This window comes from Tyto alba, unplaced genomic scaffold (assembly GCF_018691265.1).
Source record: "Tyto alba isolate M040663 unplaced genomic scaffold, T.alba_DEE_v4.0 Super-Scaffold_38, whole genome shotgun sequence".
In the NCBI taxonomy this organism is placed as follows: domain Eukaryota; kingdom Metazoa; phylum Chordata; class Aves; order Strigiformes; family Tytonidae; genus Tyto; species Tyto alba.
In genome coordinates, this window is record NW_024881313.1 from 25833751 (window position 1) to 25905839 (window position 72089).

At 39.7% G+C, this 72089-nt stretch overlaps 1 protein-coding gene across 1 annotated transcript; it reads right to left on the minus strand.

Moving 5' to 3' along the window:
- Positions 1-6467: 6467 nt before the first annotated feature.
- ITGB1 (integrin subunit beta 1) lies at positions 6468-53078 on the minus strand. The gene is made up of 16 exons (XM_042801974.1): positions 52807-53078; positions 32616-32685; positions 32290-32375; positions 30540-30762; positions 28442-28612; positions 27850-28088; positions 25444-25599; positions 24385-24480; positions 23389-23478; positions 22517-22657; positions 22183-22385; positions 19967-20205; positions 18253-18475; positions 16797-17029; positions 14494-14660; positions 6468-7681 (listed from the first exon to the last, which is right to left on the minus strand). The coding sequence occupies exons 1-16, from the start codon at positions 52813-52815 to the stop codon at positions 7616-7618; spliced, it is 2412 nt and encodes an 803-aa protein (XP_042657908.1). The 5' UTR covers positions 52816-53078; the 3' UTR covers positions 6468-7615.
- Positions 53079-72089: the final 19011 nt, after the last annotated feature.

Sequence of the window (72089 nt, forward strand, 5' to 3'; positions counted from 1 at the left end):
CTTGCAACTAGCCAATTTTGTGGCAAGAATGGTAAATGCTAAAGAACATAAAGGTTTCTGACCTTCCTGGATCAGATTAAAGATTCATATAATCCAGTGCCCTCTCTCCATCTATGTTCAAAAGCAGATGTGCAGGGAACAGTATATGATTCTTTTCAGAATATTCTCCGATTTCAAACTAAGCCGTATTTGCTACGTTCTGTAGCTAATATTCCATGATGAATTCTTGTTTTGTGAGTTTATCTATTCATTTTAAACCCATATTGTCCACAATATGTCAAAGTATTTTACAACTTAATTGTGGGTTATGGGAAGAAGTACCTTACATTTATTTTGAGTTTGGAACTATCTTTGTCTGATAAACTCTTTGGCCTCTCTCTGTTCACCTTCTCCATTGTTTCTCATGACTGGTCACTATGGTATCTTCACTGAGTTGTCGTTTCCAGGCTGAAAATCCCTTTGTATTTAATTATTCCTTGTATAGAAACTGGCACACCACTTTTGTTATCCTTGTCATCCTCCTCAGTGTCTTTTCTAGTTTTATTGTATCTTTGCTGAGAAGGCTGAGATTGAAGTGACATTCAAGATTGCCACACCAGTCCATTTTTTTTTTTTTTTTTAATTTGGCAGTGTTTTCTGTTTTGCTTTTTATTCTTCTGCTAGTAATCCCTAGTTATTCTGTATGTTCTGTGGACTGGTGCTGAGCATTAAGCTGATGGTCTGTACCTTATTTCCTGAGTAGGCGATGGGTAGTTCAGAGATTGTTACTGAATATGTAGAGGTGCGATTGATTTTTGCTAATTCCCTTGGTTTAAATGTATAAACATGATTTTCTGAAGGAAGAGTGGTGGATGTTATTTCAATTTTAGTAAGGCTGTTGATACTGTTTCCTATATCATCATTGTAGACAAGGTGATGAAGCATATGTTAGATAGGTAGACAGCGAGGTGGATTGAAAACTGGCTGAATGGCCAGGCTGAGAGGCTTGTGATCGGTGGCACACAGGAGGCCGGTCACTGGTGGTGTATCCCAGGGTTTGATATTGAGCCCTGTACAGTTTAACATCTTCAAAAATGACCTGGATGATGGGTGAGAGCACACCCTCAGCAAGTTCACAGATGATACAGAACTGGGAGGAGTGGCTGGTACCCTGTGTTGTGGTGCTGCAGTTCAGAGGGGCCAGGGCAGGCTGGCAACTGGGCAGAGAGGAACCTCATGACATTCAATGAAGGCAAGTGCCAGGACCTGCACCTGGGGAGGAATAACCCTGTGCACCAGCACACATTGGGGTCCAACCATCTGGAAAGCAGCTCTGCAGAGGACCTTGTTGGTCCTGGTGGATGGCAAGCCAACAAGCCAGCAATGTGCCCTCTTGGCAAAGGTGGCTAATGGCATCCTGGCCTGCATTCCGAGGAGTGTGGCCAGCAGGTCGGAGACTCTGTCTGTGAACTCTCAAGTTAGAAGACTGTTAATTAATTCCTATGCTCTGTTTTCTATCTTCTGTCTTCAATAGTTATTCTTTTGAAGACTCTCTTCACACCCCGTGGAAGTTTCTTTAAGGGTCTTTGATGAAAAGCATTGTTGAAAGGCTTTGGAAATCCAGTTGTATGAAATGATCTTTGTCTGCCATGTTACCGACCTCCTCAAAGAAGTCTAGATTTGAAAGATATGACTTCCCTCTGCCCATGTGGATTCTTCCACAATATGTTATATTTATTCCTGTGTCCACTTCTTGTAATTTCTACCAGATAGTGGTAGAAACATCTGGGTAACTCTTCTATATGTTTTTTTAACTCCCAGAAAGCCTCTTAAAAATTGAGACTATGTACGTTAGCTGTTTTCCACTCCTATGGCAATGAGATCTGACACTCATCCTTGAGTTCCTTAAGCCTTCTCAAGTGACTAACATTGGCTCTTGGCAGTTTGCTGCTATTCCTTTTGTTGATTTATCTCTAGAATATTTTATTGACACTTCAATTTGAATAATTTCTCTGGTATTTGCCCCATGATGGGGAATTTTAGGTTGGCTATCTCATTAATTCCTCCCCAGTAAATGTAGAAGCCAAGGAGGAGTTTATATATTCTGCTATTTCTCTATTCCAACTGTCATTCTTACAGCTCAGTGTCAGGCTTCTTGTTCCAGTTATTTCTTAGTTTTTATGCCTTCTGAGAGACACTAAATCCTCTTTAGCACACTTTTAATGTTTAACTTTCGTTTATTTTATTTTATTTTATATTTTATTCATTTAAATGCAATTCATATTTTTCAAGGACATCATCTTACTTTGATCATCTTCTTTTACTGGTTGTTTAATCAGTCCTACTTCTGTTTGTGTGATCTTTCTAAAATACAATAAAATAAACCTTGCCTACCCCTCCTCTGTGCACTGCTTCCATACCTCAGGCATTCTCCTGGTCACTCACATTCATCCCTCGCTCTGAAACTTCGCTTCTCGACACTCACCCCGTTACAAACACTGGCCAACATACCTTGCTGCCAGCAGTGCCATGTACTAGCTCCATCCTCTCCTCTGGTACATCGTGTCCTCAGGAAGCAGAGAGCAAAGGAAAAAAGCAGACTGTGGTCAACAGATGTATTAGAGGCTGATCCACAATACCTAGTATATAAGGAAGAATAATCTCTGCTTTCATCTGCAGCGTCGGCTCATTCTTCACAGTGAGACATCTTTAACTGGTAATGAATATCTTGATAAGAAGATGAAGTTTGGAACTTTCAAATACCGAGAAAAAATATCACATATGTAAAAAATATTCAATGGCTTGCAGTGCAGGACATTGATAATGGAAGTCTTGCTCTTTAAATCACTTAAAAGCGAGATTAAATTTTAAGTGTGTATTAATGTCTGGTTTGGCAATCCTAATCACGTATGTAGGATTAGGCATGGAACCCAGACTTTGAAATTTCACATAGCAGAGCATCTACAATGTAGTATTTTTAAAGCTCTTGTGGCTAGAAATACTTGTTTTATGGTTTGTGTAATGCAGTGTTAAAACAAGGTAAGACAGTTCATATAGCTATCCTATGAAGGATAAACAAATACAGTATCCCCGATCATTTTCCACTGACAGGGTATTTTAGACATTTTTTTATTTCTCTGTATTTCAGAAGCTATTTCTTATGGTGATCTGCATGAAACTCTTCAGTTTACTGTTAATATGTTATGTTTAAAAAAACTGCCTTTAAAATTAATTTAAAATTAATGTTTAACCCAAATATTCTCAAATTATTTTAAATTACCCTGCAGTGTTTTTTTTTTCTAGCTGCAATTTATGTATTTTAATGAGATAGGCATTAATGTATTCATTATTATGAATGAACATTCACTTGAATTACTTTGCAGCACTTGGTGCTTTCATACTTGTATTTAGTTTCTTACAAATATTTTTTTTTTTTGCTAGGTAACTGCTTTGGCTGCAATTCTGATTTTTCAGAAAGAAAAAACGTAAGAGCTTCCAAAACACCCTCTGAATAGAACTTTGTAGCTAGAGCATACTCTTTCACTGCTGCTACTTTATCAATACCAAAGCTTTAGTAAATAAAAATTTTACTTCAAAAAGTAAGTGTCTCTTCTTTTTTTTTCCTATTCATAGTCTGTGCTCCTCTGAGAATAAATTTGTATTTGTTGTGGAAAAGAAAAAAATTATCATAGAGCCATGCAAGTGTGCAGAAATGGAAAGAAAACCATCAGATTAATCAGTCTAGATTTCTTCATGTATAGGTGCTCAAGACTGTGCTGAGGCTGTTTCAGTTTGTGCTCTAGACTAGTCTTCAAGAAGCCCGGAGGTAGTTTAAGGGGTTTATGATACTGTGGCAAAGTTAGTTTACAGCTGTTACTTAATAAACTGTGTGTTTACAGATAATTATTTTCTTTAGCTGACTTGTATTTTTGCTGTTATAGTTTCAATCCAGGATAAGAAAGTTTGTTTTATTAACAACTGCCAAAAAGCAATTCTAACTTAGCTCTTTACTTACAGGACAGGAATGGGGGAAACTGATGGATTAAGAATAGTTAGAGTATGGTTATATTAACTTTAAGTCTTTTAAAACAGGTACACTACTGGGATCTTACATGTGGCTTGTGTGGGATCAGTCTTTTGAGTCTATGCATCTGTTGGTATTTTAGTTAAGAGTTCACTGCTTCACCAGCTTGCAGAATTCAGGGTAAGTAGCTGAGGTCAGTATTCATAAGCCAAGAAGGGTTCACAACTACTTCTGTTTTCCAGCACTTAAATTTTATCATATTTGTACTACACCATCTCTCTAGCTAGAGCATCCAATCCTGCTTTAAGGCAAATCACATGCATTCTGTGACACTTATAGTATCTTGAATCTGATACTGTAGGATGGCAGCTGCTCTCTCGTTTAAGCAACTGTTCACTTGGAGATACAAAGCAGCTCCCATCTGGCTGGAAGTGGCTACTGGAAACCCAGTTTAATCAAGGGTTTAAAAAAAGCTCTTGTTAACAGGCTACTTGAACTCAAAGCCTTCACCAACATCTCTGTGAAAAAGTCATCTACCAATCCCCAAGAGCATTTTGAAACCAGACTCGTTAAGGAAGCTGCCAAACATGTAACAATGAGTGGTCAGAACTAGGTTAATGCATGCATCATTAAAAATTTGCTTAATTTAAGGAGGACAGGTAATGGTGCATAGGGATCAGGGTTCCTAAAGTCCAGCATTCTGCTACTCCTGTGACATGGTTTCTGGTTAGTTCAGGATTCCAGTGTTTCTCTGGGAAAGACTGAGAGGTAAAAAGACAGATCTGAAGGGGACTTTGCTACAGTCTGAAGCAGAAATTTGGGATTAATCTTTCTGGAATATTGAAAAACCACCAACAAAAAAAGGTCAGAAATGATCCTGTTTAAGCTGCCTTGTCTCCAATGGAGGGTTTTCATGAACAATACGGAATGTGTTTAGAAGAAATTTCTGCATCTTTTCTCATGGAGCTCAGTATTGTTGGGGAAGTGACCAAAGCAGTAGGAAAGGAGGTAAGTACCCAAACGTCCAAAATAAAATCTCATCCCTGGTGGCCTCAGTCAAGTCACAATTCTGCAAACTCAATATCAAGAGGAACAGGCCACATGAGCTGTAGCCACAGGTGTAGCTCCCACTGTTTTTTTATCTCATGCTCAGGTCAGATACCATTCTCAGGCTGTTTTGGTTCCCTTGGCTGGAAAGGCAAAGCAAGAAGGAGCTTTTGTGATGTGAGAGCTAACACAGAGCAGTACTGGGGAGTTTGTTATGAAGGACAGCAGGCTGAATTGTTGCACTTCTTCCCATCTGTGAGTTTGCTCTCATTTGCACCATCAGAAAACTACCTGTTGCCAAATCCAGTGGCCCAAGAGAGGCAAGGCTGCGGCAGCTCCACGTCCCCAGGCCCAACCCCTGTGCATCTAAGCATGTATTCCCAGTAAGCACGTGCAGGCACGCATGCAAAACACATCCACAGTACATCCACGCACACACACAAAGTGTCACAGAGAAAATGGCACTCCTGGGACTATGAGCAGGACCAACGGACTCCTCCCCTTTGCCTTTCCAGCTGGAAGACCTGTTAGTGGGTGACCCAGACACATCAGCAGTGGCCACCCCTCCCGCGGGGGGGCTGAGACACTCACTCTGTCTGCAGCCGCCCCTGGCTCTGCTCTCCCCACCGCCCTGCTCCAGCAGCTGCCGCCAACCGCCCCCCCTTGCACACCCCAGCCAGCCCCCAGCCCCCCAACCCACTGCACTGCAGAGCCCCCGGAACTGGCCGCAGGCAGCCCAGCCAGCCTCGTAACTGGCCCTTGGCTCCAGCTGCTTCCTTCCTCGAGGGACGGAGACAGACACAAGCCCAAGCTCTCTGTCGGTGCCCCCATCCCGCTTCATGGAAACCAGGCTCCTTCTGACCTCAGGTGGACGTTGAAAGGGACTTTTAGAACAGACCCCCATAGCTTCTCAGGATAACCTGAAGTACCAACAGTTAAAAAAAGGAAATGATCATAGAGATTCCATGAATAGGTTAGGAATGTATTTAATTACACAGTGGTTCTATCTAGAACATTATACCCTTAAAAAAAGTTGGAATACTTCCTTTTCCTGCAAAATGCAGTCATTTTTCTCATTTGTCAGGTGTTGTGAAACAGTATTAACCCAATAGCCCATTTGCTGGAACAGTTATTAAACTACAGAACTTCCTTAGTACACATGCAAATGGAAGCTTGGGGCTTTACATCAACAGCCACTGTGTGTAACAGAGCACTGTGCTGCACCCTGGCTTTCATGCATTGTAAACAACAGCTAACGTCTGTTATCCAAGATCACTTCTGCATAACTTTTCTCAGATTTGATCTAAAGGACATAGTTGGCATTATTACAATGTCTATCACCTCTTTCCCGAAAAGACAGTTCTCAGGTTTTTTTGAACAGCATCAACTTCTACAAGATAAACAGACAAGATTTAAGTATTTTAAGGTACTTTTATTTAATAAATAACTTCAGTAATAGCACTGTAAAAAGTGAACATCTGTTAAAATAAAAAGGCACTTAAAACAATATGACTATGGTGCAGTTTGCATGGTCAAAGGCAAATATACATGGCACATGTCAAGAATGATGTGGGACTCGTCATATGACAAACTATGCAATCTTAGCTACAGGGTAAAGGCAAATTTACAGCTAAGACTGCTCAAAAAAAAAAATAAAATTGTGTGCTGATACAAAAATATTACAAAAAGAATCACAACCAAATACATTAAAAATATTAGAAGGGTGACAAAGCACCAGGCTTTAAACCAAGAAAATGTTACAGAATAAAGACACAGTATGACGTAAGGCCCTTATGTGTTTTGAGGATGTCTTGGTAAGGTACTTCATGATACTGCCACCCAGGGCTTGAATTTACAAAAAAAAACTAGGCAAGTTACCAGTCAGCAACTTTTTCAGTAATGGCACGTGGTTTAAAGCTATTTTTTCCTTCTTAACATTCTTCTCAAACCCTTTCATTTTAACCATAATCTCACAATAAGCAATTTAAGAATTAAAAATAAGTATGCACACACTTTTCAGTCTTTTACACGGCTCACTTCCAACCTACTCAACTTACCATATACTTAATCATATGTCCAGCAAGTAGAAGACCAATTAACCACCAGCTTCATGCTACATAAGTTTAATTGTATCTGCAAACTCAAGCCCTGATTTCCCTGTAAAGCTAAAAAGTTTAATACTAAATGGTTAGGCAGAGCTCTCATGCTGATTGCTTTAACCATTTCCCTCCCAGTCATGCCACAGCAGTATCACACCCTGCAGAAGACCTTGATTCACAGCACAGGAGTGGAAAAGGTCAAAAAGGCACCATGTGACCTTAGCTGACTAGGCTATACAGTCTCAAGTTTTTTTGTCAGACCTCTGGCACTGATTACTTTTATTTGCAAAAAAAAAAAAAAAAAAAATAAAAAATTACATATGGTACATTTTCAAAACCTGCACAGGAAAACAAACCTATATGTAATGAATTAGTAAAATCACTGCAGTTTGTCCTAAATCTATCTTACTGTGACTACAAAAATTGCTACGCTGCATACAGTGTTGTGGAGTTATACAAGCAGTGTTCATTTTCCCTCATATTTAGGATTGACCACAGTTGTCACTGCACTCTTGTAAATAGGATTTTCACCCTAGAAAAAGAAAAATATTTCTGTTAACATTTAAAGAGATAAAAAAAAATCACTGTGTTTGCAAAAAGTGTAAAAATTAGCCTAAGAAATTAGCTTAAGAAATTACCCATTAATGTTTTGTTTGTACACACAACAGCTTAAGTCAAAATAGCTTTCCCTCTAGCAACTTGAACAAATGCATGCTCAGCTAATACAGCAAAGGGTTAGGCCACAATCCTGTTTGATTTACACCACAGATTCCTTTAAAGCATCTGAACCTTGTGCGGTCATCTCAGGGCTGAACCATCAACTCAGGGTTCTGCAGCCCATGATATTTTTTGAAGAACAGAACTGCAAACAACACTGTTTGAAACCATGACTGACCACAGACCACATTCTGCTATAATAAACACTTAAATAGCTTATCTTTTATAATTTAATTCTAGAAACAAAGTGGCATTTTGATAATACACATTCAATATTTCTACTGAACAGTCAGTACTTGGCATTCTGTTTTATTCCTGCAGGTCTGCCCAGCTCTCATATGCACAAAATGCACAGTTAAAACTAGGAAGCTTCTGTACTGGTGCAAATGCTGTAATAAAAACATTATTTCTACTGGTATGAGAAATGCCTACAGAACAACCGCTTACATCTCTCTTGCTGAGGTTTAAAAACCTCTAAATTAAACTTATTTAAGCTTCCTTTGTTCCCAAGTTTCCTTTTATCTCATTAAATCTTATGCTGTTTACGGCGTCATTGCACACCTAAGATGAACGGCTTGAACTCAAAATTCACAAATAACTCTTGGTAGGAGAAAGGGCTACGGTGCAGATGTCAGCCTGAGCACAGTTCTGGCCAGAACCGTACCTGAGCTTCTGCAGCAGCAAGGGAATCTCTCTCCCTTTGAAGTCCCGTCCCACCCCCTGTCCCTCTGCATGTGTCGTGTCCCGTCCGTCCGTCTGTCCGTCCTGTGTCCACATACCGCCCCCCCTCCCCAGTCTGAGATGGCCCACATAACTGTATTAATTCAATTGTATTTAATTATACAGCATTTAAAATATTTCAGGTTAAAACAGTTTTTCCTACCATCAATTAAAGGAAATCCTCGCTCTAGACACACAAACACCATGTGTGTCTGTTTTTTCAGGGTCATAAACCTGGAAATACCACAGGATGTGCCAAAAGGCGACATGGCAAGCAAGAAAACAACTTGGTGTGAAATTTTCATATCATAATTCCTGGGAATTTTCTTGCCTTCTATTTGCAAGACCCGGTATGGGACAAGTAACCGGTCTATCCCAACACCAGTAGTTGTTGCTAAGGAAGACCATTCAGCTGCTGTGCTGCCTTTCTGTCCTGGTTCCTTTCACAGAAAAAGGGTGTTTCTGCTCTTGGCCCGTACAGAAGCTTCAAGGAACGCGGCACATCCAATCTTGCCCAGACCTGAGAAACTCCAGCCTAGTCTCTCAAGTCCAGCCAGAACCTGGATTGCTGGACAATGGAAGTCAAGGTTCTCTGTTCACTCTCCTCAAGATCTGAGGCAACGTCATCTGGCTGGAGGTGAAGGAGGAACTAGGTGTCCAGTGCTGGCTACACTTCACAAACACACAATAACAGCAAAAGACCCATCTTGCAGTTCCCGGGAAAACCCTGTCTTGATGAAAAGTCTATCAGCTACTGGTTTGGAAAGGGATGGGGAGTTAAGATTTTTTTGTTTTGTTTTGTTACTTTTTTTCTCCTTGTTTTAAATAATCACGGAAATACAGCATTGTGGCTAGTTCTCAGCCAGACAAATTAATCAATGCAAAATTACCCCTCCTCCCAATATTTTGAATAAAAAGCTTTGCAATAGTAAGATGTAAATGAAACTGGGAAAACATCCAGGGATGAGGGATTTAATCTGTAGCTGAAGTATCTCATTATGCCTCAAAGTTCTTGGCAATGTACATTGTTTGTTTCCTAGACGAGTTTTAATGGAGAATTCTTAAAAATATAAATGTGAAAAGTTTATGATTCAGAGGAAGTCTGTAAGCTTAACAGGCTGTATCATATGCAGACTATAAGATATTGCACAGCTTTTCAATGGCAAGGGGTTATGTAATACTTGTTATACTGTGCTTTTAACCTTCAACATCTTACAAAACAGACTACCCCCCAGCACATACAGGGAGGTATATGTTTACATTTTCTTGTTTGTAAAAGAGAGATAACTTCTTTCAGATAGTGAAGGAATTGGTCTAAAGGTTGGGACTAAAACTTATAGATCTGCAGGGTGCTGCTCATATAATCAATTTGAAATTGGAATCAGGTTTAAAATGTAATTCGCAATGATATTGTAAATTTTTTACTATAATGCCTTTTCAAGAGAAATCACCACTTGACATTTACACGATCTTTATTTAACATAAGACCTATTTACAAAGAAATTGAAACACTGTACTGTCTTCCCTTGTACTTGAATGTTATGTTCCCAAGAACTCTCAGAAGCACACAGTGGGATTTAGGTCACTGAATAAGGCACCTATCTCGGTGCCTCCCCACGTCAGTTGAGTGCCTCAGTTCCCATTACAAGTAACTGAGATTTGGTCAACGCACAGGCGACTGTTCAGCTTGGCCCAGCCTTATGACTGATCAGCTAAATGGCTCTTGAGGCTCTACTGCAACATGGATTTGCAATTCCTTCCCCGCTGTCTTCTGTTAGGCAGGCAGCGACAGCCCTGGCCCTTCCAGCCATACTCCATCACCCTGCCTCAGCCCCGGCTTGGCGAGGTCTACAGATAGCTTATCGTTAAAACTAACGTGGAAGTAGTAAATAAATGTCTACTGGTCCAACACAGCTCTCGTTTTGCTTAGGGCCCCTCACAGCTGGCACACGGTATGAACTTTCAGAGATTAGCAGCATTCCAGACTTTTAACTAGCCATTAAAACATGCAAATCCAAACCTGCCGTTTTAGACAAATACTGTTTTTAAATGAACCCATTTTCTTTATGTCACTGCAGAGAATACACCGGTTTAAGCATGCACACATTTAGCACATGCCCCTATAAGTGAAAACACCATGCATGCTTAAACCAAAACCAAAATCAACAAACAATAACTGTATACAAGGTCAGGTGAAATATATTAAAATAAAGATGGAGGTATTTTTAAAAAGTACCTTCAGCAGAGAATCAAGAGCTCTGTTCTTGCAACAGTATTCATTTTCAACTAGACTGGGCTGTTCAGAGGGTAACAGTTCAGTCCAGTGTTGCAGGAAGATTATATAGGACATTTAATTAACCTTCTTATTCCTTTTTTCTCCATGGATTTACTGTTTCAACAGTCACTTAAGCTACCTTTATAGTGGGTTTCAGTCCTAAGTCACTGCTAGAAACTGCACTCTAGAATATTTAAACTCATCTACATACATTGTTCAAGAGCTGGTTCTTACTATTTTCAGCTCTCATTAATATCCATCATTATTTTACAGTAAATGAGCCATCTGCCAACCTGTAAATACGGCAGCTGCACCAGAGGACAGAGCAAGGGCCAAGGTTAAAGGCAACACAGATGACGGAGGGTGTCACCTACCACGGCTGGAAGACCGCAGGAAAGCAGCTAGCCTGCTATTAAGCAAACACTCTCTTAACGGCACAAATCTAAACCAGCCAGGCAGTGAAGGCAGTAAGGCCTGACCGCAGTGAGACGACGCTGAGTAGCTGTGCTGCAAGCCAAGGACAAACTGAACCCTGCTCAGCCTAGCTGGCTTGAGCATCAACAGCAAGGGTGCAACATCACGGACCAGGACTGGCCAGGCATTCAGGCACCCGGTCCACGACGAGCGTCCTGGTGCTGCAGTTCACTCCCGGCAGGAACCGAGCCCACGTGTGCGTGGGACTGGTGTGGAAGAGGGGGAGGGTCACACAAACTGCACACAGTTAATTTTATTGTACACGTCTACACCTGGAGGGAACCTACTACAGTGTAATTTTCATGTAATGGGATTTCTGATTACTTTCTTGCCTTGGCAATACAAGACAACTTTCTTCACCAAAATGAAAGGCTACTGCAACAGTCTAAAAGCCCCAGGAAATCTCAGTTACAGAGGAAAGGAGGACTTTCTTCTTTTACTTCATGTGGGTCACCTATTCTGCCAATACCGATCTCTTCCTCTTCAGTGACCAAAAAAGCTAAACCCACCTCCCTCTCTCCCCAAAGTTCTGATATTTCTATGAATATCAAAAACGATAAAGCCATGTTTAACACACCACACTCTTTCATACTTTCAATCTTTGCAGTGAGTGAAACAAAGGCAGAATTCAATCCCTCCATTTACACAAGAGGAAGTCTTTCTGCAAGAAGTACATTTTGAGGAGAAATGGCAGCACGAAGGACATTAGATCCTGAAAGTCATGGGGCAGAGAACAAGAGCACAGAATGGAAGTTACACACCGTATGGTTTGTTAGATGCTTGTCCTGCATGCAACAGAAAGTACACAATTAAGAGAATAGCAGAAGATAAGGTAACAGAGACTTAACCAGATGGATTATGTGAAATGTTAGAAAGGAACAAGAACTCCATTTCCTTCCCAGAATAATTGACTGAGAAGAAAAATGGACAGGAGGTGAACGTGGTCAGTGTGGCAAGCAAAATGAACATTTTTACAATCAATATTGGACACACTGGAAAGTGAAATGACTCCAAAGAGAAAATGAAAGTATATTTTATCAAGTAAGGCCTCAGAATGCTAGAGAAAGTATTTGGAATTGTCATCACAGTGACAGAGCTTAAATACTCTTAATTCATTTTTTCTCCCCTCAGTTTTCCTTTATAAAATCTTTTGAGTGCAACACTGAAAAAGGGAGACAGCAGACAGAATAAAATTAGAGATACAGATCATTCCCTTCCACTGGCTCCTGAAAAAAGACTTTGGATATTTAAAGGGATGTGCTGCCTTCCCAACTTCTTCATTCTCCTCTCCCTCTAATCTGATCTCTGAACCGCTTGTCTCTCAACGCTCTTCTGACATCCATTCCCCATCTCATCCTCCCGTCCTCATTCCTTCCCCAGCAGCTGGGGATCCCAGGGAAGGAGAACACCTAAAGCATTCAAGAAAGTACAGCTTCAAAGCCTACAGAAGATATCTATCCATCACTTGGATACTGCCGTTTCTCCTTTCACACTGGGTGTGAAGAGAGCTGAAGTCAGCATTTCCAAACAGATGAGCTGTTCAGGCAGAGTTTAAGAGGGACTAAGAAACTGGGGGAAAATGCATCTACAGAGGACAAGAACATTTTCTCATCTCCTATTAATGTTTTTAATATGGAGACCCCCAAGCTGGCTGGGCTACAAGTACTGTGATATTGCCAGTTTCAACAGAAATAGGGATGGAAAAAACAAGATGCATATTTAATTATAAAAATCAGTAGAGTATATGCATCTCACACTTTAAATACAGGCTAGTTACTGGGTTAATAAGCCAAAGCAGTCTAAAAAAAGAAAAATCTGTAAGGCTACTCTGAACGTTCCCAGAGTTATTCTAATAAAACCAGTGATATTTATAGCCTAGGATATCTGAGGTATATCTAAACTAGCTTTGTAAACATATCAACTTTAAGCAAACTGACTTCTGATTTGAGGAAACTGAAGACAAACCCTCCCCTGAACACTGTGTCTCTCCACAATCCAAAGAGCTGCTTCAATCCTAACAGCTGTTCTATTATATATCCAAAAAAAAAAAAAAAAAAAAAATCAATTGTAGAATAGTTTAAGCCAGTACTGGTGGTATTAGTAAGCAAGCAATCCTGCTGTCAAAAGAAGTGAAAAATTTTCAAGCTGCATTCCTTAAAACCCCAGAATCAAAGCAGCAGTATATAAACTCAGCAAGACTCAAATTGTGATTAACTATGACACACAGTGAGTTTGAAGTGACATGCAAAGGAAAAAAAAAGGAAGAAAATGAAAGAAGATACAAACTGAGACTTAGAGACCAGCTTTACGTCCATAGTTTGGATTCTTGAAATTGTTAATAGGGCTCTTGTATATTGGATTTTCTTGCTGAAGTAAAAGAAATGGTCAATGTCGAATAATTCAACAGGAAAAAGAAAACTAACATTTTCAACTATCACCAAAAAAACCCATCATGCTATATATAAAGAAAAGTGTTAGTAATTTTTTTTTCAAGGATAGAATTAATTGATTTTCTTAAATAAAACCAGAAGACTTTCTAGGAGATTTTTTTCAAGTATTCTTTTATCAAGTACATGTGGGTGTTGACTCCTACAGAACTGTAGTGAAGGGTATTTGATTAGCAGATTTCTAAGATTTCTCAGAGGCAGCGACCCTATAGCTTATGTAAGCCTATACTCTCCTGTTGACAAGGAAGATTTCAAACCAGTACCAGCCAGGATTCTGACCAGCTATTGAACTCTCCCAACTAAACCTGGATGAGTATTTACAAGATCTTTCATAAGCGTAAAATTTTCTTCTTCATTTTATACAAAAATTACTCTCATCTTCTAAAGCACATTTTAATAAAACGTTGTGGTGTGGCAGAACTGCAAAGTTGAACTATTCTGTCACCATCACATTTCTAACCCAAGAGGTACTTCTCAAAGAGGGTTGGGTTTTTTTGTTGGTTGTTGTGTCTTTTTTTTTTTTTTCTTTTTACGTGCTAGTGGTAACACATAAAATGTTTTGAAGTTGGCTTAAAACAATGTTTTTTCTCTGTTCCTCCACAGGCCAAAAGGCAGGAATGCAATCTGAAACATTTACAGCATGTGAACAAAAGTCTTATATTCTTCCTCGACTACCATAGCTTTCATACAGATAAAAGCCTCTTGACTTACCGTATCCCACTTGGCATTCATTTTCTCCTTTTCAAATTTAGCAAATTCTCTTCTGTCATGAATGATCATTAGTAGTTTCCAAATCAGTAATAATGCAAGTCCAATAAGAACAATTCCAGCAACCACACCAGCTACAATGGGAATGATGTCGGGGCCGCTGGGGCATTCTAGGGAACGAAGCAAGGGAAGCATGACTTTACAAAATGGTAAAGGTAATGCACATCCAGATGCTTTTAAAATTTTATTTTGTACTGAATCCAGTATTTTGAGTATCGAAGATATGCCAATAATATTTTCCTTTCAAATACTGGAAGTTTTGAAATGTGTACATCCTGTCACATTCCATCTTACTTTTATCCTTCTAATTTGTGTTTAATCTTAACAATAGAGTAATTAATGTTCTGATGATAAAGTCTATACACTGCTAGCCCCTTAAGCTATTCACCTAGAGTATTAGAGTAAAATAACGAGCAATTGTATTTTAAATACACAAGAGCTCCAAGTCAAAGGTGGAGGGATAAACCATCTAGAGTACAAATGTAGATTAGCAAAACAGTCTCCACATTCTTTATCAACAGTGTTACAGAAAAAGGGTGTTCCTCACTTTACCTCTTACAGCTGTTATTGTTAGTGGCTAATATATAATGATAAGTAATAATTTAATAATTTTGCCTCTGAGACAGATATATTTTTTTTTTGTTAGGATATTTCCTCATCTTGGGAATTGACTTCTGCTGAAATTTAAAAAAACCCCACATCTTATTTGGATTAAAATATCATGTACTTTCAAAATAAGTGAATCATGTGTTTGTAAAGAGTAATACAGATGCAAAATTATTCAAGGTGACTGACATAGAAATAATAATCCTCCAAAATAAACCCCAGCTCTTCTATTAATATAAAATTCTCAATGATCACAAACTGAACAAAGGCTTTTGCAGAGCTCAATGCACAGATTGAAGGAGTCGGAAGCAAATAAATGCAACTCCTGTGCTGTCACTAGGAACACTGCTTCTCACCAGACTGCAGACTCCAAATCTCGGTAGGTGCCTTTGTAGGAGCAAGGGAAGTGGGAAGGAACATGACAGGAATTCCTTGGGAACCAGTAAGGAACAAGTGTCTGCTCCATCAAATACAGCTCTACTGAACAGAGCTTGTTTCTTCAGCACTTGTATGGCACAAAATTAAGGTGCCTCCTCGTGCATGAAGGTTTTATTCAGCTCCTAAGTAAGTCAACAGAAGTTGATCCATGAAGAAAACATCAGATCCCAAAAGTTTAGGGCATGTGTTGCCTTGTCCTAAAAGAAGACAGGGCTCAAGGTCCTCCTCTATACTTTGGGCTACATTTTTAGAGAATGTAAAACATTCTGAATTGAAGTGGTATTTATTTCTGAGCCATTAACCACTGATCTGTATTAGGGGACGATCACCCAAACGATCAGTCTGAAAATTCCTTGAGTAGAATACAGCACTAAACCTTTCAACACATAAGGTGTGTATTTTTTATCAGGCTTATAAAAATCAGGAGACCACATACTGCTAATGGAAAAAAACAGAATTTCTGCACTGCTAGATGCAACATCCAATGATTCAAACTAACAATAATCTTGTAAAATAAATGGTAAATTACTGGTCGTTCTATAGATTTGTTCTCTTTTTTTTTTTTTTGTATCAGAAGATTGAACAATATCAAGAAAAGTTGACTAGTAAGGATTAACCAAGCAAAAGGCTCTTCAGATCTATTCTTGAAGGTACCTCAGTTAAGTAAAAGCAAAGGCTCTCAGCATGAAATTGTTTAAGCAGTTTGCAGCACAGTACACAAGTTTGTGTTGTCATTTTTTTGTGTACGACTGGTCCAGTATTATTAAGGAATGGAAAAAAAGCAACAAAACCCCACAGACACCATTGTTTATAACCTGTAACACAAGCCCAGTCAAAAAAAAATTTATCAAAATTTAGATAGCTAGGACTTGATACAGGACAGGTAAAACTAGCCTGCAAAGTATGTCAAGTGGAAACATGAAATGTTTTCAACAAATACACATATCTGATTGACTTTTTTGTTTTTAAACAACAAAACCTGTTTCTGTCAGCCTAAAGGTTTGAAAAAACTAGATCTAGAGAAACACATTTTTCTGAAGCCACTCAAGTTCCAGACATCCACAACTCTCACTCAGGGAACAGGTACCTGTTTCTGAAGGCATCTCACTCACACAAATCAACCACAGCTACTCTGTAGTACACAACAGCTGCATGAATTAACAACAAAGATGAAAGGAGAGTAGGCAACATCATGTTCATACCTGGGGTCTCTACCACATGGACGTTGGCTTCACCATTTGAGTTGACAGAGTATGTGAAGTAGAACCAGCAGTCATCAACATCCTTCTCTTTGCAATGAGACAACGGATCGGGCTGTCCGGGCTGCGGCAACTTGTCTCGACTTTCTACCCGTGTCATGTTGAAATGCGTACATTCCTGAGAACATGTTTCCTTCTTTTCTCCCTTATCGAAAGCTCTGCATTGGACACAGTCCCTGTGGGAGTACAAATCAGAAGTAATGCTTTTTAGTATGTTCACAAAGGATTTCTAGCATCTAATCTCAAGAAATATAAAGGAGAAAATGTGGAGAAAAAACCCCAAACAAACAAGAAACTCAGCCCTTCTGGCATAAAGGCCAGGATCTAATAAAGCAAGTCACAGCTTTTTACCAGCCAGAACATTTATGTACTCTTTGATTTAAAAAAATTCCCCTTTAATAAACTTCTCTTTCCCTGGATCACCCACAAAAGCTTCATGCACAGGAAAAAAAATAAAATTACCTAAAACTTTTTCAATACCTCCACCTGGAAAATGAATGCTCTCAGAGAAGGCAGTGTAGGAATGAAATAATTACAGGGAAACAGTATTTCAGACACAGACAGGTTAAAAAGAACAGTGACAAGCTTTACAGTGGGATATCACTCTGAATAACTCATTGAAAAAAGCAGAACGAGCAGGATTTTTACACTGAAAAGACTGTGCTGAGAGAAAACTTTTAAGTCAGCCGCATAAAGCCAGGACTCAGCCTAGCCACTAATCATCAACTTTGAAATAAGTTTCCATGCCAAAAATGCTTGGTTTCTAAAAACCTGGATTTCCAAAGGCAGGGATGCAAATTTCACTGGCTCACCCAGATCTAGGTTTAGTTTTCAACTGCCAGCTTAGGCTGACTTTTACAATAGTATTCTGGAATTAAAGTTTTAAGCAAAAAGCTTAGTTGAAGTTTTAACTAATCTGGAAATTACACAGTATACGTATACTTTTATTACATTAATTTCAAAAGGTCAAGAAGATGGAGCTTTACAGCCTGTCACATTATAGACCTATGTTCCCTCCAGCTCTGCAGAAGGTTGGCTGTCGATAAACAGACACGAAACAGGGGAAGCTGTAACCTGCCCAAGTCAATCTGAACAGTTAAAACCAATTTAACGCAATATACACATTTCTATGCCTAACAGAAAATGGCAGGGAAAGAATCTGAGAAATAATCATCCTACCTGGAAGTAATCAAAATACTGTATCAATAATGTTTTGCTTGTAATTATTGATTTTCACCCAACAATTTTTACTGTCTAAAGGGGTGATATGATATGATGTCCCTACATTTCAGGGCTGAATAAAGCACAGTATCAAAAGCCTTGTTTTAAAAATTCTGCACATGTGAGTATCACAAACTCAAATGCACAGAAGCTGTGACTTGGTTTTCTAGATACTTACTTGTGCTCTGCACAGACACCGACGCAAGTCTGACACATTTCACACGTGGGGCCTTGGAATTTGGGATCTGTACAATTACAGGTGCCACATTCGCAGGTTCCTCTTCCATTGCAAATCTGCCCATTAGATGCCATACATGGAAAAGTATCCAAAGAACAATCGCACGCGCTGCCAGTGAAGTTGGGGAAACACTCGCACACTCTGCATTTGCAAATACCATTTCCTGTGTGTTGAAAAGATATTTCAGTGAAATGAAGTCTAATATAAAACATAAAATTTGTGATGGTAAGAAACATATGTCTACCATCTCAGAATAGATACAGTGAAAAGAAAACCCTGGTGGAGAGATAATGAAGACACTAATGAATGAAGAGCTACAAAATAAAGTTTAGATCCTTGAAAAACTACTTACAAGTGTTTCTTCCCTTTCCCATTCTCCTACATTTGGATTTCCTTTCATAAGCAAAACAACAAGACTAGGGAAAGCTGATCAAGAACAGTATAACATGATGGCCACATCATCTCCTGGGTGGCGAGCATTCCAGCACTGCTTCAGGCCATGCTTTTACATGTGTATAGATGCACTGATCACTCCTGCCTTCATATCTATCACTATGCAAATTTATAAAGCAAGACCTAAAAGATGAGGAATGCACTAACTTAAGACTTCGTAACACAGAAAAACTAAACACCTTTGGCTCCCTAAAATACCACCATTCAGCTGCTGTACTTCTGACCTCACCCTCACCTCACCAACCAAACTTTATCCTCCTTACACTCCCTATACAGGACACAAGGTACCTCTCTCTCCAGAAGGGAGATCTGGATGAAATGGAAAGATCTTTGGCTACACCCCTCCTTCTCCATTGAGAATAAAGTGTTGAAGTCAATACTTATCAGTCACCATATATTTTGGAACACCACCACCATTGCTCCTATCCTTTGTGGAACTGGTGACCAACAGGGTATTCTGAGCCAATCAGACAGATGAAGTATTCTCAGAATTCAGTTAAAGCTTAGCGGCTTCTCTTTTGTTTTTGAACCACAGCCAAAACTGAGGTAGTAGTTACACTCCTACCAGGTACTTCCATGTGCAAAGCAGCCTAGGAAAGTTATAGGACAAAAATACTAGCAGCAAAATAATTTTAACACTGGCTGCTGGAGGATTTTTTAAGTTGCTTTTGATTTCAGGAGTTAATTGCTATCATTCTTAAGGTGTTTTTCTGGATCTTGCATGTTCTCATCTTCACTTACCTTTCAGAATAGTCTCAAGATAGCATCTCACTGGTATCCTGTCAAGCACAGAGTCAAGCACTCACTATTACAAGCTGAGGGGTCACTGCCTCTTTTTATTGACACAGTGGTTACACCGAGCCAGTTAACGTTATTATCTCAGGCCAGTTTCATCATTCTTTACTACAATACCTGAGGGTAATTCTGTAATAAACAGCAGAAGGCAAGTTCACTTTACATCCTTCTTTAAGCTGTGATTTGAGGAAAGTGAAATACTTATTAACACACTGTATGTTCAAGATCACAGTGAGCTGGTTTATTAAAAGAAGTTTTCAGTCACCAAATCTGTTGATATTTCCATCTCTCTTATCGAGTAGCTATGGTCTTTAAGCTAAGTATCACTACTCTGCAGGGTAGAGTTGACAGGCTCGTAAGCTGTTGGCCAGTTTTGCATCCAGGAAACTCTGAAGTAGTTTCTCACCTCCACAAATCAAACCATTTGATCGATCACAGTTGAAGTTATCACATTCACAATATTTGCCAGAATACACTTCATTGGTGTTTTCTCTTTTCTTGCATACACATTGTCCACAAATGCATTCTCCATTGTTACTGCATATTTCTGTACTGTTCTCCCTCCTGCAGTAAGCATCCATATCTTCACTATTTACTTCATCTGTACTACATTCACATAGTCTTCCAATACGTCCTTCATTACATCTGTACGGTAAAAACACGACCGAAAATGTAAACTTATTAAAAGTCACACAATAAAAAGCCTGCAAAAATAGCACAAAGAACAGGAGTGAAAGTGACTATTCTCTCAACGAACATTCCATGTTCAACTTCAAATGAGATTTCCAGCTGACACCTACACAGACATTCTTGAAGCTGCTGGAGCAAATTGGACTAAGTTGCTTCTTTGCAGAATACTCCTTCCAGGTGAGAAACTATGTATCACCATCTCTAACCAAATTGCCACATAACCACGATTAATTCCTCTCTCATATGACAGAACAATAATTATTTTAAGTGACAGTTCACTGTAGCTGCTGTCATCTTTCAATTAAAAGATTTCCCATGAACAGCAATTAGGCAGAGGAGTAGATGATCTTCAGAGCTGCTGAGCACCAGCAAATTCAGCCAAGATCTTTGGGGATCAGCACTTCTCATTATCAAGGCTAAAATATCACTGAACAAATGGAGGTTGTTCATGTTCCCAGCAGTGATTAAGAAACTGTTATAGGGCCTCAGAGACAAGGGTTCACCCAGGAAACTCCTACTGTTGTAGAAGCAAAAGGCTGTTCTTACCCACTGGCCCATTCTACCCCACATGAAACCATGCAGACACCAGTGACAGCGATGCCAAGTTTAAGAAGTCTTTCTACACAAAGATGTAAAAATTGTTCTCCTTATTTAAAGGAAACATCAAAAGCTGACTGCAAAACGGAGCAATGAACCATAAGTACTGGATACAAAGTGGATTATTCCTCAACTCACAGCCCTTAGGGGGCCATACCTCAGACTTTCAAATACCCGGTTAACCATCAACACCAGCTTCATCAGGCAGATGTTAGTCCATCCTACACCAAAAGTCCTTTGAAGAGTGGAGTCAGTATCTTTTGCTTGATTTTTAATAAGTCACATATTAAACTATGAGGAATGAGAATTCTACATTTTATTTCAGTTGCAGTTCACTGAGCAGGAACCACTACTGTGTTTCTGAAGTCCTGTATCTTGCTTTCCTGGAGAAGATCTTAATTCTACTCTCTTCCCCAAGGAAAAATATTTTTAATTTTTGCTGTAGGTTTCCTGGGGGGGACAGCAGGGAGTTGGGGGGAAGGCTTAAACGTTGCCTTACTAGGCTCATCTTCAACCAGTCTCCACTGAAAGTAAGATTTTGCTCAGCCTTCATTGTGTGTGATTTGAGAAAATCCAGTATCGTTCATCTTACTTAATTTTCAAATATATAATACAGAATGCATGTGTAATCCAATCCCTGTGATAGGCAATAATAGACATTTCAAAGGCGTTAAGTATACAAAAAAATTCTATATATACTGACAGCTTTATAGATATATACAGTTAGAAGAAACATTGTAACAAGACTCCAAAAGGTTAGAAATAAAGCAGGAAGAGGAGACTGAGATGTCATCCAAAATAAAAGGTAGTTCTTTTATGACTTTACTCTTTTCTGCTATGAAACAAATCATGCCAATCCGGGTAGGAGCTCCTACCAAAAAAATAGGGAGCCTTTGAATTTCTCGAGATCAGACCTCATGTTACAAGGACACAATTAGATCAGCACGAATACTTGCAAAAACATCAAAGTAATCCCATTAATGTTGTCATATTACATGGACCTCAAAATTAAATAAACAAGCAGAAAAAGCAGTAAGACCTGCATTCTTTAAAGTACTGACTCAAGGACAAATTTGATTTCTGGCTTGTACAATACTGCCAACCTAACGATCAATACTATGGATTGAAGCATAGGGATTATTTGCAGAGATAAGTCAGTATGTCAAAATATCCTAAAAGAAATAGGTCTGTAAGTAATTTTTGTCCTTTCACTAAAAAAATTAGTAAAACCAAATAAACCCTAATTAAGGAAACAAAGGTCTTGTTCATATTTCTCTTTTGAAAAAAAAAAAAAAAAAAGAAAAAAAGAAAAAAAAAAGAAAAAAGTCTATTTACCTGCATGCACCACATTCAAATGTTCCATTTCCTTCATGGCAGGCTGGACTGTTAGGTTCTCCTTCACTTTGACACTGACATTCACAGATGAACTGGAGATTAATTTCCACTTCTTCAGTGAATCCCAGTGGTTTAATTTTAATTGTTTCATTTTGTCCTTTCTTTGGACATTCATTAGCTGTTACATTAATCTCAAATTTAACCTGCAAAGAAAAATAAATGGAGTTCCACATTACTAAAAGGAGTTTTGTCTGTGCCATTAAAAGAAAACAACTGTGTTGGACAACTGAAATGAATTCTATGTTTTAGTAGCAGCACATAAACTGTAAATTACCTCATCTCCAATTGAAATGTTAGAACATTTCCTTCCATCTTCTTGTGTGTCATTCACTCCATTCTTGCAGAAAGACTTATAACTGATTGTCACTCCTTTTGGGAGCTTACTGTTTTCCAGGATAACCTCTGAAGAAAGGGACTAGAACAATAGTTATTAGCTAACTTCGAACTGAGTCGCATAAGCATTTTGCTGAAGGCAAGACATTATACACCTGTGCACAGTCTAAGCACCAGTCCCCTGGGCACACTGGTATTATGTAAATGCCAACGTGACAAGAAACACCAGCACAGGGCTGCCCACAGTCACGCTGTGGTGACCCCTTCTCATGGCTGAACCCTGTCACGCAGGGTCAGGGCAGGTCTCCACAGCCATTGGAGCCACTTGTTTGCCCTGAGTACTCCAGAGGGAAAATGGGGCTCATTTACACAACACAGCTATGAAAAAAATACTTTGGGGCCAAACTCAGGAAGTCTCTGAGGCTGATGTACAAAAATTTTCTTTGGGGTCAAGAGGTTGCAAAATGGCCCTTTTGTCTTCCATGTGGAAAGAAGGCAAGAACTGAAGGTGCTGAAACAGTGGGGTTTTTGGTTATGGGTTTTATTTTTAAAAAGGGAAAACATGGATCATAACTTTTCTTTGTAGTTTTAAGTGGCTTTCAGAATACATCTTTCTTGTCATCTAACCTCTTATTGCCATAGTGTCTCTATGCCTCGTGGTTTTACTGCAGTGGTGGTACATTCATAGTTTAGCGTACTAACTTTGTATTTTGTAGACAAAAATAAAATCCACCTTGGAGTATCTGCTTGAAAAACTCATAATAACTTAGAAGCAAGAAAAATAAACACAACCCAAATAAAATCTGAACTTACATTGTATGCATCAATGATCAGCTGAATCACATTGCTGGAGTTTGAAGATAATGTTCCCACTGCTGACTTTGGTATTAGATTTTTCAATTCCTTTCAATATTTACAAAAGCAAAAGGAAAATTACAGTCTTACTAATGAACAATGTATAATTTTTACTATGAATATCTGTATGGTGATATAATGCTTTAGTGGATTAACTAGTTGAGATCAAGTATTTCAAGCAACAAGACTAAAGTGTTGCCAGTGACCTTCATGATTTTTGAGGTTATACACAGCAGTACTAGTATAAACAAATAGCCAGCCTTTTTTTTTCCTCCACATTTTCAAGTTAAATTTTGTAATAGAATACTAAGACCTTCTCTTGTACAAGTTGACCACATGCAATATATCTTCAAGGTCTTAAAGAAGCACCACACTTCTAGTGCATTAAAGATAGGCAGATAAAAGACGATTTCCAATGAGAAAGAACACAACTTACAATTTGAATATAGCTAAAAAGAAGAAAAATACCCTGTTAGGTTAAGATGAGGAAAAATATGCATTTCCTTTACACAGTCATTTCCTATTTCACAATCACATCCAACAGTTTAGTTAATTTTAAACATCAGGAATATAAAGAGACCACAAAGGACAAAATATGCTCTTTTATTAGTGTGTCTTGATTCAGTGTCCACACCCCTCTTAGCTACTTTGCTATAAAAATGTTCATAAAAAGTAGCACTGCAAATATGTTCTCCACTCCCTCCTACCTATAAAGAGGGGTAAGGAGGATGGGCACTTTCTCCCTGGAAATTACACATGCACTCAGTATTAATTTGAACAAGTAAAAAAGGCTTAATATGAATGTAAAGAGCGAAGTATCACCTCCACAATACCTTCCATACTTATTTTAATTTCAAGTCAAGCAATTTTAATGATTTCAAAGCTAATCTGAGTCAGTCTTTATGTTAGAGGGTAAAAAAGTACAGAGATCAGAAATGTGTTATTTATTTTTACCTTATAAACTGCCTGAAACTCTTCAGTAACAGCAAAGATTGTCTGAATATTGTTCTCACTAAGCTTCTGTACCAGATGAGCAATAGAGGGGTAATCCTATAAAAATCAAGCATAAAGTGCAATTCAAATTTGGGACACATTCTAGAAAACAAATCAGAAAGAGTTCGACATCGTAAAAACAAATCACTTTAGAAAGATACATAAGACTTTTAACTGGCTGGCTTATGTCAGTTCTAAACCAAAACAATCTCTGAAATAAACACACATTGAAAAGATTCCATGTATGTCCCATGAAGGTAGGTGTTTTTTCCACAATAACATTATTGTATTCCCTGCCGTTTAAAGTCTCCAGGTTAAACCCCTAATCTCAGTGTTCTCAGAAAATTACACCTTTGGTAGTTCTCCATATGAGTTATCTCCGTGAAAACCATGTTAACCTTTTCTTTATGAAAAGATTAAATAAAACTGAATTAATTTTAGGTTTTTATTGGACAATACTCATGTAACTTTAGGAATACATGAACACATAAAATTTGTAAAGCTTACTGTGTTTACCCCATCCAGTAAATATTTTTCTTTTCACATTTTGTCTGATCTACCTATCAATAAAACCATGAAGTCAATGTTGTTAAGCATGCTTTTATAATAAACTTTTCAAGATTTCAAGCAGTCTTAAAAAAGCTGACAAGAAGCTCTCTATTTTACATTATTTTTTACAGTAGTAAAATAATTTTGAACACAAAGACTAGCAAAATGGGTCAGAGCCACCACAGTTTGCCAGTGGACATACAGGATTATTAATTATTTAAAAAGTTGAAATCCAACAACACAAATCATAGTGTGAAAGTTGCCATTTCTTGAAATTTTCCAATCAAGACTGGATTAATTCCTGCATATTTGCTTTAGTTAAGCTAAAGTCACTTGATGCAATACAGAGGCAAATGGGTAAAGTTCAAAAGATATTGCAAGCTGAAACTATACTGGATAACCTCATGAGGTTTTTTTGAGCTTAAGCATCACAAAATATTAATTTCCTTAGAAGATGATGTAAAGACTTACGTAATAGTGGCTCATTGTGTACATATTATTTTCCAGATGACATTTCCCATCATTTGGTAAAACAATTCCACCAAGTTTACCATCTCCTGCAAAGTGAAATCCAGCATCCGTGGAAAATACTAATAGTCTTGTAACATTTCTCCAGCCAATTTGTTCCTTGGAAAATAAACAGAAGGATTTTTGGTATTTTGCACCAGTTTATTGTATAGCATTAGGGACCAACACTTGAGAGAGAACACACACTTAGGAGAAGCCATACTGCAAAAGTGTCACCCTGGAAATCATATAATCCACTCAAACGTTAAAATCACTTGCACTTAATTAAATGTCTGCTTCAAAACATCTGTTGCAGGTTTTTCACCAAAGGCAAGAAACATTCTTTGTGAGATGTACTTTGGTCTGTTCAGTTCTCATTGAAGAGTGAGAGTTTTTTGGAAATAGGGAGTGTCAGTCCAGCTCTCCAATGCCAAGTCCACTTCTATGTTACTACTACACAGCCTGAGCACAGAGGACGTTAGTGTGTACAGCACTACTACAATCTTGAATTGGAAAATTGAGGCTTGCCCAGTGTTAGGCTCTGAAGAATCCTCAGGCTTTGATAATCTGGTCCAGATTTGTACCCAGCATAGTGCTTGCCAGAAGACTGCCCTTTTTCACTGTCCTACAAGCATCCTGGCCCACAGCTGCAGGGCATAATTAATTCTGCAACCTATCCTTCCCTATTTTTTTTTTTTTTAATTCTTTCATCAAGTTTAAGCCCTAGTTAATTTAAGGAGAGAAGACCATGTAATTGTCACATAAATACCAGTTACCACTTCATTGGCTTTGCGTGGCAAGGTTTTGGTAGCAGGGGGGCTACAGGGGTGGCTTCTGTGAGAAGCTGTTAGAAGCCTCCCCTGTGTCCGACAGAGCCGATGCCAGCCGGCTCCAAGTCAGACCCACCGCTGGCCAAGGCCGAGCCCATCAGCGATGGTGGTAGCACCTCTGGGATAATGTATTTAAGGAAGAGAACAAGTTGCTGCACGACAGAAATTGCAGCCGGAGAGAGGAGTGAGAATATGTGAGAGAAAAAAACATGCAGGTACCAAAAGTAATAAAGAAGGAAGAAGAGGAGGTGCTTCAGGCACCAGAGCAGAGATTCCCCTGCAGCCCGTGGTGCAGACCACGATGAGGCAGGCTGTGCCCTGCAGCCCGTGGAGGTCCATGGCAGAGCAGATATTCACCTGCAGCCTGTGGAAGACCCCATGCTGGAGCAGGTGAATGCTCAAAGGAGGCTCTGACCCCATGGGAAGCCCACACTAGAGCAGACTCCTGATAGGACCTGTGGACTTGGGGAGAGAGGAGCCCATGACGCAGGAGGTTTGCTGACAGGACTTGTGACCCCATGGGGGACCCACGTTGGAGCAGTCTGTTCCTGAAGGACTGCACCCCGTGGAAGGGACCCACACTGGAGCAGTTTGTGGAGGACTGTCTCCTGTGGAGCAGGGGAAGAGTGTGAGGAGTCCCCCACCTGAGGAGGAAGGAGCAGCAGAGACAGTGTGTGATGAACTGACCACAACCCACATTTTCTGACCCCCTAAGCTGCCGAGGGACAAGGAGGAAGAGAAATCAGGAGTGAAGTTAAGCCTGGGAATTAGGGATGGGTGAGGGAAAAGGTGTTTTAAGATTTGATTTTATTTCTCACTACCCTACTCTGATTTGATTGGTAATAAATTAAACTAATTTCCCCAAGCTGAGTCTGTTTTGCCTGTGACAGTAATTGGTGAGTGATCTCTCCCTGTCTTTATCTCAACTCATGAGCCTTTTGTTACATTTTCTCTCCCCTGTCCAGCTGAGGAGCAGAGTGATAGAACAGCTTTGGTGGGCACCTGGCATCCAGCCAGGGTCAACCCACCACAAACACCAAAAATAAATAATAATTAAAAAAAAAAAAAAAAAACCAAAAAAACCCAAAAAACAAAAAACACAAAACCAAAAAACAACCCAGAGGCTTGCGATGAACACTGTACTTTTAAAATGAGACTCCAGATTGTTTCAGAATGTCCAACTATCAGAAGCATATAAAGCCTTGAAATATGTTTGAGAGTTGTTGCTTATCCAGGATTTCATACACTTTTGAGTAGAATTCGACTCTTCTTTTACAGCTAACTTTAAAAACTTTGTCTTTGGAAAACATATATCTGCTATAAACATGACCTCTAACCAGCCCTTTTACATCTCCCGGTTTCATTCAATCACTAGAGGTCTCTACAGAAGACAGATGCTTGTATCCGTGCAGCCTGCCTCGTCTATCTTGCCTTACTGGCATGAGATGACATGTTCAAACATCATATACCACAAAACACTAAGGCTGTATTCAAATAATTTAATCTAACAGAATAGTAAAGAAAACTAATACACACTTACCCCACAAACTGCAACCTGCATTATTGCATCAAATCCACCTTCAGGAGAATCTAAATTCCCAGAAATGTGCTGTTTACCTACAAGTTCATTGAATTTATTTCCTTCACTGGTAAGGCTGAGCACATTTTTATAGCTAAATGGACTTGTACAGTTTTGGTCACCTGTACAAGGATTTCTCAGTTTGGCTGGTGTTGTACTTATATATGGCATCACGGTTTTCTCCACAAAAGAGCCAAAGCCTAAGACAAAGCAATAAAAACCCTGTAAGTTAAAGAATGGAAGTCTCTTATTTATAATATGACACAACAGAATTCAAATGCATTATAGCTGAACTGGTATCACAAATAACTCTCATACTTGTTTACATTTTACTTTCTCCTTCAACATCAAATACTCACATGTTCCTCAACAGGTTCTAATATATTAGAATATCTGCCATAATACTGCTGATTAAAAACAAACAAACAAAAGCTCTTCATACATAATCATGTGAAAAACATCAGGAAGGAAACTTGACTCTTTTTTTAAGAATAGGATTATTTTTTAAGAATAGGATTATTCTTTTTTTAAGAATAGGAAAAATCTTTCTTACCAATTCGAAAGTCTGAAGTTATTTTTTCCATTTCTAACATCAGAGCAGTTCCAAGACTTTTCACATTCTCTAAATCATCTTTCATAGAATAGGAGAGGTCCATAAGATAATAAAGGTCAATGGGGTAGTCTTCAGCTCTCTTAAATTTTAATGAAAATGTTTGGGGTTCTCCTGTTTCAGAGATTAAACAAACAGAAACCATTAAAAATACCACAACTGCACTGTCAAGAAAAATGCCTTTTTAATAAAAGGCTTTGAAATACTGATGGAGGTTTTGAACTATAGATGAGTGACTTTTTTTTCTTCTGTTAATTGAAATGTTTAACATCAAATTATGACAAAAAAAATTCAAGTATTTCTTTCAATGTACAACTTCATATTTCCACAGTATTTTATCTCCCCATAGAAAATACTAGCCTGCCAAAATTCAAGCCTCTCTTAGATGCTGCAATTTCAAATTTTCGTATTTGCAATGATTTTATCAAGATTCCTATTAGATCTAATAGCACAAATTTTCAGTATCTATTTTCATCCAAGATGACTCCAAAAAATCTCAGGGTTTAGTTTAAAAATCCCATATTGTTTAAATAGGTTTATAAAAGAAAAATCAGTTCTGGATGGAATATTTCAAGTTACTTTGCATCAAATACAGGCTGAGAGAACAGAAATCGCACAGAGATAATGACAAGTTACTATTTGTTGCAACTGTAAGCCCAGACCCTCAGTTTTGCCAACAGAAGCATGTAGTCTCACTCTGATGTTGAAAGTCACTGAAGAATTACGCCCTCCACTGGAAAATGGAAAATTACTCTTTTGTCTATTATTTATGAAATAACAAATAGAATTAGAAGTTTTTTCCCCCACCTCTCTCAGCCACTGAAATTAAATGGTGATATTGCAGCTGCCTAAGTCTGCTTAATAATTAGCAAACTTTTGCTTAATATGAGCAGAATTAGCAAACAGGGGAAACCATTAGAAGGGCAGCAAGGTTTTCACAAAAAAAACGCTGCAGAAAACCCAACCATCAAAACCTAAAAGCTTTAGATTCTCCTTAGCTACTGTTTAAAAGAATGAGCAGAGAAAGCAAACATCCCCCTCTGCAAGCACGCAGCCCCTCAGAGAACTTACGACCAAGAGATGTGCTTATAAACAGATGAGTAATTTTTGGGGCAATTAGGTTCTGGTTGCCCAGGTCCCTCATATGTTCTGATGAACAAACTTCTGTGTCAACAGAGTAATAATTTGAAGCTGAAAAGGTCATGTTAGAAATAAATGGGGACAATACCAAAATCGCAAAACAACTTTAATTCCTTTCCTCTCATCATCATACTAAGCTTTTTCAGATCATCTTGCATTTATTAAGGCAATCACTACCATGCAGCTGACCCTAAGTACAGGCTCGTATTCCAAGTAAAGACAAGGTAGCTCTGAAACACACCTGTAGTACCTAGTAACTCTCCTTAAGGACAACCCCTATTATGCTCTAGTACCGTATGAGCTTCTAGCCCTGGTTTTAGCCCCCTCATTTGAACAAAATAAAGTTCTCTTTAGGGGCTGTAAGTAGTACACAACTACTTTGTTCACATTACTGTAGCGCTGTGTCTACATCTTCAGCCTCTGGAAAGTATTTTATGTAGCAATCCAAAAATCTTGCTGCATAACTACAAAACCATTCAGTTCAGACATGCAGACTTTAGGTGTCAGCAATACTTCAAGGAAAAGGAAATGCTCTTGTAACTTCTCTAAGTTTCTGCTTACTCCTCACCTTTCATTCTAAAAAGCCACACTGTGGAAAACAAAACTATGAAATACTGAAAACAAAACAATTTTACCTTTCTGAAATATGGATCAATCCACGCTGTACCTATTTTGTCCTAAGTTCTATTGGGAACAAGTGATAATATCTAACCTTTCATAAAAGTCAAAGAGTATTTGGAGTATCTAAACATCTGGGGCTGACCTGAATGGCTCCGCTATCATTGAAGTTATCTGAACAGTAATAGTTTCTGTAAGAAAATGGTTACACATTCAAAACAAAAAATGCAGATGTGGTGGTGACAGAAAAATCATCTGAAGACAAGAACGAAACTGTCCTTACCGACTCTTAGTTTCAGTACTAATTTTTGTGGCTGGATCTGTGTAATGGCCTCTGGTTTCAGCTTCTCTGCAGCACCTATCTTACGATTTGTTACTTCTCTATCTTCAAGCACCTGTTTGCTACCTCTGGGATTTTCTATATCTTCCATAGGACAGCCTTTACTCTTCAATGCTGCCAAGTCATCACACCGGGCAGATGTTGGTTCTCCTTCTTGCAAAAAGTCCTAGAAAACACAGGCAGAAGAGTATCAAGATTACAGCTATCTGAAATTCGTTATGCTATGCCTACAATAATGCTTTTTATAATGACACTTTTTTTTTTTTTTTTAGTTCAGCAATAAAACATAGTTAAATTATAATAAATACATCAGTAACTACTATTTAGTCTGGGAGTTTGCATCTACTTATCTGTGTGTAAAATTTAAGCAAGATGAAAGGAAGGAAAAATGCCCAATGTCACCACTGACAGAAGCAGGACATCCTCTTAAATCAGCTACTCTAAAAGTGACAGCAGGTAGAAAAAGCTCTCATCTTCACATAGTCATCAATAACATGAACCTATTTGCACAGTCTACCTGTCAACTATCTTCCCTTTTAACTTTTTTTTTTTTTTTAGAAAGGCTTTAATTAAAGATTATGCAAGTGTATCTTTGTACTCCACAACAAAATAATTGCAATATGCTGACAGAGCAGGGGAAATGCAGATGACAACTCTTATTTTGGGGAAATTCAATCCAAAAGTAAGATCCATAAGAAAAACGAATACCTTTGTTCTGAATAACAAATTACTATTACATCAAGCCTAAAAAAAGCTCTAACTTCAAATATAAATAAACAAATCTTCTAATTGAGAAATTTGCCAATTTGGATTTTTTTTCCCCACCAAAAACATACATATAAATAAATATATCTCAAAGCTTGCCAGTTCTTGATGACTGGGACCTACAAAGAAACTGACAGCTCAAGGCAAATTTTTGAAGTTAGACAGTTTAATTAAATGCTTAAAGTTTATAAGTTGGTTTGGGGGATAGTAAGTAGGTACTATATGGAAATAAATATACATTATAATCTTCTAGAAAGAAATAGGAAATTTTCCCAGTTTTCAATAATATATTGAAGAAGCGCTGCAGAAAACATTTTCTTCTGTTTCTAACCTGAAGATGACAGTTCAGCATAAACTGGTTACGTCACACAATTTAAGATTATCTTACATTTTGTATTTCCTGAATTTAGTTTTTAATTACATAAGAAAGCACTCTTTTTATATTTCATACTGAAGCAAACCACCCTCACACACAAACCAATCTCCTACCCCCCAAATCTACCAACAACAGAAAACTAAAATTTTAACATCTTTCTTTTATAAAAGAAAACCTTCAATCTGTTCCCCTACTCCACCTATGTCTGTCTAAAATTACCTCTAACGTCACTGGAAAAATATAATTAAGCCTATCCAGACAGATTCCATGCTGGAATGAATTTAAATAACTATAAGAAAGCCTGTAGGGTCTGTATAGACTTAAGATTTAGAAAAGGAGAAGTAAACACATTGTGAAAAGCAATTATACTCAAATCAGGACATCAGGAAAATCACAAGATGTGAATTTAAGTACAAATAAGTATCAAACTGAAGAGCTACAGGAAGCTATTATTAATGAAAATAGACATTTTATACATTTGAAGTATTTACTAAAATTTGAAACCAATGGAAAAAAAAAATCAAACCATACAAGAAATATTGCAACACTTACTATTTTTTTACACCAACCACAGTTTGGTCCTGCTTGTATACATTCACCACATGATTTTGCATTAGCTTTTATGCAGTCACTTCCCCCTAGCAAGAACACAAATCAGTCACTTCATTTATAAAAAGGTGCTAACAGAATTTTAGTTTATTTTGTTCTGGCTTTGTAAACTAATTTCTAACTACAAACAGATTATTAACATGAGGTATGATTAACATATTGCCATTAACACTCATCTAATAATGATATATTGATCTACATAAATAACTGCTAAATATATATAGTTTTAAAGCAACATTAAACTACTGCAATGAAATCAAGTGACTTACCTTGCTGAGCAAATCCATTCCATATCAAACAACAGAGGACACCAGCCCACGTGAGCAATTTTAACTTAGTCTGAAATACAAAAACAGAAGGCCAAATTGTATGATTTATCATAACAAGCAAAAAAAAAAAAATTTCATGAAACCGCAGACATGTAACTGTATTTCAGAGGAGACAAGGAATATGGAGCAGATGCAAATCAAATGATCTTAGTTGTAGCAGCTGGACAGTTTTGCTCTAATACAACCATGTTTGTGGCCTAAACTGTATTTAGAAGAACTCAAGTAGGGTAGCTTCTTAAATTATCCTGAAATACTCTTATGGTTGGTAAACCAGCAAGCTATGAGAAATCTGGAAATGCCATTCAGTTGGCAGAATAACCCAAACCAATCTATTAACATCTTATAAAAAAATATTTAAGCTCCAAATATTATCAGAGAGAGACTTCTAAATAAAGATAACACAAATACAAGACAGAAATGGAGCTCCTCTATTAAAGTTTCTGTTTTAAGACAAATGTCAAGGCCCCTTCCAAAATATTTTTCTCAGAACCTTCAAAGAGCTTTTCACAGCCTAACTTTGCACCTTATACTCTAAACTAGAAATTTCCTCTCACAGTATTCAACATAAAGCATCTCTGATATAAACTCAGATCCTTTTCTACTTCTTTAGGCAACAGAGAATTAATGGGTACCAACCTTACTAAAGAAAACACTCCACCTTTTGTTCAGTGCTATAAATCTTAATGAAAGCTTAGCAGAAAAAATAAAAACATACAAACTATATAATCTATATGCTTTACAAGACAAGATTTGGATGCTTATAAACCACAATTTAGGATTACTGATTTATCATTTTCCCTAATTAGTGGTAAGACTTCACTCAGTACTACAGAGCTAGGGTTACATTTTAAAAATAGGTTTCAAATAGACCACTTTTTCCTAAATTTTCTTCTACTCTAATAGCAAGTAGCCAGCCAGGGTCAGTTGTCACATCTCTGAAATTTTGATACTGTCTTGAATTCTATTTCTTTTATTCCTTGTAAGAATTCGGAGAACTTGGAACATAGCTGCTAATTTCCTTCATCATCCTAAAATGCTATTGCTAATTTAAGCCCTTCCAGTGATCCTGAAAACATCAATATTATTAATACCTTTTTGTTCTAAAAAATATCTTGCAATATAGCCAAGGAAGTAAATTTGGCAGTTTTTTAAAATTAACCTGTCATTTTCTAGAAGATGTACTTCCATATATAAATTAGAAGCAAAGTGAGCAATGCTTAAATCAGCACAGCAGTTGAGCTTTGATTTTCCCACACTGATTTAGGGTCATTCGCAACTCTTACTTTGCATATCCAGCCAGACCTAGCCAAGAAAGGAGAGCTGCTCTAAAATCTGGTGAAGGTTGCAAACAGAAGCCAACCCTCTGCTAGCAAATTGTATCCAACAACAGTATTAGATGGTTCATATTTTTCTGACAAATCATTTTGGCCCACTCTTCCATTCAGTGGATGCCGTAGCCAAAGGGTGGGGGGAGTTTAGACATAAGAGAATTAAGACAATTTGCTGTGGAATTACTTTGCTAGATGTTGTACATATGCACGTACGAAATTACTCATTAAAAACCCAAAGAAATAACTGAAGTGTGAATTATACCTTATTTAACTTTTGAGCATTACTTATCATACATATCTAACTCTGATTTTTCCCCCTGCCCACCACTGAAGAAGTGATCAGTTCTTCATTGGCACAAACTCTCTTTCATCGACATTTACTTCCCTCAAATGAAAGGATATTTTGTTACTCAAGAAGCAGTTTTGCTTCAAGTACAGCCCAGAATAGGGTGGGCTTTTCAGTAAGAAAAAAACTAGGCTGCTGGCATCAGCTTAGCACTGTCTTTTCTGTTAGCCAAAACAAGAAAATTATAAACAGTTCACCTTTTTAGGGCAGACTAGCAGCCAATGCACAACAAGCCCATGCAGACTATATAAATAAGTCAGCAAAGATGTGACACAGTGCTAAAACTATGATTAAGACCATTTGGAAGAGAAACGTTCCTGTGGAAATGCATCCACATGATGAATGTAGTTCTGGGCACAGATTGCCCATAAAGTTAACAAGGAAAATGTCCTCTTCCATATATAGCCAAGCCAATGTCTCTGCTAAAGCAAGCCGCCGACACGCGCTCACTCGCTTCCCTTACCTCCACTGCTTAATGGGTTTTCCATCTGCTGAATTTTTCCAAAACTCGAGTAAAGATTTGCTGATTTGGGTTCAATTCTGATTGTTCTTAAATGCAAGCAAAGGGATGCACATTCTCAGCGTCCAAACCTCTTCTGAGCCACTGCAGCACACTGGTCACAACAGTGTCAAAAACATTCTCCTGCAAGTCCCTAGCTAGTACTGTGGATTGCCCTGTTGCAGATTTTTCTGTTAAGGGAATAAACCCAAACAAAGAATGCCTAACTGCACTAGACAGCCAAAGGAAGCTTTTGGAAACAGTTGGTGGAGCTGGAACTAAATCCCATGTCAGCATTCAACCACAGATGATGGGAACAGAAAAGAACCCATTGTTACAAGAAATAAATGAGTTTTTTTGTGCAACTTCTACATATTTTCTATTATACTTGTTCTCTCCTTTTTAATTAAATACTTGAAAAATATCCCAGAATCCTTGAAAAAGTGATCCCCCCCTCCCTGGTCCTGCACCCCCCCCGTCCCCCCGCAAAAGAACAGCTCAAAGCTTAGAAAAGGTAAGCTTGCCAAGAACTGAAATCTCTTTAACAAATATATCACCCGTTGGATCCTTTTAAAAAGGCTGCAAATGGTGTGCTGTCGAAAAACTGATTTTAAAATTATTCCTGCACATTTGTGAACCATACTCTGTTTTTGTTAAATATTTTAGGAAGGCAAACATGGACATAGCCTTGAATGTTTGGACTCGTTGCTTTCCAAGTTTTTTTGCTAACTGCTTCTATAAACAGTAATGCTTGAAAAGAATTTTTTCTTTATAAAAATCAGCTTTGATGGAAATCTCTGGAGCTTCAAATTTGAAATGAGAGACTCATTAAGTGACAACAGGAAAAAGGACGGATTATTTCTCCATAGTGAAACTAATTTTTAATTTGCAAATAAGATTTAGCACCTTTGTATTCTGCTAATCATCAAGATATTTAGAAATTAAGTTTACTACTCTACAGCACTAAAGCCTTTTGCAGCTTTTCTAATTTCTTCATTAGAGCAGCAACACCACCTGAAGAGAAAATTAACTGGGCAAATGGGATCAAGAAAAAAGGGTAAGAGTTATAGAAACATTAATTCCTTTGAAACGAAGTATCGATGGCTATGCTGCTCTCCTCTCACCACTCTTCAGCTCAGCATTTCACCCCACCTGACACGGGCCACAGTTTAAACCACCGCTAAGGCAACATTAACAAACAGGTTGTTAGGCCACTGCAGTACTGTTTTACTCAGCCGAGCAGCTCCTCAGATGACCCAGTATTCCGGCACCCACCAAGACAGTGCCAAGCAAAGGAAAACACTACAAAGCACATGGCCCTACCGCGTACTGAAGTGCGCCTCGCTGCAAAGCTTTCTACTGAAATACATAACCACACTTCAGACCACTGGGGAAACATTTAAATATACAGTAAGAGTGGAGTTGTGCAGGAGCCGCCTTTTTGAGGCAATAACCATACAGCCTACTTATTCACATCCCCACACAGCACACTCTAATTACACTTACAAACCTAGAAATGAATAAGCAACTCACACTTTTGGACTAGCATTCGTGCTTCCTGCAGACTGACACTTCACTGCATCAGCTGCATTTTCACGGGTTTAAAGCTTGATTCAGAAATGCTGTATGGAACTGATCCTTCCTAGAGTTGAGATTATGTGTAAAGCCACTTTCACCTAGTGTAAGGATGGAAAGTCACTTATGAGAGCTGCCCCATCCTCCTTCTTGATTATTCACCCTTGTTAATCAACCTCCTGGTTGATTATTCTTACTGCTTTCCTTTCTGACTAGTGCTAGCATTAGTGCAGCCACCAAGGAACACTGGAGCGAGGAAAAGATCTGGCTGAAACACTAATTCAAGAAAGTGTTTAGTTTCAGCCATCTGGGTACAAAAATGCTCATCCTGGCACGGTGGAGGTGGTGAGAGGGGGATGGAGAAAAAGAAAACCGGGGAAAAAAAAAAAAAGCAAAGGATACTGCTTCTCAGCCACAGTCTGTGGCTGTATGCTGGACTACAGTGGTCACACAGTGAGCACCCACCCCCAGTCATCAAGGCTCTGGTTATAAAAAAAGCAGGAAGAGACAAGTTTCTAAAATAAGCAGAATTAGTCTCCGGAGACACCCATTTCAGGACTTGATGGCTACTCTGCTAAAAAAGTTCCTTCCTCCCTCACTCCAGAAGGTTTATTGGCTTTAGCTGAGGGCCATGCTTCTCAGCATGAATTTTATAGACTGGCGAGAAGAATCCCACTCACATTTCTGAAAAAAATGGGGGGGGAAAAAAAAAAAAAACAAACACCACCACACCATGATTTTCTTAACTGGAGAAACCAAACAACACTGGTGACATAGGACAGCAGTTACATGGACTCTACAGACCTCTAGCAATGACCCACACCTCTGTCAGGACTCCTGATGGCCAGAACTGCTGTAACAGACATTATTAAGTACAAACCTGAATTTGACTTGACACACAACAACTCTGAGCATGTCTGCTTGTACAACAAATGAAAGTGGTAAAATGGGGCATCCTGCTGCTGTCTTGAGAGAAGTATATTGCTCAGAAAGGCACAGGTACACAAATTAAGATGTCTCACACCAAGGAGTTACTTTCGATCAAATCTTCCAAGTTTGTGGTGTATATTTTCCAATTAATCCTAAATAGGTAATTCTTCATTTGTGACCTTAACAGCTATTTTATTTACTTAATCAATGTAAATGTTACTATAATATTGAATTATATCTGGGATACACTGCTTGCACAGTAAATTCCAGGACTAACAGATCAAGAAATGACATGACGCATTCTTCTTCATCGAAGTGGAGATTTGGGGTAAGCACTGATGGTTGAAAAGCAGGAAATTTTAATCAAAGAACAAAAACCTGAACTCGCCCTGCAAAACTATTTGTTCCCTGGATGTGCGCCAGCCCTGCGATGGCTGTCCTTCAGAGAGACTCAGCTCCTGATCTTGCACCATCAGAGATGAGCTAGCGGAGTATTAAGTGAATTTAATAGAAACAGTCAAGATAGACAACAACAGCGTGGGACTTTGCAGCACCCAAATCCAAATCAAAATGCCAGATGTAAGCCTGTCTTCAACAGCCTATCTACCAGCACGGCTCATCAAGTCCATGATGTTCTTTCTCCCCCAGGAACTTTGCAGACGTTAACAAAGCAGGTTTTGAACTGCTCGCAGTAATACGGAAAGAATGGGACGTTAACCCAGATTAACGTGCAAAAAACGAAATTCTTTAGCACTAAAACAGCTTTTACACAACAAATTCATCACATCAATACTGCTTACTCAAATTGTGTCCTGAAAAAGCTTTAAGGCATAACCACTTCAGCTACCGTAATGTTACAGGATAAAAGAATCAGCAGTATTTCACACTGGATTTCATTTCTCTCTGTCAGTTATTATCTCAAAGTTAACAGAATAAAACAAGTATAATCACCAAATAATCATGACACACACTTCCATCACCACTCTGTTTTACTGGGGCATCATGTGTTAAAATAATATCTAGTAAATGAGTTAGGACTTAAATTTTAATCACAAAGAGTTCAAATCTACAGGAAATTAATTTTCTGCTTAGGTGAGGGAGAGCAGCTCCTCTGGTATGGTTATCTGAGGTTATCTATCTGCCACAATTAGCATATGTCACTGGTTAGTTCAGAAGATCCCCCTGTGGGTTGGGAGTCCAGAAAAAGAAAATACACATTTCTGCATGCCAGAACCACAGGAAAACATATCACAGTCCTGCAGACTCTGCACAGAAACTACTGTACCCCCCTCTTCTGCTTAGTATGACAGATAAACATACACAGTAAGACAACTGGTTTGATAGGACTCAGAGTACATTGCTATCCATAGTTTATTCATACTTACAGTTCTAAAATTCTCCACAGATCAAGCTGGTTAAAATTCACCAAAAAGGACTGGGTTTAATGGGAAAATCAGTAAGTGTTAGGTTCTAAAATAGATTTGTGGTTCTGAAACCTCCATTGAAAACCCAGCACGAGCACCTGCATCACATCACCTCTTCAGCTGAATACATGAAAATGCTCATGTACAAGTACCAGCAGGCTGAGGCCACAGCTCATGAGATCAAATCTAGAAGGCTGTTCATGGTAGTGTCTTGTGTCCCCAATGTACAGGATGTTTGTTAGTTTATACAGGACACAGCTGCTTCAAGACAGAATAGCTAGCTTCACCAGCACTCACACAGTGTGACTATATTATTCCTTTTATATAGGATTTATTTATATGTGTTCCTGGATTTCACAGGAGACTTCAACTTACTGACAGTTCTAAATAGTGGAATGAAGATCAATTAGGTATTTTTCTGAAAATTATTTTTTGGTCTTGATTTCAATTGCCGAGTGGGAACAAATCCAATCCACCCAAGTTAGGTGCCTGGGTGGAGGGAAGGGGGTGGTGGATGGAGATTTTTCTTGATAGAACACTAAGTTTCCTCTATAATTAGAAAAAAGAAAGAGGTACTGATTTCAGAACAGCTGCAGATGACAAAGTTTACTGATATTTGACATCTCTCCACCTTGAGAAAGACAAAATGTAGTAGATCCAGTTGTGATATAGTTCACATGACAGAGGGTGGTAATGGTTCCCAGGTATTTTGCAGCACTGAGGCATACTCAAGAAGATAACTAGGCCCCAGTCCCTCCACAGCCCCAAAGCATTTGAATTCACATTTCCTGGGAATGCTCTATCAGCCTACAGAACGTAGACTAAGAGTACTCTCCACTGCACTTTTATTAAACCAAAGCTGCTATGCAATCAAGAATGAGAGGAAGAGAGACAGACAATCTGATACAGTTTTGACTCTTGTTTATCTACTGAAGCACTCAGATGACAGGAGGTAGAATAAAGTTTTAAGTGGGTTCCAGATCCTGTTCCCTTTAATATATATTAATATAATGTAATAATAATATTAATATATATATACACACAGAGCTTTTACGGCATATTGTCAATTGATAAAAACAAAGAGTCTTGGGACCATGATTCAGAGTATGCGCTTTATTTCTTTCTCACCAAATGCCCAAACCTGTAGGAAAGTGAAAGGAAACAGATGTATGTTCACACTCAGTCACAGAAGTGAGCCTTGACTGTAAAAGTCCTGCATCACGTATGACTAGTGGGCAGTGAGCTGAAATCCTTCTCTAACTGCAGAACTGACCAATCTGAACTATATGGACTTCTCTACAGATTTAAAGAGGTTAAAAAGAATACTTATCCTTCAACAAGCAACTAAATACAGCCAGAAAGCTTCTGGTAAGTAAGGAGAGACCTACTTAATTTAGACTTCTATGGAATATAGCAAACCTACTTAGTCAGGATCGATTTCATACCACTTTTTCTTTCATGGTACTGCATTTCTATAAGTTTTAATTAGCAAAGTCCATTGATAATTTCAGTTAATGACAAAAAAACTCCTGCAACTGGCTGCAAACCTAAATAATATTAATCACAAGCAAAACCAAGTTGCGTAGTAAATTGTAAAGAACACTAATGCTGCTAAAGCCTAGTCAATTTGTCTTTTCATAATATATTTCTATTTAAGAAGTCACTCAAGTCCAGATTTCACGCTGACGATGGTGACAGGAAGTAAAAGAACGAGAAAAGATGCTCAGGAACAATGTGAAGATGCTGCCACCGACAAAGAGCCTTCACCTGTCAAGTCAGCAAACCCCAAGCACAGCCTTGATCTCTTCCCTTTGTTCTAATGCCTTCCAGAGAGCACTGCAGGGCCGGCGGGACTAACATCAGTTAGTCTGAATCCCTTTTGAAGTGGGGGTCTTTTTTCAAATAGTACATGTACATAAAGCCATGCACAGAAAGTTTGTAATTCATGACTAGACCTCCTTAGTACTACCATACAACCAATAATTATTAATTTAAGACGAACACTTTGCTGTATTAACCATCCTTGTCTCTAGCTTGGTCCTAATGGGGACAAAGAGACTATCTGTATAATGTTTTCTTGACTCAATAAATCATAAATTGAAGCTAAGGTTTCACAATTTAGGAGTTGCTCTGGAAGGCACCTTGATGCTTGAAAGGCAAGTACTTAGACACAGTGCACGTGAACAAAGAACCTGTGTACGATCACCACACAGAGGAAACTGTTTAAGAGCCAAGTGAGGTGGTGCTCTTTCTCATGAGACTATTATTTTTTCCATGTACCTTTATTTAGATATGTTTACAAAGCGATTACCCACAGACTGCAATTTACAGGGTAAACTCTGACAACTCGTATTTTGGAAAACTAAACTAACAGACAGGTGTATTGTGCTTAATGTTCAACATCAAATTAGGAGAGAAATACAGTTCTGCATATTCTCAAGCAGAGCAGGCAGAGGCCTGCAGCTACATCTAATTAAAAAAGTAAAAGCATATTGCTGGTGTTTATTATCTATGGCTTATACCTAGTTTCAACTAAAATATTTGCATCTTTTTCTGAAAAGCCAGTTTGTAACTACTTCTTGCTACTCTGTACCTCTCAAACTATTGTGCTTACTAAAGTTTGGAATGAAAAAGCAGAACACCCTCCCCCCTCCCCATAATCACACACCTGCACAACTCTCTTTTGCTAAGAAATCCCATGTCAGTGCATCCTGCCCACAGAAAGCTGGAATCGCAACAAAGACATTATGAAGCTCTCTGAATTTTAAGCAAGGACAAAATAATAAAACCTATTCATACATTGCTTATGTGAGCATTCAATCACACAACAAAGCACCTCTCTAAGGCTAAACAGCTAACACCAAGCCCACAGGTACCGATACTTCGGTTGAAGCTACTAGTTTCTGTACCTACAGCAGCTTCTATACATGTGCAGATTTAGAGCTTCCTCTTTAAGGATAAATATTTAATGATGACCTGTAAGTATTAAAAACCAAAACACCAATTCTTCCCCTCCCCCCTTAAAACCATCACTGTCAAAAATACCCATCTTCCATAATTTTGCCAACAGAAGTTTCCAGTAGTTCAAGTCCACCACAGCCTTAATGACTCTAAGCACGTTGTTTCCATGAGTTTGTAAGAATTCTCACTGTACTCAATCTCAGTTATCAGTAGGTGTTTTTCTATAGAAAATATTTCAGGTTTTTCATTATTACAAGCACCTCTTTACAGAATTGTGATTAAAACATGAAAAAAAAAATTCTCTGTTGTTCCATCACTTTTCAAATGCTTTTAGACCTATCAGTCATTTTTGCCATAATAATTTAAAATTTCTCTTCTTGATTAAATGAGACATTTTATTTTTTTGGTGGGGGAGAGTAGGAATTGAATATTTAGGTTGTTTACATAGGTCTTGCCAGTCTACAGGACTTCTTGGCTAAATTTAGCATTTCCATCTCAGGCAGATTACAATTAGGAATGCCACATAACTATTTAAGCCATTCTAGTAGAAAACACGGGTGTCTGTTCCTTGTGGTAGTATTAAATTCCCACACACTCTGCACCACTCACTACTCCCATAAAGAGACTATTTAATTTTGTGCAACTTAAAACCTTGCATTCATCCACACAGGGGTGAATGAAAAGTTTAGTTAAACATATAAATATAGCTCTTACACAGCTGACTAACTGATGCTTCTGGGATTGTACAGCCTTAGTAATATCCACAACTGTCACATCTGCCTAAACGTACTTTAATCCAAGCTTTTCTTTTAAAGGAAAAGCAGAATAGAGGCATGTACATTCTTAAGTAAAAAGCTAGAGAATTTCAGTTAATACAATGTCTTGTTCATCTATTTCTTTAAGAGAAAACAGTTGCAAACATCTTGCTGGCTATTGCTGCAGGTACCACAGGAAGCCAGAAGCTGGCACACCACAAAGGGCAAACTCGGCGGAAACTCTGTCGTTACATAGCAGTATTCACCCACCAGTAGCTATCATTAACACTCAGGGTAGAGTTTCAGCAACCAAAACCAAGACGAAAAAAGCTAACTGCCACTGAAAGGAAAAAGCAGTGCTACAGCATCCCCATCTCAAAAAAAGCCACCTCTGCCCCTGCGCTCCGAGGCAGCTCCGCTTGGCGGGCTGGCAGAGCGCTGCCCTGAGCCACCCCTCTCCTGCCACATCAAAACCCGCTTTCTGTAAGCCTCAGCGAACTGAACCAGATCTCCACGTGGACAGAGGAGTGCTGAGGAAACGACTTCTGTAAAGTGGCAGGTGGCTGTCAGACTGGCTGACTTCCAAAACTACACCGGGCTCTCCGAGTGCTGCTAAAGCAGCCTAAACCCAGGCTGTCACAGGCCCAACTTCCTTCTCTGCTGCCTTGGCCGAACTGCTTATAAATGGTCTGTAACGCAGCCAGACAGTTTAGGGAGCTATGCTGTTTTTATTTTTTCTAGTAATTATTAGAAGAAATTAGCCGGCCAAAAAAATTAAGACAAAGAACAAGACACATTTTTTTCAGGTGGGGTTTATTTTTGTTGTTTTGAGGGTTGTTTTGTTGTGGATTTTTGTTTGTTTGGGTTTTTTCTTTCTTTTTTTATTCAGGGTTTGAATGGTAAGTACATAGAATAATGCTTATAGATAGTATCCAAATATTTAATTGCAAGTTTTTTAAAAAGATTCACTACTCTAACACAATTTAGAATGAGATTTGCACTGAAATAACTCATGCTCGGCATACTTTCAACACTGGGTAAGTGATCAGGAAAATGAAAATGCAGAAATAATAAAAAACTGGTCATCCCACAGAACTACATACAGCCTTATAAATCTGTATTGAGCTATGATACGTTTTAGTATATATTTAATTCTATGCATATTTAATTTTACATATGTATGTTTATTTTTATATATAGATATATAACCAATAATGATTATTAATTCTATGGCAGTGATAAATGGCTAGGTATAAGCACACAGCGAAACAAACAGTAGACTTTGTCCAGATTTTAACCCTGAAATTTGAGCACTTACAAAAAGTTCACCAATCTTAGGAAAAAAAATTGCTTCAATCTTAAAAGATGTTTCTTGGTTTGTTGTTTTGTTTTTTAAACAACATATCCATCACAAAATACTTTATAAAAAGCAGTACTTGCCTGAACAACCTGCCTATTAATACACTTCTGCTGCTTTCCAGAGCAGGATTTTAAGCCTGGAGTCCACAGGCTGCTTCTAAGAGTACTGCAAAAGATAATAAAAGATGAGGTTGCTCAAATTTGCCAAGTAGATCTACCCGTTTGCCGCTACTGAACAGATACAGCTCAACTTCTTGAGCCCTAAAATTCCCCACTTTGCATGCCTCACTTATCTGGTGCCAACTGCGGACGATACTTTGACCTCTTAACTGAGACAGCGGAACAAGCTGAGCAATAACTCCTTGCTGAGTTATTTCTCACCTGATCTAGCAAGCTAAGATGGATTACTCAAGCCAGAAGAGCACTGAAGCACGCATGAGCAGATGCTGTAAGGTTCCACTGCAGTTTATGCCAACTTATGTCTGACCTACCACAGTCCCACACTCTCACTGTGAGCTGCACATTTTGCTATTGGTCTGAAGCGTGCCACTAGTGATGCATGTGGTCACCCAGCTGAAACAGCTGATCTAGCTGAAAACTATTTTTTTTAACCAAATCAACTACTTCAATGACCTACTGTACAGCCTTACGACTTCCACTGCTAATACGAGGAGGATGGCAAGACTGCACAGCTACAGGCAAGAGGGACAGTTAAAACCTACATTGGTATAAATTGCTGCAGAGCCATGTTTCTATGAAGACAAAACACATTTTTAGTTGAATTCACGTTCAAGGGCCACTAGAACATTTTGCAAAATATGAAATTCAGATAAATTTGAACACCGCTTGTCTACTGTGGAGTTTTGAGTTCTTGATAATGAGTGAGCTCTTTTATTAAAAAACAAAACAAAAACCCCCAACAAACCTCTGCAGAGACATAATATTACAATTGCTTCCAGCTAAAAGCTAATGTTAATATTAAATACAGACATTATTAATTTAGAAAGTGAAACTGCATTGGTGAATTATGCACCAAAAAGAGCCAGTATCTGTGCAAGATCTTTTATTACTATCTAAACACTCTCCAGATTGGTCAGCTGGCAGTAATAAAAATGCTGGCAGCAATCTTACACACTATAGTTACTCTTTAATGCTAAAGTTGAGTTTTTCACTGGAATTGGTGATATAAGCAACATGGCTAGGTAACATTTTTGTCTAACCTCTCAAAAGTTATGTAAACAACATCTGTAATGGAGGGAAGTAACACATACATAGAAAAAAATGTTTTGCACTGTTTATCAATTTTATGACGCATTTTAGACAACCTATAGTCAATGTGTAGTATGTTCTTCCAAAAAAGGAAATTTGCTGTTTCCTTTTTTATGCTCAAGCCCACACCCAGGAAAAATTACACTGAAATTCTTGAACATTAATTTCTCACACAGATTTGTATTTGCATAGAAATGACAAAAACAGCACAAAAAAAATATTTCCCATTTTTGATCTGTACAGTAAAAACAAATAACAGATGTTATATCCTAAAATGCTACACTTACAGATGTTTTGGAATGGCATGTAGGTTACATTCATGTGCAACTGAAAGACAGATTTTTTAATCTGTTCTGACACATGATCAGCAAACTAACATTTCAAAAACTGTCAAGCCTTGCATTTTATCCAGATGGGCTACAGTATGTCTTTCAGCATCAGGACAATCCTTAGCTAGCACCAGAAAGTGAGCACATCAACATACACTAAATATAACCTTGCAAAAACACAAAAGGAACATCAGAGAAGGTAATTCCTGAATTTATCCTATGCCCACCAAAATTAATTTCCTAATACACAAGAAAATAATACATCAGTGTAACAGGAAAAAAACCCAGCCAGAACACACTAGCAGCATGTAATCAACTTTGCTTACTCTAGTCAGTCTTGTGGATGATGCTAATAAAGATTTCCTCATTTCTCTCTTTTATTATCAGAAGAGGGAGCATTTCACTTGCTGACCGGACAAGCACAAAGTCTTCAGCCACTCCACTATCAAAGACGTGGTAATAATATGACAAGTCATCCTGATGCAAAATTTAATCCAAATTTAATGATAATCAACTACTAAAATGTGTCATCTTTTGATCCCTGGGAGAGTGCTTTTTATTCAACATCAAAAAGATTATGTTCTTTTGTATTTAACTCCACTTCAGAAATAGGCTTTCCTTTTAGCAGTACTCGTCTTCACACAAAACCCTTTCTACCTATGATCGAGAAAACCAGACAGCTGAGGTGTTAGGCAGAGCTTGGATGCTACCCAGTTTAATATTTGAGAAGCTGAACACGCAGAGGATGCTGACCAAACTACTAGATTGACAGGTCCTTCAAATGACCTCCTACAGTCCCTGATATGCTCCTGACACTCAGGTTACCCCACAACTCCCTGGGAGAGCATCCTGTGATCTTCTGCTTTATGGCAGCACAAGGCCACAGACCAGTCCCGGTGGGTCCTGCCAGCCTACAAAGACACAGAGCAGATGAGGACAGATCAAACAGCTTCGTAGAGTAGCTACCTGCACAAGAGGCAAATATGACTGTTGGTGCCAAGGCCTGTGGTTAGCACCGTGTTAAGATGCGCTAAACTACAATTCCACCAAAGAAAATTAACAAACCCTAGAATGACAGCTTATTCTCCATTTTCCTTTGCAAAAGGGAATGGGCCCCTGCATCCTTACCTCAATACTTACTTCAAGGTGAAGGTTATGCCAAACCAGACATCCCCCTGTCAGGATTGTTTTACAAAACCACGACCTCAGGGGCAAAGTATGCCTTAATATCCAAGATATTAACTTTGACTCACATCACCATTTCCTAAGTCAAATACCAACTCTTTCTAAATTAATCTAATACAATTATTTTTCTTCACTTTTAAATAACCACAAATCAGTCATCTTTGCATGAGGGTAAGTTCAGTGTTTCAGTTCAGCCCAATATGCAATTATTGTTTTTCATTCTACCACAAAGGATGAGAAAAGAAGAAAGCTTTCACTTTTTCCGTTCAGCTTCCACATCAAAAGTGCCTTTACTTGCACAGCTCTAGAGGTAAAAAATTTATTTGCTAATAGCCATAACAGAAAATTAGCTACATGTGAATACTTGTATGTAGTATGTATACTACACAGAAATTTATATTTTAATACAATAAGAATCCATATAAACAACATCTCTTCTTCCTGCTTATACACTAGAATGCACCAAGACCAGAAGTTAAAACTAAGCTAAGTCTAGGACTAAACTAGGACTAAGTTAAGTGTAAGTGATCTTGTACAAAACATGAATTAGAAACAAATGAACTGCAAATATGGTGTTGAACTTTTGGGGGGAGAAAATACTGGCACTAGATATTGTACGTGTTGTAGTTTATGAGCATTTTAAGAAGAATCTGCACTTAAACATGGTCTTACAAATTAGAAGCTTAGCGAAAATAACTATAAAGAGAAAACTAATGATTTGTTGGCAGAATGTGAGAACTGCATTAATTTATCAAAGATGTGCAAGACGTTTTTCTGTGGGAGAAAGAAGAGAATGAAAAGGATGGTGAGAAAACACCGGTATCTTCTTAGCTCTTACTAGCAATAACAAAGTTAAGATTCCAGGCTCAATTTTGTTCCTCAAAACTTCCCCCTCTAATAAAAACCATAAGAATATTAATGATATTTCGTGCTGCTGTTGGAAAAGAAAGGACATGAAACAGCTTTCAAGACAGAAAGCATATTTCATAATCCCTTTTTCAGCTGAATGTAAAGGGAAATTGAGAAAGATATAAACATAAGTATCACTCAATATATTAAAGAGCCTTTACTCAGAGACACCCCAAATTGGATTACAGGTAAGGTAGGAGCCCTAGTACTTTTCCCAAAAGAAAACATTAATATTATAGTCTCATCAGGCTACTTTCCCTACCATGTGCTTGGTTACATGCAAATTTTGTACTAAGTTAGTGACTTTACCATCACTGTGGACATCTTCAATCTGTCAGTGGGAGAATACGATAGCCTATGAAGTCCACTAACCACTCTGATTAGTCTAAGAATAGAAAAGCAAAAGAAGGTAGTAATTACAAAAATACAGGATGTTTAATAACAACATTTTGTTAAAGAGAGCACCTTTAGTACTGAAAAAGACAACTGTACTACTTAATGATGCATAACAAGGTGCCCAGCGTCTCATTTTTCTTTCACAGAAGTCAGAATTTTCATTTTCTCTGCCATGACATTTCCAATACAAGCTATTCGGCAAGCCTACACGTGTCTGAAGTTGGGCTAGAAACTCATACAGCCTGTTATGAGCACAGCTAAAGCACATGACAATTTCTTACAATGAAGCTGTATATACTTTTTACTGGTACTTAACACTACTAATCCACATGGTGGGAGAGAAGAAAGCTTAGAGAAAGGTCTCCTCATAAGTTTCCCCCGACTTACACAGCTTTAACAGTTTAGGTTACTGGGCCACATCTACACGGGACAAATAAGAAAAAAAAAAAAAAAAGGCAGTAGAATCTCTCTTCCCATTTGTGGGTAAACACAAAAATGACTGTAGGTGCCTGAGAAACTCCGTAAGCATGACAACTGACAGATATTGGTCAATACTGTGGTCCACCGCGGTTACTGGATGGCAAATAACATCATCCTTTTCAGAAAGCTGGTAACAGAGTGCACAACAGAACAGAGCAACGCAGAGCAAGGTGGAACTAGAGAGAAAAAAGGGGATGGTATTGGCCACCATAAACAACAACATTATTCAGCATTAGAATTAACAAATAAATTTCAACTTTTTGACACAAAAGGAACCTTAAATCAGACTGAGATATTGGCAGTGTTTGTCCAGGAGACAGAGCCGCAGAATTTCTTCATCTGTTCATGATTCTGTGACACTCCCTCTTGAAGAACAAACATCCTCTTCGGAAACAACAGCTAACACTCCCTTACACCAAAAACTCATTTTCCTATCAAGCTTTGAGATGCATGTGTTTGTATGAAAAAACACCCATACATACATACACAGCCCAGAGCAAAAGCCTGAAAAAAATTTCAAGTCATCTAACCAACAATGTTAAAACTGCTAATGAGAATTCTACTACTAATAGCAAGTGCCTTCAAAGCAAGGTGAGTGGAGAAGTGGGATCAATTTGTAGAATCAGCAATATAAAGACAGATGGGAGATGAGAGGCTGGAAAACACAGATTTAACTGCAAGTTTTCTGCCTCTGGGAGACAGAAAGTTTTCTACAGGGCACAGCATGTAGTAGATGACTTAAAAATCTAGCTATAGGGGAATAGTACACATACTGACAAATACTTTTTAATGACACTATCAAAATGAATATAACTATGTATTAATTACATTTTTAAGAATTACTTAATTTATTTAATTGCTTCGAGCTCTACCAGTAGATCCCAAGAAGCTTAAAAGAAAAAGGCACTCCCAACAATGATTCCCTCTCAGATGGCTGACTGCAGCTCCTAAGAATTAAGAGGATGCCAAGGGGATTTGCCATCCTAAAAAATAAGTTGGAAAAATAAATCACTTCAAGTTCTAGAAAAGCAAATGAGAGCAGAATAGGCTCCACTACTGCCAAGCCCGGATTCCCTCTTTTCTCGATCTAACCAACATCTCTTCTAAGTGTCACGTGAAGACGCATGAAAAATCTTAAAGCTAGCTAGCCTGCCACAGTTAACACTGATCCAGAAAATCCCTGCCTATTTTAACTTAAGTTTTGCAATGTCTCACTGGTTATAACATATAACACTCTCTCTCACATGGAAGGGGTACAAAATGTATTTGGAAAGGAGTAGGGAGGAAGAGGAGGTCGGGTATACCAACTGCCAGCAAAGCTCCCTCCAGCCTCTATTCTTTCCCCCCAAAGCTCCACTCATCATGTAGTGGGTGCAACCAACAGAGAACAGAAAATAGCGCAGCTCACACATTCGCTCCTTACGTGCCATGGTGACACGAGTGAAGGCTGCACCAGGCATCACAAGCAGGTCTGCACTGAAGAGGCCCAGGCCCCTGGCAGGAGGGGAACAGCAGGGACTCTGCGTGTCTCTCCACTAGAAGGAAAAGGAACGGAGCCTATTCCAGAACTACAGCCTTTGATGAGGGCTTACAAAAAGGGTCCCATCACGAGGTGGTACTTCAACAGCCTGCTTAACAGCAGTCCTGACGCGATCATCAGAACCGTTTCTGAAGGCTGCGTTACCAAATGCCACGGACAGCCAGAGCCTGTAACAGGCTGACCAGAGGGCTGGGAGAACCACCAGCTAAGCGTGCATCACATCACTCGACTAAATCAAGACTGGGTGGAAAGGTAGGCATGACAACTATTTACAAACAACTGAAGAGCACTCATACCAGTGGCAGCAAGGGAATTATATTCAGGGCAATGCAGAACATAGCATGTGTCTGCCACGCGTTTGCATTGCTATCCCCAAGCTTGCCTTTCTGATACCCAAGTTAGCTACTTCCCAAGCCGCTTGCTATAGCAAACGAGCTCTTTTTAAAACTGCACCATAGCAGAGCTACCCTAAGAGAGGTATAGGGAGGATGGTTAAGAGCAGAGGAATGAAATCATGAATCAGGAAGAAAGAACAGCAGGAAAAGTTTCCGGACAATTTTTTTTTCAGCTGTGGGAATCACTTCCCAAAGGAAGTGGCAGAAGATTAACCGCTTGAGTCACTTAAATCTCAAGACAAAACACTAAAATTCTGCACTCACATCAGAAATTCACATATATTCTACAGAAACTTGCATGCCTCTGAATCAGTCCTTCACAAGGGTAGGCATCACTTGGAACACGACGCAGATCAGACGACTGAATGTACAGAGCAGAATGAGCTCCCTGGCTGCGCACACAAAGAACACCCGATTTTTAACTGCTGACATTTCATTTTGAAATAAGTCTGGTTCATTTATCACATGGCTGGCAAACAGATACAGCACTTACCAGCTCCAACTTTGATTATGGAAAGATTTCATTCCACATACCTGTCAGGTTTGCACCTTTCAGCTGAAACATCTTTGAAAAGGACAAAAGTTGAAGGTGTTCACATCCTAAACTTGCCCTGTCTTGCCTACCTACTGCCAATGGCTCAATGTTTTGCAACCCTTATAAATATAGCCTTAGGCAGGCTTGCAAAATGCTACTTAATCATTTGCCAGAGGCAAGTAATATTTTTTGTGACAGGGGAATGAATCATCAGTTTCATCACCAGGATAGATGTGGACAAATGAGTGTCTTTGCTACTTTTAAAGTCTTGTTTAATTTAGTCTAATTTACATCTTTCTAGTGGTACAATACTGTAAAAGAACAGAACAAAACAAACAAAAACCAAATAAAACAAAACCAAACCACCGCACATGAAAAAACAGCTACCAAATCATCTCATTTCATAAGAGCAAACTGATTTTTCTCACCCTGCCACCATCACTTACCAAATGATTAATGCGTCAGGCATACAGATTATCTAAATCTGTTTTCACATACATGAAGTCCTGCTCCATTTCAACACTTAAGCGTACACACAGCATTACCCATGAGCAGTTCCACTAATCTGGAGACAGCCCTCATGCCTGAAGGTTTGTGTGTCTTGGCATCAACACGACTGCAGCACCAATAGTAAATCTAACAGAAAAATCAACATTTTCACCCAACAGGTATGTGCACATGTGTTGGCATGAATGGGCTGTTGTATTATACCAAGGACAAATGCAAAAGGAACCAAGAATATTGTTCGACTTTTTTTTTCATAAAGAAAAATAGTCCCAAAGACTACCTGATGAGTCTAACAGGCAGTCAGACACTTATTCCATAAGATAAAGACATCTGACATGGGCTAAACAGTGAGTCAGAAAGAATTTCCTAGCACTTCATGTTTCCTTCTCTAACCATCAGTAGAGGAAGGTAATTTGAGACAAAACATTGCGCTCCTCTTGCTGCAAGTTATTTCAGAAATCTCCACGTGAAACAGACCACTTACAGAGGCCTCGCGTTCCCACTTCAACCCCGACACAAGCTTATAGCAAGCTCTAACGGCTCAGAGCCAGCTTAGAGCGAAAAACGCACAAATTTGAACGTACTGAGCAGTCAGAACGCTGCATTATGACCACGCTGTCATTCAAACAGCGCACATACCCCGCTCCTAATGGTTACTTTTAACAGACGTGTGCAGGTCAAAAAATTCAGCTATTCAACTTCCTACGCTGCCTCACTCCTTACGATCTCGTTCCTGTAGCTCGCTTTTCCCCAGCCTCTGCTTCCCGCGGAAGGCGAGCCGTCCCCCTGGGGAGCGGGCGCTGAAGGGGCCGCCCGCCCTCCCACGCACTCCCGGGGAAGCCGCCCGAAACTCTTCCCAGCCGAGCGCTGCCCCTTCCCCGGGCACCTCCGGGCGGGAGGCCGCGGCCGGCACAGGGCGGCTCCGAGCGGGGGCACCGGTACAGGCTCCCCCCTTGGCCGAAAGGGCAGGGTCGGGGAGGCCCGGCCAGCGCCGGGCGGACAAAGGCCTGGCTGCCGCCCACCGGCACGGGAGGCCCGAGGCCGCCGTCCCGCCGCCACAGGAAGCCGCAGGCTGGGCCCGACACCTTCCCGCCCGCAGCGCCGGCCCGGGGACCAGCACACCGCCGCGGCGCCGGGGCAGGGAGGGCGGCGGGAGAGGCGCCGCCTCCTCCGCCCGGGACGGGCGCTGAGAGACCCGCGCCCGGGGGCGGCGGCTCCCGGGCGCTGCCGGCGGCTGCCCGCACCAGGTGGGCGGCGGGAAGCCGCGCTCGCCGCCCTCTGCCCCGCGCCACCCCGCCCCGATACCGGCGGAGCCTCCCGGGACGAGCAGCCCCGGTGTCGGGCGGGCACCGCTCAGCCCGCTCCCGGCCGGCTCCAACCCCCGCCCCGTCCCGTCCCCCCGCTACCTCGGCCATGGCCGCGGCGCGGCTGGCTCCTGCTGGGGGGGGGGCGCCCCGGCCCGCCTGTCTGAGCGACGCTCCCCCCTCTGCCCCGGCGTCCCGGGAGCGGGCTGGGCTGGGCTGGGCTGGGCGCGGCGCGGCGGGACGCCCGGCCTCACTCCTCGCTCCCCGTCTGGCTGCCCGCCGCGGCCGCTTCGCGTCCGAGCTGCTGAGGGGGTGCCCGGCGCGGCAGGGGAGGGGTGGGGAGGGGAAGGTCCGCGCTCGGCCGCGCTTTCCCCGCCCCGGAAACACATTCCTCCCCGCTGCCGTCAAGGCCGGGCGGGGGAGGTGCTCCCCGCCGCGGCGGGCAGGGACGGAGGGAAGCGCTCTCCCTGCTCGAGGAGGGGCTCATCCCTCTGCTTCTTCCCCACCTCCTTGCGTTGGCGGCGGCCAGGCGCCTTATTTGGTGGGCTTTTCTCAGCGCCCCGGCTGCCCGTCTCCCCGCTCCGCGGCCCCCAGTGCGCGCCCGCGGGACGGGCGGCGGGGTCGGGGCTGCCCCGCGGCTGGCGGCGGTTCCCTCGGCGCTCCGGGGTCGAAAGGCTGCTCGGCGCCAGCGCTCGCTTTTTCCAGGGCCGTGCCTTTCCCCTGCTCCCCTCGCTGCCTGGTTCCTCCGGGCTTGCCCCGGCGGGGCCGGGGACACGCGTGGAGGCGGGGGGGCTGGGGGAAGCGGCACCGCCCGTCCCGCTTGCTGGCAGCCGTTTCCAAAAGCCGCGGAAGCGAGTGAGGGATGAGCGTGGCGTGACGCCGACACACCGTCCGAGCGAAAAAGTGGAAGTCCCCAAGTCCCTCGGCCGGAGCCCGCTGCTGTGCAGCGCATGCCCTTGGCGTTTTTAAGTGCTCCTTAAAGTACGTTCTTGGAGGTTCTACTGATTAGAAAATACCAAATTAAAAGTGTGGCATTCGTCACTCTTTTGGAGGTAAGGGGTGATGGGAAACAAGCTACAGACTCAGAGCTCACAGTCGTAAAAGATGCGCCTTCGTGCGTGGCCACTGGAGCTGGTGTCCGTTTTTATTTTGGTACGATTGGTGCTGCAAACTGGTAATTTTTATCGCTTTTCCTCAGATTTGCTTCTAGCTGCACTTTAAAATAAAAAACCATGTTTCTGCCTTACTCAAGCGCAGCCTGTAATTGAACCCTACATTCCGTTTGGGCAATGCAGTTGTTTAGGATGTAGTCTATTAACACAGCTGCATTAGTAGAAGCTTCTAATGCTGGTATGACTATAATTGTAAAACTGTATTAGTGGTATTAGAAAATTAGATTGAAGTGATAGACTGCTGCTCCAGGCAGTTTCACTAAAAGCACTGGACAAATTAATTGGAAAAGAAGTAACTTTGAAAATCAGGGATAAGGAAGCCAGACACCATTTTTCAACAGGTAAATCAGTATATAAAGTTAACACTGCCAGGAACAGCGAAAGAAACTGCCATAAACCCAAGGTTTTAAAACAATAGAAATGTATGCCATGTAAAATAAAAGCGAATGCTGGACAGGGTAGCGGTCTGCCTAAAATGTAAGAGTTTTATGTACCGGGGGAGAAAAATGACGTTTAGCCAAGGTATTCTTCTTTGCTTCCTTATTGCAGGGAAAAAAAGTACATTTTGTCAGAATATGCAAATGGTGAGCAGAAGTCAACTATGGTGTACCGCAATGAAACGGTGGCAAAAATGTGCCTCAGATTGCTGGGAGTACGAGGAGTAAATAAAACTCCTTAACAAACCAGTGCTTCAAGCACTACCCAGCGTTCACCTCACATATTTGTGTATGAAGTTGCCAGTGGCTGGCTGTGCTGTGCTATAGGAAATTGGCAGGAAAATAATATCCCAAATGTCTGAAAAAAATCACTGAATTATTTGGCTGCTTTCTGGACTCCTTTGGAGAGTACAGATGCGTATGAACACCATTTGTTATTTTCCAACACTTCTGAAGTACTGAAGTTGTCAGGAAAAAGTGCTGGAGGTGTCTGAGCCAGCAGACACAATTGCAGATGATGTCAAAATGTTTAATGTAGCATCTCCATACTGTGGTATACATGACATTTGGGAGAGTGAGTGAACAGTTTTGCATGGAAGGGCTCAAGAAATGGCTTGAGCGGGCAGCTAGAAAGTGTGCGGGTCACCGTTAGGCTTGGATACCATTTCTGGGGATCCACATCCTTGCATCTCACAGAAAATAGGTGAGAAAATGTGACATTGAAGACAGGAGTGTGGAAGTTATGTATATATCACTTAGTATATATACTGATTTGTTTGATACTGCTGGATTTGCTGCTGTGTTCACTATTGTTTTTTCTGTGATTCTGAGAGATTGTGGTTCTTTGCTATAGGATTTAAATGTAAGTTTTCAGCTCTTCCTTTTCCAAGTACTTGCGTGTGTCAAGCCCATCTAGTAATAGGAAAACTTAGGAATTATAATACTTCAGTTAGTTTAACTTAGTTTTATTTAATTGGCTTAATTACGTTAAATTAACACACCATTTTTCCTGATTTTTTAAATGTGTATTTAATATTCATGTTAAATTTAGAAAACAATAAAGACTGTCATTTGGTAGCGATGCCTTTTGCTTTATGTGTAACATATGTTCAATTTCAGTGAACAATGTAAGAAGTAAATTTCTGTGCTGTAGAATACGCTGTCACAGGACAGCTGGCTAAGTGATGTCTGCAGATATTAGCAGAAATAGTAAAATACTTTGTTTTATGGTTATCTGCATATTGTATTACCAAAAAATGCACACAAATAATCAGAAAAATAAGTATTTTAGTATTTTAGTTATTGCTTTCAATGTATTTGCAGTATATTTGGCAAATTATATTACTTAGTAGGTACAGCTGATTCAATTATGTGGCATTATCTTTTATACCTGCTAGAGTTTTGCTTTAAAAGCCCATTTAAGAGTATATTTTCATTCTGTCTAGTTATCTTTTAATCTAAGCCATTGGCAAAAGAGGGCCCCAGTGTCACAGAAGTCGGTGGTGGAACACCAGTGGTGTGTAGGTCACAGTCTGAGAATCTTTGGCCTATTGTCCATGAGTCATTTTATATATATATAATATAATACAAATATCAGCATGACCAGGTTGTGTGGTGGAAGAATCAATCTGTAGCTACAGCTTACCTTGCAGATACAGGCTTTATTATTATAACTTTTGCAGAAACACCCAGGAATCCCAAACCAGGCCCCGGACTGTCCAGTGCTGCATGTGTAAAGAGGCCAGCTGTGTAAATCGGGGGTGCTCAGCTGCAGCTCAAGGGCTGGGGGTGAGCGTCCCCGCGCCAGGCAGCCACACTGCCATCCCTCCTTGCAATCCCTCCCAGGCCTGGCTGGAAACCTCAGGGCTGAGTGGTCATTCGAGCACCTCGGGGACTGCTGCCTCCCGGGGAGCAGGAGCTGGTTGGAAGGAGAAGCTGCAGCAGCTTCTCGTGTTATCAGGGTATTTCCTTGGCTGCGGTTTCCCAGTGGACGCATGTTGCTGCCAAGCCACTGAGCTCTGAGTCAAATAAAGCCCACACAGCCAGGGGATGTCACCTTGTTCCCTACCATCTCCTACACCACTTCTGAGGTTTGCAAAACATTTAAAGGAGACACTTTGCAACTGGGGCCGTAGTGATGAGTGCCATGGTTTGCCTGTTAGCCCCTAAATACCTCCCGTCAGAGCATCCCGTTGGTCAGCTTTGTAATCTCACCCACCACTAACATGAGTCTTTTCCTCTTTACTTCTTCATGCTGTACTAGATATCTCACCCACCTCTGTCTCAGGGAGTGTTAATTTATCTGTAGTGCTTCTCTTTCCTAACATACTTTGTTACCGAGAGCACCCCCTTTTCTTTTTTTCCCTTGCCTCTTCACATGCTTGCACCCTACCTGAGATAATTTTTATTTCCAAACTAAGGAGAACCAAGTCATAAACGCAAGGTGGAAAATCGTAGTCTAAATACAAAAGACAAATAAAGGGTGGGAGAGAAAATAGAAGGCCGAAGTCATTTTCCCAAGGATAGCGATGGAGCCAGGAAGAGGAGGCAGGTCTCCTGGGACCGCACCAGGCCGTGGCCACCTGGGCTGCGCTGGTTGCCAAAGCAGAGGGTTTGCTGGCCCAGCTCAGAGCTGCGCAGCAGCAGCTGCCGCCGCTGTTTGATTCCAGCAGCGGCCGTGCAGTCGCTGAGGGGCACAGCCAGCTCTGAGGCCTCACTGGCAGCTTGTCAGCACCTGGGCTGTGCCTTCCAGCGCAGAGGCTGAAGGAGTTGTTAGATGTGGACACAAGATTAACGCAGAAAATGTTATTAGAAGATAGGGTCACTCAGTACAGGAAGTGATGGTGCTAAGTGGTTGCAGTAATTGCTTTCAATAATGGACTCGATTTGTCTCCTCGCAAACAATGAGGAATACTTCTCTGGAGGCAGGCAGTGAGCAAACTTGGCAGCTTGTCAACCACATACAATGTGCCCATTATATGGAGCAGTACGTTTACACTGGGGCAAGGTTCTCCTGCCCCACACAAGGTCTGAAGTGAAGTGAGCCACAGATATGTCCAGGTGGAAGATTGCGGTAGTCTGTGGGCAGAGGTTTGCTCTCCAAGATTGTCTACCTGCAAGACACTGAATGACCTGCTGGACTTGACTTCTGTTCACGGGAGCGATGTTTGGCTCTTAGCTGCAATCAGGCTGATGCATTAACACCTGGTTTATGATCAACGCTTAGATCTCTACATTGTTCAATCAACAGTCTCGTGTCTATCATGAGCCTAAAAAGGTCAAAGTCCACCAAGCCTTTCCTTCAGTTCACCAGTGTTTAAAAAGCAACTTGTCCCCTTTTGGCTGTCAGGCAAGGAGAAAGGAGAGGTCAGTGAGAGCACATGGCCCTTCTGGTGGGACCGGCCCATGCTATCCATTGCACGGGCACAGGCCAGGCTGTTAGGGTGGAGGGGCTGAAGGACAGCTCTCGTTACAGCTGCACTGTGCCTTGTGGTCCTTCTGTCTTCCCCTGACTGTTTTTCTGCATTTATTTCATGTGCAAAGCTGCTCTCTCCTCTTTTTGTGCATGTGTTTGGATAAGCTAGGCTGTTGCTGTTACAGTCCCATGTTTTCCCTGCTGTCATTAGCATAGACATCCCTTCTGGCTTGTCACATGGATGTATTTCTTCCAAAGTTGTTTTGTGGGACTTCTATGTCATTGTGAAGATCAGAAGATTGTTTTATGCAGAAATTCTGTAAGATATTTTGACTCTCGGTAAGCAAGGCATGAATCCTTTTTCATCCTTAGGCATGAAACACAGGTTTCTTCTGTGTTCCAAGGTAAGGAACTGAGCAGGAGTTAAGTGAGGAGAATAAAGTCTTAGAGATTTATGTTCAAAGGAACCACTTATGATCATGGTAACACAGGGCAAAGAACTTCTGCACCAGCTCCTTATGTTGCTTGAACTAAAGCATGTTTTCTAGAGATCTTGATTTAAAAACTTCAGGCTTGAATATATTTTAGTGTTTAATTACCCAGGAAGAGATGCCTATGGGAGATCAGAAATATTCCCAGTGGATGATAATTCTGAATGTACAATAACTTTCTGAGATGCAGCAGTTAGTTAATTCTTACCATGTGCTGCTTTTATTCTGTGAGGATCTGAGATCACGTGCCTACATATTCCATTCCCTCCTTCTCAGGGGATTCCCACTGCTTAGACAAGCAGCTCATGCTCATCTGAGGACAAAATGAATTCCGCTGCCCCCAAAGAAGTGTGCGAGGAGGGTTGTGAGAGTTTTCCTTTGCAGAATTCTTGTGCCTCAATTTTGCCATGAGGGATATGCCGCAACATTTTAAGTTCAATGCAGTAGTTACTACTGCATGAAATTACTGAAATTTAGACTTTTGTAGAGAGGAGGGATATGAATGAGAGAGGAGGATTTTGATATCATCTGCTGCAGAAAAAGTAGGAGGGGAGCAACCAACTATCAGTGAGAGTCTTTGTGTTGTGAGAGCAGGAGTAAGGACAGATTTTATGTTCATTGGTATACAGGGGAAAGAGGAGCTGTGTGGAAACCAGCAGATTTTAAGCAAGACTAGAATGCAAGAAACAGGACAAATAAAGTCTGAAGGAAATAAATAGAAATGGTACATCAGGGAAAGGAGATTTGGACAAATAGAATCACTATTGTATAAGGTGATTGGCTGTTCTAATAGAAAACAATGTCAAAAAAGGCAGAACATAGTATTTTTATAATGCTATTTCTGTCAAGTAGAAAAGAGTCCTATACTGAGAATGTTCTGAAACCCTTAATTTATCCTCCCCATTCCTACACACTTGGACTTATTCTCATGATTGTGTTTCTTCAAATCATTTTTTTCACTGATTTTTTTTAATTTTTTTTTTTATTTTTTAAAATTTCCTGGGCTAATATCTAAAATGTTTTGGCAGTCATGAAGTTTGGATGAAGATGCCAGTGATTTACAGCCAAAATCTCTTTCTTACTCACTCTCAATGATCCCCATATATTGTTATCTTTCTAGCACAAGTGTCATAGATTTCCTTATTCTTAAGAGGTTACATCTGGACATTAATAGCAGTTTTTTCTTGAGTATTGATTTATCCCATTACCTTGTCATCTAAGCAGATGCTAATACAAAGCAATTCTGACTTTCTGTTGTGCTGTTCACCCAGGTTTTCCTCCCTTCTTTATGACTCTGCTGGCAGTTGCAGTATTCTACAACAGTGAACTGTATCACTCACAGGACTCATCAAGAGAAGAATTCAGTTTCTCAGTCTGCAGGTGCAGGCTCTTATATGAAATACACCTTTAATTAGATCCTAGGTGTGAAACTACAGTTAAGTATTGTAATTTGCTAGTGTCCTTGGCAGTAAGATTTTCTGGCCACAGCTGAGAATATAACTGTTACAAATGCAAAGTTCCACTCTGATCTCAGCAGGGTGTAATGAACCAGCAAGGAATGAAAGTGAAAAGGTAATTGTTGATGAACTAGTATATAATGGAAACATTCACAAGCGATTATTAGAAAAGCTCAAAAAGAACAAGATAGAACATCATAAGGAGGTGAATTTACAGTCTAGTTAATGTTAAAAAAGTATTTTAAAGTTACTGTAAGGGTAACGCACACATAGGCCATGCTGAATGTCCCATTGCTTGGGTGGTGGAAAGGTGTTTGACTTTCAACCTTTTGCCTCACAGCTTCTTCAGGATCTGTGGTATTTTCTGTAACCACATACTTGAATATGTGGCATTGCCTTTCTGCTCTAGCTGAGGATTAGCTACAATTAAACTCTCTTCAAATTAATAAATGTGAATCTTAATTCTCTTTGCTGGGCTAGTGCCTGTATCACAGAAAACCATGTTCCTTATGTGACCTATCTTCCATCTTACCTTGTCATTCATTTTCCTTCTCCCCATTTTCACCTGTGACCCTCCAGATTTGCTCATCTGCTTTAAGTAGTCCCTTTGTTCTGGTCCGTGGAGTGGATGCTGAGCTGTCCCTTTCACCAGTGTCACCTGTGCCTTTATGCCTACACTTTCTAGCTGCACTGATCTGTTCCCGGTTCCCCTTCAGGAAAGACGAATTTTGAGGGCTGTTGAATCACATAAGGTCCTCTGAAGATGGACCTGCAGGTTCCAAGAAAACTCTGCCCAGCTGCTGCCTTTCCTGATTGAAGTCGGCTTGTTATAGACAAAGCTTTGGAAAATGTCAAATGCCAAAAAGTTTCTATCAAATATGTGTAACTGAGGTAGTCCAGTCTTGTAAAGTAGCCTGATTTACTAAGCCGTGATAGGAAATGCCAAGGATACCTTTAATGGCTCACAGGCCTTTGTCCCAAGGATGGGAGGTTGCAGGAAGTATTTTACCTTCATTTTTTTAATCTTAGTTTTACACTATTGGAAACGGAGGGTCCATTTCTGCTTTCCAAAAGAAAACATACAGCTTCAGGAAGATGATTTTCTTAGGTGCCTTCAGTCTGGTGCATAAATACAGCGAAGCTGTATAATAGATAAAAGGGGGGTTATAAACAGAAATTTGGCCTGGTCTGAAGGCAGTAATACTTACACATTAGTTTTGCAGGTTTACAGGGACATTGCTAGGATAACAATAAATTTCCTAGTACTGTAAAATAAAGTACTGCAATGCTAACATTGTAAAAAGCTGTAAAATGAAAAGAAGATGCTATTAAATTTAAATAATTCTCTCAGATGCTATAGCACTGAGATAACATATGAACCCTAAATTAAATTTGGCCTGTGTCATTTCATTGTCTAAGCAGATCCAACATAGTAAGTTTAAAAGCCATGATTAATAGTAAATATTAAACTAGCTTTGAAACATATACATTTTGATAATTTACCGTCTTCTGACATTACTGGCAGTAAAGATCCTTTAAAATATAGTGTAGCCTTTTTGTCCAAAAAACCCCCTCAAGGTTTTCTTTATGAAAACATCATAAAAGACTAACACTTTATTTTAAATTCAATCACTTTCTTTTTTTATTTTTCAGATATCAAAGGAGAAATAATTTACTGGTGTAAATATTTATTTGTGCACTATAAAACTATTTTGCAAGGAGTCCTCAAGAGCTGATCTGTTGTACTTGAACCACTGGATTGTAAACTTGGCAAAGACCTAGGAGCAGATCTCTGCTAGTTTCCATAGCTCAGCTGGACCCATAGTTATTGACAGTCTGGCAGAGAACATCAGCATCAACAAAGAAACGTCAGCAAAGAACATCCTACAAGCAGACAGCACCAAACTTTTCAGTGGGATCTATTTTAGCCAGAGGCAGCTAATTAGTTTCTAGGTTGATACCATAGTCAGTGGTCAGAGTGATTCATGCTGCCTGAAGATAAGTGCCTCAAAAGTCTCGTATCTCTCTCTGTTGACTGTAATAATCAGTTTGTACTTGTCAGTTAACTTTTCATTGTCAAACTTATATGCAACAAACTGTCCCTACATTTTATGTTGCATAGTTATGAATAATGAGACTCTTCTGAGTACTGGAAGAAATGTGTGTGTGCCCAATGTAAGCTGTTACAGGAAGTTCTGTGCTGTCTACTAGCTAGATTAGAGACTGTTGCCCATGTCCTGAAGTTTTATAAACTTCTTACTCAGTTCTTGTTCAGCAGTGTTCTGTGAAGTATTTCCACTTAGTCACTGGCTATGCAGCACAAATGATTGATCAGAAACATTCCTCTAATATAAATCAGTCTTATCATGTTTAAACACAAATATAACTTCTACCAGCCAGGATGTTATGCATACTGGGAGTGGGAGGGCTGCAAACAGCTGGAAGCATTCCCTGTTTACTGAATCCATATTGCTGTAGTGCTTCTTTGCACAGTTGGAGAATTGCTGTGTAGCAGGAACAGTTCACAAAGAGTTTCAAATTGTTTGGCCTTAAGAACACGTAACTTGCCTTTCATTTTAGGCCTTGATTTCAGTCCCCTGTTTGGGCTAAAAATAAAGAGACAGAAATGTTAAATATGCTGGAACTTTATTTATTCCACTAATTTCATTGCCAGCTTATAGTGGAGAATGCCTTCCCACCAAATACTTGTTTCATATTTCAAAGACTTCTTTCATGCTGCTGAGAGTTGTATTTTCTGACTGTGATAGTACCATGAAAGTACACTGCACTGACTCAAGCTGACTCATGATTGGGGCAGATGATGCCTACAGCTCAGCTGATTCTGGATAGCATCACAGGTTATTTATACAAAATGTTGAAGGCTTTCAAGTGACTTGTTCTCCCTTATTTAAAATTTAATTTTATACCAGGCAGCCCCTGGATGTTTCTGTAACCATTTAATCTGTTACACCTTGCCCTTTTTAGTGGAGATAAACTGAATACAAGTGTTGTATTGTTTGTGTTCAGGCTTTTTTATTTCTTACTGGGAAAGGACAGGACTGAAGTGAAAACACAGGCTTTTATTCTTGTTATCTGGACATTTTATTTTCAGTCATACTCTTAGGAACAGCCTTGACTTCCAGGTGCAAACAGGAACTTGATTCACCTGTGGGAAAAGGTCCAGATGTGCTTATGACACTTCACCTACAACAGAAGGTTTGTCCTTTGTTCTTATTCAGTTTTTGGAGTAAAACCAAATGACACAGCACTGATGAATCCATATACTGAGCTTATTGTATCACCTTACTCTCTTTTTCTTAATGGATGTACTACCTGAAGAGCACTGTGGTATTTCTGGAAATAAGTTTTTTCCTGAATACAGAAGAATCAGCTAATTTAACAGAATTTTTTTTTTTTTTCCACTAGGTCATTTTTATAATTTTATCTTTTTGCAGAAATTATTGAATCACCTAGTAAAAGAAATGCTCAGTTATGAGATAATTGCATATTTTTGGCACTCTGAATCAGTTATTTGTTACAGTTTGACTCTGCAGTACTCCGAAATTTGATTTAGTCATTTGATCACTGGAGGAGGAAGTATGGTGGATAGACTGGTGCAAGAAGCAAAATAGCACTTAGGCACTTATTTAGGCATAATTTATATCTAAAAGGAAATCCCAGGATGGTTGAATTAAATGATCTATGACAGAGGAGGTCTCATCTACCACACTATACAATATGAATAGTTTCATGTAGGAGTCCATTGACTAACTTCTTACGGCGTGTGGTATTTGAAGTTTAATATTCCACTTGCCTGGCTGAGGAAAGAATGTGAATTCTTGTGTCTGGCTCCTTAATTTTGAGGTGTCACCCCCTGTCAGCTTCCTTTCTTTCCAGTACCGGTAAATAAAAGCCAAAATTTTCTGGTTTTACATTTCTTGAAGTGAGGGGAAAGAGGTGGATTAATTATTGTGTGAATGGAATCTAAACCTTGATCTGTTTATGCCTGTATATATACATATATGCATGTAGAAACTTATGTATGTATATGTGTATGTATATGATTTATAAAGATTTTCAAGTTTCTGCTGTCATCCTCTTCTAGGAAGCAACCACTTTCTCTTTTGCATTAAAAAAAAAACCTTCATTTTTAAACTGTATCAGAGTGGTAATTGTCTGCTGATTATCTGATTTTAGTATTCATTCAGAACATTTAAGTAACTCATCTGAATGAAATAGCTATTTAATGATTTCTTAAAACTTTATAGATTAAGCTTTATGGGCTAAATTCAGGATGAAAGTAGTTCTCCTTTTGATTTCTTAGTAGTGTTGTTACAACATTCTCCAAGAAGAGTGACATGTCTCATATCAGCATTTAAGTTCGCATGTTTCATACCCCACTGGAGTTCCTATTAGTTATAGAAATAAGTAAGGCTTGTCACACTGGGTTTTGGATAGATAATCGCTCTAACTGATGCTACTATATGGCCCTCAGATGCCAACACTGCTCATGATTTTTCTAGAGAAAACATGAACCTTAGTGAGCAAGTACATTTGCGAGAAACTAGTGAAGCCTGTTCTGCTGAGTGTTTGTGTCCTTATGGTTTCCTTGCTTTTTAAATGAACTATGGTAACATTTCAATTTGATATCAACACATATTGTGCAACTAAATTGTTGTTCTCTTCTCCCATGGGGTATTTGGGCAGCAGCATGCAGACTGCTATATTTATGAATGCTGCACCCTGTTTCTGACAGCATGAAGGATGATGCTGTGTTGCTGGCATAGTGAGCAGTCCTGTGTTTACGCTGTTTTCCTCATATTAGCCCCCCGTTTTGAGTTATCAAAGCAAGAAAATGTCCCGTGATGACCACCAAAGCATTTTTGTTTCACCATCCTTTTTCTACTCCTGGTGCCCCACATCCCCACCCCAGGTCAGCCTCCACACACACCCTCATCCCAGACTGCTGGCCATCAGCCTTGGTCTGTCTCTGGCTGCCCAAAGCATCATGCCTCTGCTCGAGTGCTTTCTCAGCTGCAACTCTACTGTGGTCTTCCTGATGACTGGTGCTACTGGCCAAATCTTGCGTTTCCTTGATGTCTCATGCTGCCCCATCCCCTGTTCAACCTCTGGCTTCAGACAAGGCTTTCGGAGCACCGGACAGAAGCAGCTGGAACTGAGCTCCATCTGAGTAGATCTGAGGGGAGAGAAGGAAGAAAGCCATCCCTTAGAAAGCAAAAAAAAAAAAATTGCCATTTGGTAGTTCAAGATACATTTTTCTGTAAAAAATATTTCTCAGGCAACCAAAACTATTCATGTCTTGTCTCTTTCCGCATTTGCTGGAAATCCACTAAAATTGTGTGTCCCCTCCACTATTGGACACACATACATGCACCTGTTTCTAGTCTAGGGGTGAAAAAGCTTCCATGTTTCCATATTAAACTGGGCTAAAAAGTGAGCAAATAGTGTAGAAATATAATTTGGACATACAAAGTAGAAATATTGCATATATTCTACTTTTTAACAGATTATCACCAGCTTGAAATTATTATTCAAACATGCAAATTAGGTAACCCAAAAGAAAAACCTAGCCACCTGATATCTGTGGACTACTTATTCCATTGTTCTACCATCCTTTGAAAATTATTTTCTTGAAAACACTTTTGCAGGCTGGCCAGCTGTTTTACTGGAAAATATCTTCTGAATAAATAATAGGGCTTGGTGGAAACTCCATGGAAACTGGGGGTGTCAGCTCTGTTTCCAGCTGTTGTTCTCATCCACATCCCTATTGTAACCACTGAATCTATGAAAGTGTAAATCCACCCTGACAGACTTCCAAGTCTTTCCCTTTACATTTGTACTGTGCAGAGGATTTCGATTAGGTCCTTTACAAGTCCATGAACTTTCTCCAGAAGGGATGACTATCAGAAATTACCAGTTTGGTTGTAATAGTTTGGTAAACCCATTTAGTCTGTAGTCCTTTGGCCTCAGACTGACTTAAATTGCAAGACTGAAAAGGGAAATTAGTTGAAATCAAGCATGGTTTTGGTTTTGCAAGATATCCTGAGCATCTGTTTTTGCAAAATCTGGGCTCATTTTCTTCTGAACTCCTAAATCTAGAATTCTCTGTGAGGTTTAGTATCTCAGCCAGAGTATATTTTTAATGTAATAGCAGTATAAAGAACAAAATGGAAAATGCAGAGACTATAGAGCAATTATATTTCCCATGACAAAACTGATATTTTCCTAATACCTTAAATAACTATTTTGTGTTATATTTTGTTCTAATTTTCTATTTTAATCATACAGAATTAGTTTCTTATTTTTTATGTTTCCCACTTGTATAGATAGTGAAAGAAAACAACACCCTAAAGGTTTTGGCAGAGGCTTCTAAAGATAGAAATGGTACAATAGGTGTGTTGTGCTTTTCCTCTGGTTAATAATTCTGCAAGGCAGGGCAGCATTGCTTCATGTGGGATTGTCTCATTTTAACAGTTAAGTGAATGGTTATGCTATGATTTTTTTTTCCACTAAATGTTGCCAAAATAGTTTTAAAAAGTCAGAATTCTTCACAGGCAAATAATAGAAAAAAAAGAGGTAACAACTTTTTAAAGAGTATTAAAAATACCTTTATTTAGTACACAGAGACTCTAATCCTCTACTGGAGAGTAGAGAAAAGGCATGGCTGGCAGTAGGCTCTCCTCCTGTCTCGTTTTCTTGGGCAAGGAAGAAAGGAAAAATGTTGCTCCCATAGTTCTTCAAAAATTGAAATAGTTCCAACAGACCTGAAACTCTAGTATTCTTCTTCACTGCACTAAATTGAGTCCAGTAGTGGAGAGATGTACATCAGTACTGAGATAGCATCAGCTGAATTTACTGCAGCCGATTAAAATGAAGACTTTCCATTTTCAGCACATCTATTAAAAAAAAAAAAAAACAAAACCAAAAACCAAAACACAACAGTTTTTTTTTTTTCTCATCTTAGTTTGAAAACATTTTGGTGAGCCTGAAGTTGCTGGACCTGCCTGTCTCCCAGCTCAGAGCTGTACCTGACCACAGGGCTGTAAAGCTCTGCTGCCTCCGGTGTTGTCCAGCCCACATCCGCTGGGCTTCCTCAGAAACCCTGGGTTTGGCAAAGGCCTGCCAAATAAGAGTTATTCCAGATAGACCATTTCACATTCAACAGTGCAGAATTTTTTAATCAAAACTTGGTTGCAGAAGTAATCTTTTCATTAGCTTTATAAAATAATTTCCTTTGCTTTTGCTATGGCACCAGATGTGGAGATAGGAGATACTTTTAATGTGACCTTGGGCTACTTTTAGCTTAAATAGCAATTTGAATAGAGCTTGCAAGCAGCATTTTGCTTTTCTGTCCCCTCATAAAAATTGTGATGCAGGTATTGGCTTGTTGGAGCTTGCCAGCATCCTTTCCCTGGCAGCAGTAGGAACAGGAACTGTGACCCTGGGCCACATGGCTCTGAAGCGAGACTTGTGGGGAGGTGGCAGTGTCTGTTTGCTCTGGTTCTTCCTGAGGCTATTGATCATTGCTGGAGACACAGCAGTAGATTAAGTGGTTGTGGTATAATCATTCTTACATTTTTTTTGTGTACAAGGACAAAGCCTTGTTGAAGCCTCTTCTGCTGTTGAGCAATAATATATTCCCTCTTCCTGTAGATTTATGTCCAAATGTTTTCTGCTGCCTACCAGGACATCAGCTGATCTTGCAGCCTTTGCCTCTGTGAGGAGATATCACAGATTTCTCTCTTCTGCCTGTTTTTGTAAACTCTGTAGGCACTTAATTTTCTGAGGAGATTTCTGTCCCTCTGCTGAGTTTTTATTACAATCTGTGTAAGAAAATTGAACAACCTAAATATGCACAATTTGGCTAGAAATTGGAGGGAGGAGGATTAATGCCTACAAGTATTCAAAGGGCACTGATATCAAGGAGCAAGAGGAATTTTCTAGGAGTATCCAAAAGCTTATACTAGAACCAAGAATAACTAAAATAGAGCAAAAACGAATTTTTGGACAAGTACAAGGAAAAAATTTCCCAGGTTTACTGCTTTGTAGAAGAGGCTCCAGAAATAAAACCCTTATGCCTCATCATTTACTAAGACCTCTGGAATACTCCAGATGGAAGCATGCAGTGGAAGGATGGAAAAGATGACCTGAGTCATGACTGAAATTTTCTAGGAAGAAACAAATTTGTTACTGGTGTCCTTTATATGATGGCAGTCTTACAGACAGAAAATAAGACTAAAAGGCAGGCACCATCCATTCCCTGTGAGAATACAGCATAAGGCCCTCATCCTGCAGCTGTATCTGGAGACAGCACGATGGAAATCCAGAGCCCGGAGGGCTCTGCAGAGCTGCAGATCTGGTTGCTGAATCAGGCCTGCATGAGGAGAGCCAGCGTCAGCTTGTATCCACTGAGGAAGTGTGAAGGTAGCACTGCCCTGGGTGTTCAGATGGTTTATCTGAAGCTCCGGGAGACTTAATTGCTGACAGAAAACACCTACCAGCTTCAACTGTCCCATTCGATGCATTTGTCCTGTTTTAAAAAGTGGCACAGATATTACCTTGAACTTTTCTTTAAATACTGGTGAGAGAGAGAGGCATGGCACAGTTTCAAAGAGTGCTTACCAGCCCAGGATTCAGGACACAGGTTGCTGGTGCATGTTCAGACATCCTTACGTGCTACTAGAATGGACTTGTCCGCCTGACTAACCTGATCTGTCAGTAAAAGAGAAACTGTCCTTCCCCTTTATTTTTTTGAGTAACTTGCCTGAAAGGGGTTGACTCTAAAATCTTTGTGACTTGGCCTCCTAGTCCCTTTCTAGGAAAATGAGAAGCCTTCTCAAACTGAATGATTACAGGAAAATGCAAAACAAGCCCCAAACCTATGTTTGCTGTCTTGTTATGGGAGCTACGTACAGAAGCTTTACAGAAAACTGCGTGGGGGCATATTATTTTAGTTTTGGACACTTGCTTTCTCATGTACAGAAAATCTAGGTTTTCTATTTTTAAAAAATATAACTGGGGTATGTCAACCCCATAACTTATTCAGGGAACATATTTGAAGCTGTATGAAGTCTGCACTGTTGAGATGAAGATGTGAGATCAGTAGCAATCTTTGTCCTGCTTTCTAACACAGTCTTATATGTATTGTGGTACAGGTAACCATTCAGTTTTTTTCATTGGGGATTCAGAAATACACACAGTGTTGGAAATTTAGCCACACCATAAAGGTACCAATTTTTAAGATGTAAAATTGTATAGTGTGAGAGTTTCTTGAGACCTGCACTCACAGCTGTAATCCTTAGTTACTCGTTGAATCAACCCTAGAACCTCTGCATGCAGAGGGATAGTTTTTCTTCTGTTTAGCATCAGAGTTTGGAGGATTTGTCTGCATCATGTGCCACTACCAGCTCAGCTAGATTTTGGAGAAATTACTTGATTTATTTTTCTTACTAATAATGGATATTAGAGTGTTTTTTTACTTTTCATTCCATGGACCAGAATTCAGAAATGATGGGAAGCAGTATAGCCTCCATTTTACTTCTACTTTGCTGTTCACCACTCTGCTTATTCTTTAATTTATTCATGTCCTTTCTTCCCATTTTCTTAGTTTGATTTACTCCTGCCCTTTATGTTTCCATACCTTCTCATCTCTTTCTCTCTTACTTCCTCTTCTATTTCTTCTTCTACATTGTCTCCCCCACCATCTATTCAGTTCAATACATTCTCCCAGCCTGAGTGGAAAAATACTTTGAAAATCCTGAAGGAGGTTTACAGGATGGAAGCAGCAGGAAATGAGGGTGCAGAAACAAATAGGAAGCTCTTACTCATGAAATGGTGTGGCACTGTCGGCAAGAGGGGAAAAAAAGTGGTGAAGAGAGAAAGAATGTGCATGCTTAAAATCCAGGCTTAACCAGGACCATTCCTCTTCTGCTTCTTCCTAGCTTTTGCCTTGTGAATGGAGGACTTTGGCCTTTGTCCCTAATGTTAATGAACAGGAGAAACATAAACACTCATAAAGCTAAGCTACCTGAAGAAGGACATATCTAATATGCTTATTTTTGAAGGACATCAAGAAGTAACCTTTGAACTGAAGTTTACTCCAGTAAACAAGACAAGAATTTGGATTTTGAGAATGGATTGTGAGAGCAAATATTTCTACTTGAGATATTTTGTACATTCCAGTCATAACTAGTGATTTATGTGAGCTGTAGATATGCAGCCCATTCTAAATTAGTATATTTTTAATTTCAAAATGTACTGTTTATCCCTCTTCTAAATCTGTAATACATACTTTAAGACTTGTAACAGTTTTCTTGTTGGACGCGTGCTCTTCTCTCTTCCAGGTCAGAATTATTTTGTTCAGAATTATTCTGTATTTCTTCACCAGCCACTCTGAGCATGCCTGTGTTTCAGTGACTGCTATAACTAGCGTTAAATGAAAAATGATCTGAGCTGGCTTCCAACTGAAATTAGCTTGGTTACTGATAGCTCTATAGAAGTGGCCAAATGAAACAGAATGGTTTGCAGTACACGCCTAGGAAGGCTCTGTGGTTAACTGAAATTGAGCTCTGTGGTGTCATGGTTATGTTCCTTGTAATATCTGAAGTAGATGGGGAAGAGCTAGTTTATGCATATCAGCGTATTAGCCAAAAATACTACAGAAGCTACAGCCAAGACATACCTGGGGTTTCTTCAAGCCAACCTGCAGTCACCATTTAAGGTATCATAGTTACTGTTACAAGAGCTTTCTGAAATCAAGTTGTTGCAGATTACATCTATGAAATTATTTTCAGTTTAATAATGAGAAACAAAGTGTCTTCGTTTGTCAGATGTGATCTTTTTCTATAACCCAGCTCTTCTATTGTCCAGACACTAATACCTGCTATCTTGTATTAGTGGAGCAATTTTTCTCTAATTTGGCATTCAGGGTGGACAATCTGCCAGTATTTCTCTTTTACTCTTTAAAAAACAAATCACTTTTATGTTCAACTTTTGGGGCTGAAAGATGCTCTCATAAACCATGTTCAACTCTGTTCTGAATTTCTTCCTTTCCCCCCCAAACAGTAATGATTACATGAAATGGCAACACATAAGACCTATATACCTCTCACCAATCTTGGAATACTTCATGTTTGTGTAGCCATAATATCACATTTTATAGGTCCGTGGGTATGTCAATGAAAGGGATTCATAATGTGCGAATAGAACAAAGATACTGTAATTCTTTACTCAGCACTGCTTTGTGCTCCAACAGCTGACCTGATGGGGCACTGAAAGAACTTCTTTCACACGCTTGTCCCCCATTGTGCTCTGCAGGGGCCTTGAAGCATTAGAAGTATCTGACACAATTCCTGCATTGTAGCAGCCCTGCTAGCACCATGTTGGGTCCAAAGTAACTGAAATACTGAGTCTGTTATAGTAAAAGAAGCTCTTTATTCATAGACTGTAAAGCCATAAGGGATCCTTGAGATCATCTAGTTTATCTCCTGCATAACACAAGCCTTGCATAAATGCCTGTTTGAATAAAGCATATCTTTCAGGGAGCTTTTCACTCTTCACTTGAAAGCCTCAACTGATGGGGAATCCACCACAGCCCTCGCATGTTCTTTTAGTGTTTGCAATTTACAGCCTGAAGTCTGTTGCCAGTTTACAACCTAGATCACACCGTTCCTGTTTCCAATCTGCTCATTTCCTCTGGACTGTGACCAAGTAATGTTTTTTACTTTTTCTTGTACAGTAGATAGAACAAAATATAGACTAAAATAATAGGATATGTTTGGATAAAATGTTAGTAAAAAATATTAACATTTAAATCCTATGTAGTTTTATTAAAATGTATGCTACTAAGGTCCTAAAACCAATTTTCAAGAAAGTTAGTGAAAAGTATTTAGGTGTGTATATGTTAAAGATGCAAGTAGACCCCAAGGGCATTTTCAGACAGGCTGGCAGACCTCTGACTCCCAGACCTCAATGCCTTTGTAAAGGAATGGGTCTTTGTTATTTCACTTATTTCTCATCAGTCCAGTACAATTGGAACAGGTCAACATCACGTGGAGGTACTAGTGTAGCTCTGAAAGTGATAGAACTGGATTGGCATTCAGCTGGTCCCAAGCACAGGATCCTGACCCCTGAAGTTGCTTCCCACTCTTTGTCCTTGTGCTGGGACAGGCATATTCAATCATTCCCGTACTGTTAGGAAGCTTGCAATCACTCTTCATTAATTTGCTGATACTAAGTTTCCATGTGATACCGTTAAAAATCTGTTTCTGAAGAACTGAGGATTTTATCAGACGAACTTGTAGCATGGTATGGTGGTGAAAGAAATACAGAAGAAGTCAGTATGTTTAGCTAATATCTTGCATGAAATCTTTTGGATAAATAATAAATCCAAT

Bases quoted from the DNA above. Each gene is read 5' to 3' on its own strand.
- ITGB1 (XM_042801974.1), bottom strand. The intron at 18,476-19,966 runs GTGAGAAACTAC...TTCAACACACAG, and splicing joins AAATGGTTTGATTTGTGGAG to GAAATGGTATTTGCAAATGC. The intron at 17,030-18,252 runs GTAAGTATCTAG...GTACTCCCACAG, and splicing joins GGTGTCTGTGCAGAGCACAA to GGACTGTGTCCAATGCAGAG.